The sequence below is a fragment of the Dipteris shenzhenensis genome, chromosome 24 (assembly GCF_047967505.1).
Source record: "Dipteris shenzhenensis isolate YYH24624 ecotype China chromosome 24, Dip_SZ_1.0, whole genome shotgun sequence".
Taxonomy (NCBI): domain Eukaryota; kingdom Viridiplantae; phylum Streptophyta; class Polypodiopsida; order Gleicheniales; family Dipteridaceae; genus Dipteris; species Dipteris shenzhenensis.
This window is the reverse complement of record NC_141619.1, coordinates 11,104,158-11,176,246: the sequence shown is the minus strand read 5'-3', so window position 1 is coordinate 11,176,246 and position 72,089 is coordinate 11,104,158. Positions and strand designations below refer to the sequence as shown.

At 41.5% G+C, this 72,089-nt stretch overlaps 1 protein-coding gene across 2 annotated transcripts; it reads left to right on the top strand.

The window, feature by feature from the left end:
- The first annotated feature begins 16,701 nt into the window (after positions 1 to 16,701).
- Positions 16,702 to 40,656, top strand: LOC147886214 (uncharacterized). 2 transcript variants are annotated; one of them, XM_087395647.1, is made up of 17 exons: positions 16,702 to 17,510; positions 17,610 to 17,703; positions 17,845 to 17,908; positions 18,120 to 18,205; positions 18,473 to 18,588; positions 18,663 to 18,743; positions 18,872 to 18,973; positions 19,143 to 19,248; positions 19,385 to 19,497; positions 19,617 to 19,775; positions 19,880 to 19,933; positions 20,059 to 20,161; positions 20,322 to 20,393; positions 20,510 to 21,231; positions 21,385 to 21,497; positions 21,650 to 21,887; positions 40,067 to 40,656. In XM_087395647.1, the coding sequence occupies exons 4-17, from the start codon at positions 18,178 to 18,180 to the stop codon at positions 40,187 to 40,189; spliced, it is 2,130 nt and encodes a 709-aa protein (XP_087251773.1). In that variant the 5' UTR covers positions 16,702 to 17,510; positions 17,610 to 17,703; positions 17,845 to 17,908; positions 18,120 to 18,177; the 3' UTR covers positions 40,190 to 40,656. The 2 variants fall into 2 exon arrangements, with proteins under 2 accessions (XP_087251773.1, XP_087251772.1); XM_087395646.1 differs by having other exon boundaries at positions 17,793 to 17,908.
- Positions 40,657 to 72,089: the final 31,433 nt, after the last annotated feature.

The following is a 72,089-nucleotide window of genomic DNA, read 5'->3' as shown; positions in this document are numbered from 1 at the left end:
CCACCAATAGGCGTCCCAAGTGGAAGCTCCATGAGGTGGGCATATATTGAAGAGAGGAGTTTCCAATTTTGCCCACCCCTAAATTGGGGTCCTCTACTCCTATGGATCATCTTGGGTAAAATAGATAGGATGTGCATTTGCTTAGACACAAATGGGAAGGGTGAGTGAATCGAATCACAAGTGAAGAAATACATTCCCCCACGATTTTTGTGCTTTGTCAGAGATGGGGTTGCGCATTTGGGGAATGGTCAAATTGTGCATGGCATGCAAGCCCCACAATGGAGATTGCATGTGCGTGGATTACACGATGCAACATTTGAAGGTATTTCACAACCTGATAAAAACATATTATAATTGTGCATTTAATACTTGGATGTCACGAGCACAACGCTCATTAACACAATTTGGGCATGTGTTTACAGATGAGGACCAAGATTTGAAGGAGTTTAGGGTTGGCATGGCCTCTTTACCAAAATACTTGAAGACAGCCATTTATGACCTAGTGGAAGCCCAAAGTCCTGGGACATTTGGCATTCCAGCAACATACATGCCCACAAACCCATACACCCAATGGTATTGGTGGGTGGAGATTGACTATGGGAATTTTCCCACCACAAAACTTGGGGCCATTACTTTGGTTTATACTAGTGGGAAGGATTCAGGTTATAAACATATGTCTAGCATGAAATGGGAATGGTCATTGGATAGACAAGCATATTAGGACGCATATCCCTCCATGCTTCCTATGCTTCTTACAAAATGGGCTACTCCACTTGGGTACGGGGGAGTATAGGTGTGAAAACTACCTTATCTAGTATTTGGTTGTATTTGTTTAAGGGATTAACAACCTAACTACGGAATGTAATTGTGTAATTGCAGGTGATGATTGCAGTTTACTATTGCACTTGGCTTCTCTCACACACCGTTTGAAGCAAACATTCCTTGACGTGAAGGCTAGTGCACATATGCATGTTGAGGCTAATTCTTTTTGCGGCCTTGAAGATGGAATGGACAACTCAATTATCCGTAAGAAGCCTTTTTTTGAGGGCAGAGTGCAAAAACATGGTGTGAAGAGTGCTATAGATGTTGTAGCAGATTTCAAGAAACCAATTCGACCAACCCATTTGTCCATGCAGCAAAAATTAGACAAGAAAGCCTCATTATAAGTGGATGAATTATGTTTCTCAGTTATGCATGGATTGCTAGTTGGATTATTGTTATTATGAACCATTCCATCATCAAATTGTTGTTATTGATGACAAATTGATCCTTTTTTGTATGTTGATGAATGAAAAATTCTTTGTTTTTAAAAATAGCGCTTCAACCATTAACGTTTTCACAATGGGGTATGTGACACTATCAGTGCAATCCGGATGTTGCAACCCTCATTTATAAATATCGGTGTGAATGAAATCTATCTTCAAAATAGTGAAATTTAGTATACTATTTTGAATGACTCAAAATATTTGTTTGTGTGCAAATAGTAGGATCATATGGTAAGTTTATGTGCATGCTCACACATATGTGAAATGCATCTTTTTGTATTGTAATTGCCATGTTGACAGTCTATACGATGCCTAAAAGTATGCATGAATAAGTAGAAATGCCAAATATCTTATTCTTATAATGTTACTTATACTTAAGCCTCTTCTCATCACATGTGATGGCAATACTATCAAAGGGTTGTAAAAGAAGTTAATGCTATGATTGAAAAGGTAATGGTACTTTATATGATTGAAAAGAGAAACATTTATAACAAAGGAAAGGCTTCTATTATGACTCACGAGAAACAAGGCTTGCAAAGCTATTGAGAAGCTATTTCCAAAATAAAGATTACAATAGTTGTCTTTTTTAATAGAAAGCACAAGATGCAAATCTGTCTTTAGTCCTCCTGTGAGGACGAATCAATAATAGGGTTATCATAGTTTGCCTTTGGGACGAGGGATGTGGCCATAGGGGCATGAAGGGTCCCTCTCAGATGTCTTGCACAAACGCTTCTCCTTGCGAGCCGGAGCTTCCCATGTAGCCATGATGCCCTGACCATGGTCCTTGATCCACTGTGCTTCATCCATCCCTTCTTTGCAAGGCAAGGTCTTCCATAGTTTTTTAGCCGTACACTTTGCTCTATATAATGCCTGATCCTTCGAATTTTCATACCTCCCTTTGACCAAAAGTGAGCGCTTTATTGACCATTGTATGTGACGAGAAGCACTGACTACATCTTCACTTTTCCCTTCTTTACATGCTCGTCGTGTCTTTGGTCCACACTTCAAGTGTGGAATGGGAGACATGTTGTGTATAATTCGCTTGTGGTTGTTGAAGGTCCTCAAAGCTATGAACTTCTTGTGATCAAGTGGGCATTTTTGAATCAAGCAAACAAAGGCCATCCACTCTGCGCTTGAAATTCTTACCGGCCATTCTAGAGGTTGTTGGCTAAGGTGAGTTCCTACACATTTCCACAACACAACCAAATGGGTATGAGTCTAAAAAAAAGTTTTAAATTTGTTTTAAAAAAATATGTTTCATAGGAAGATTATATTCACTTATGAATATAATCCCCATGACATAGTCGATGACTTTTTAGCCTGTGTTCATGTCTTCTTCTTTGCCCTCCCTAAGGCCTCCCCATCACAGCTCATTGGCCTCGACTTATTGAATAATTCTGCAATATTGAGACCTATAGACATTGTGCAGAGTTGCATTACAAATGAGATTGATATGTGAGAGACTTGCAAGACTGGCCGTGCGAAACAAGAAATGCAGAGTGGGCATCAGCTTCCCTCCATCCCACTCGCCAAGCTTGCTTCCTCCATCGTCGCCCAACCTGCTGCCTTCTTCTGCACTCTCCAGTTGCATGGGCTCGCAGATCTCTATATTTGCTTCACTAACGTCGTGTTCCAGCCGCAGTGCATTAGAAATCTACCCACTGAAGCTGGCTTGGCCTTTTGTTCTCTTCAAAAAGCTCTCATGAGGTACCGTAGCATTGCCGTTGATGAGGTCCTTGCAAAGTCCCTACGGATAGCTGCTCAATTGCCTCAAGGCCCTCAGTGAAGCCAAATCCATCACCAAACCCAAGCAGCTCCTACCCCATCATGTTGGGCCGACTCCCTGCTACAGCCCCCTCGCACAAAAGCTAGCTGCCATCTCTGCTATTCACAGCGACTCGCCCCAACCACCATCCACACCCTCTTTCTTCCTAGCATAGCACTAGCTTGGTGCTATCCAAAACCCATCAATGTCTGGAGAAATTGTTGCGCCACCCTATGAACTACCTTCTACAATGTGCCGCACGATACGTCAAGGACTCAGGAAACTATTCCGCAAAGACAACCTCTACAATATCCAGTTCCAAGGCCTCTCATGTGGGAAGAAGAATGACAGTAGCTCCCCACATATGCACCTCAACAGGATTTCTTGGAGTCAGAAACATACCTTACTTTGTGACGTCGAGCTAGGAACAGGTCTCTGAGCTTTGAGGATTCTTGCAGTTGGAGCAGGGTATGGAGCAGGGTCTAGAGGGGAAGAGGAAGCTGAAGAAGATGGACCTGGAGAAGTTGGAGCCAGGCATGGCCTATGTTGTCAGGAATTTCGAATCCCTAACAAGGCTCTTCCCTAACGTCTGACATGTTGAAAGTGCTTTCACCTTTACGGTTTCACCTCGTAGGATTTTCACATGGCTGGTGGAGGAGAATCCGGTGCTCAAGAATCCATTCAGGCTGAGGGTCCCAGGACTTTCCACAATCCACGCTCCACACTGTGCATACGACAAACACGAGTCGATGGAAGATATCTTAAGGCCCTTCCCAGCTACGGCAATGCGCAAGAGACAAGGCCTACATAAGTATGCCTAAGAGGACTTAGACAAGGAGAACGCCTACTTGGAGGTCTCTCGTTGTATGCACTCGCGCAGTAACCCGTGGTGAGGTAATGGCATGATTTGCCAGGGAACAAGCACATCTATTAGACCCAATGTAGTTCTGAAACAAGCATATCTATTAGACCCAATGTAGTTTTGAAACAAGCAAAGGGCTACTAGCTAAATTCAGCCACCCGTGATTGGTTGATGGCACAACTCATGATCACTAAATATGGGCCACCAGCTGTGATTCCAAATCAATAGATCACTAACAACTGAAGCAAACAAAAATCTAATGAAAACAAGATCGGCCTCCTATGATCACCCATGAAGCACTAGAGCAAGCAAAGCTTCCTCTATCAATTTGGCCATCTTCTAGAAAAAAAGCGCCGTAAAAGGAGCTAATGGTAGTAGTGAGGAGAAGAGACATAAAATAGGAACTACCACACAATGATGAATCAACTAACAAAAGGGCTACAACTATTGCATACTGCAAACCAAAACAAAAAACTAGGAAAATAGGAAATTGATAGAGCTTTGGCAAAAATCCCATTCATCACACTGATTGCATTTGGATCAGTTGCAACACACAATCCCGCAAACTACTTTGTAATATGATTGGCTCCTTCCTTCTTCGTCTTTCTTCTTGGCATCCTTATTCTTCCTACAGCAAAAATGTCTAGGCTTGCCGCCATAGTTGCACTTAAATCCACAGCTCTTACGTAGGTAAACATGCTCCCGATTCTTAAAGGGAAAGAAAGTTGTCTCTCTTCATGTAGCAAAGTTGAGATCATCTCCCTTAGGATCACATCACTTCTAACATGACATAGTTTCACTATATCATCATATGCAAGTGAAAGAATGGGCAAAAGTGTAGCTTTTGAGTCATCTTCCTCAATTCAAACTCCTAGATCCATGAGCTACTTGATGATGGAGCAAAGTTTGTTGAGGTGCCTACCAAGCTTGACATCTGAAGTCATCTTCAAGACAAAAGACTCTTGCTTGAGCATTACCTTTGAGTTCTTCATCTGAGAGCCAAATAGTGTTTCCATGGCCACCTAATTCTCATTGGCAAGCTTTAATTTGAAAGATCAAGGTGATGATTGTATTTTATCTTGAGTTCCCTCTTAGGAATCCTGAGTGCTCTGTCATTCTCAACTTCCCATTGGTGAATCTTCTCAGAGCCCTCATTATTGCTCAACTTCTTCTTGGTACCTGAAACAATTGAACACAAGCTCTTTTCCATGAAATAGAAACAAAAACTCAACCTTCAAGTCGGGAAATTCAAACCAGTAAACTTCTCAAGCTTTGTAACGTCTTCCTTCATCATATCCATGTGGCTTTGTACCAATCGATAAAACTAAATCGATTTGGACTGAAAAAGAATAGGCATAGCAATACCAAATGGATGCTGTGGAAGATCCAAGAATATCAAAATAGTATTATGATGGAGAGCTACGATGGAGAGCTAAGCTCAAGAAGGTTACCTAATGTAAGAGATGTATGATATTGCAATCCCACAATACAATATCAAGATAGGCACATCTCATCATTGAATCCTCATCCTAACAAGCTTATTGGAGCTCACAATGTGAGACTTGATGACATATGGAGAAGAAGACTACAAAGATCTGTAAGGGATGAAAAATGTTCAACCCTCCAAGTCTCCAACACATAGTTAACACCACACAAGGTAAAACGACATACAGCTAGAAAATAATGAATTTTATCAAGTGAAGAGCGCCGCGCCCTTGATCCAAAAGGTCACCAATAATGATATCTAGGAACTTCAATGATAAGGTGCTATGGGGCATGATATCTCCACCTAGCAGCTCCATGCTAGAGCCAAATCAACATCCTTTGGATTGCAATACCCAACATCTAGTAATCCACCCATAGAAAAAACAAATGGTGATTTTAGGAGAATTGAACATTTTTCTCTACTTTCAAGAGAGAGAATCCATTCAAAGAACACAATCTTGCAAGGTTAGCCAAGCACATAGAAATTTTCTTTTAGTGCATGAAACATGGCCACTTGAGCAAGGACTACCCCATGAAGGCCATCGAAACCATGCAAATGATTGAAATCACAGGTGAGCCAGTGATTTCCTCGTGAAAATTTCCATTTAAGGATTACTTAGTGTTATGGATGTAAACTTGGTAAGTTTTTATTTTCACCTAAATGAATACTAGTATAATTTTAGGACATGAAAGTGGTGTAGAGAGTCCAAATCCTAATAAACACCTAGTGATCACTTACAGGGTGTTCAGATGGTATCCATGCAGGACCAATTTGGGATCCTCAAACCTAGTCCCAATAGAAAGTAACATACCAAAGATATTTTGCATTAAACTTTCTTTCCTTGAAGATATACTACATGAGATTGAAAGAAATTCATTATTGAACGAAATGGCCATACTCTAGCCACACATAAATGCGACAAGGAGTTAGTCCATGATGGGAAGGCTGTTGCAAAAGATGAGTGCTCAAGCTAAAGATGTATCGAGGATGTAGCTCACACAAAGTGGGAGAGGAGAGAGATGGAGGGCCACACAACTAAGTCAACAAATCAACTTATATTGAGTTTTAGCGTTATCAAACAGGGCTAAGATGATCCACACATACAAAGAGGGATGACCACCCACTAATTAGGACCAAGTATCTATCCAAATCCCATCCAATATCCCCATCCACTAATCACGTGAATATCGATTTAAAGCCCCCAAATCAAATTGATGTCCAATTCTTAACACTTCCCCTCAATACAAACAAGAAGAAATATTGTACAAGAATTAGCTGATATAAATGGAAAATCCCTTTATCAATAATAGGCTTTATTACAAGGTTTTGGATATAATGGAAGACATGGTGTTAACAACAATTCAATACATAAAGAGACTAATGTGTTGATAAATGATGACTCTATAAAATTTGCTTGACCTATAACACTCCTTATGGGTTATACCTTGATCATCCTCACAAGTGCAGTGTACACATGAAGATAAGTGGACGTCCATGAACATGCATGAGTTTTCTCCACATATGATACTTCCACTAATCCAAGAGGATAGCAACACCTTCTCCAAATGGTGATGAGGGCATTCCTCTCAAATGATGGTGGAAGAAAAGAAGGATCTTACTAATGTCAATTTATAGTGACATGGCACTATCTACTCTTTTACAAAATGTGGAGAAATAATAGGCATATCTTAGCGAAAATTCCATAAAAATGAGATTACAAGGAAAAAAGAGTAAAAGAAAACATGTCCCTATGAAAGGGATCTCTTGAAAAGAATCCCATTGATGGTTTTCCATTGAGACATCTTTGAAATGATGGGTGAGTCTACAAGACAAGGTGAAAGACTGAGCTTAAAAAATCTCATTGATAGATTTCCATTGAGACTTCTTTGAAATTATCGGTGAGTCTATGAGACAAGGTGAAAGAGTGAGCTCCCACAAATATGTGGTAAGAGTTTAACAAGAGATCAACAAATGTTTTCCACATGTGAACCATCTTGCGTATAAACTTATCTTGATCCATTGACACCCAAAAATAATGATTATCTACCAATTAAAATCATCTTCTACAATCCACGAATAAAGAATTAAAGAGGGTCAATGCTTGAATTCCCACTGTTCAAGGACAGATATAATGCTGATATGTGGCTGACAACACAAATCCTTTTGAAGGAAAAAGAAAGGAGCATAGGGGAATCAACCTTAGAAGGAAAAATGCCACATGTTGAGATAATAAAAGTTTTTTAACCTTATCAAAACTTTGGCAGAGGAGAAATTCAAGCTATCACATTGCATTTGCAAAAGCATAACACATGGAAATGTCACATGAGGACCGGCTAGATCCACACCAAAATCCTCATAGATTTCTAGGCCACCAAGGACCACTTTAAGGAGGAGCATCCTGTGAATACAGTCAGAGAGGGTCAAGGAATGTAAACTATTTCTAGGCTACCGAGAACCCCTTTTAGGAGGAGCATCCCGTGAATGCAGTCAGAGAGGTCGAGGAAGAAATATGTGTCAAGGATTTGCACAAACAATCTTCTAACATAAAAAGAATTTTGTATGGAAATCATAGCAAGACCAACCTATTTCAATGATTGAACAAAGCTCTTAGAACCTTTATTCAAAAGCTATGTGAGGCACTTGTAGTATATGAAGATTTCTCAAGTGGAGATGTGATAGTGAAGGGATAGAGTGATAGTATTGCTCAAGCGAGAAAGGCCCACTACAAAGCTTTTTTATAACATAGATAATAGCCAGAAATCTAAGAGAGATAAAGAAATAGCAATGTGATAAACTGTGACAAAGAGCCTTGGTAGCTTTTGCATCTACAACCTTTTTGTTAGATAAAGGAAGACATGAACCCGCATTCTAATAAGAGTGTTGCATGACTTCCCACAATCAAATACTTTAGGAATCAATCTCTACTAGAAATAGCATATAAAAACCCATTGACAGCTTCAGTAGCGTCCTTTTGACAAACATGTGACAATTCAGCCAGTAGCTACATCTAAGAACCCACTGATAGAATAGCTTCTGGGAGAGAAAGAATGACCAAACTTATCAAATACCACCCAAGTAGCTGATGGAAAAAATAAGATGTCCAAGAAAAAATTAAACCATTGTGCATCAATCAACCCAATAGGGACTTCTAGTTGTTGCTAGAAGTTGCTAGAAATTGCTGGCCCTTAGATGTCGTAGCCCCCTTTGAAGACCTTTATAGCAACAGATCCTTCAAGGATGCAAAATAGGGAGAATTGGCAACGATAAAACAATCTCAACAAAAGATGAGCATAACACAAGGATCTATGACAAAGAAATATTATTCCTTGAGAGCAAAACTCTTAATATTTTAAAGAATCTCATTGGCAAAAAGGATTCCCACAATAGTAGGAAGGCAATGAAGAGAGGGAGTAATCTCCTCCAATATGCTCTAAATGGCAACAAGTGAATAACAGGAGAAGGTCTACGATCGAGCTCTAATAACATGTTACAAAAGATGACTACTCAAGAGGAAGATGAAGCTCACAAAAAGTGGGAGACGAGAGACATGGAGAACCTCACAACTTAAGTCAATAAATCAACTAATCTTGACTATCAACTTATCAAACAAGGCTAACATGATCCACACAAGGCTTATCAAACAAGGCTAACATAATGAGGGGTGACCAACCACTGAATAGGACCAAGTCTGTATGCCAATCCCATCCAACATCTCCATCCACCAATCAGTGTGAATGTGGATTTAAACCCATCTAATCAACATGATGTCTAATTCTCAACAAAGGTGGGTATCATGGGTCCCTACGGTGCCAACTCCATGTAGCAAAAATACCTATCAAAATCTTGAGAATGAGATGAATTAAACAATTTGCCATGAGTAAAAATTAGTCAAATTAGCGTGGCTGTGTTCTACACTAAAAGATCTTCAAATATGTCTTTACACCTTGAAATTTGGGTAACATATGAGAAAATTAAATGATTTTGAAAGAAGGTTGTTTTTCATATTTTAGTACATTTTTTGTTATACCCTCCCTCGTCCAAAAGAAACACCCCCCCCCCCCCCATTTGGATCTCACATGTTATGAAAATATGTATAAATCAAAACCTTGCATATTTTCAAGGTATATACCTACCTGAGAATTTCATATTTTTCCCTTGCATATTTATAATTTTTGTAAGAAATCCATGCACATTCTATATGGACCTTGTCCCCTCATAGCCTATATTTTGGATGAGGGTGGTAACATAATACATATTTGAGTTGGCGCCCTAGGCATGGGCCCTAGCTACTTGTTACCAATGTCGAGAGTAAAACATAAAGTTCAAGAGTGTCATAAAAATATTAATGGAAGAGATAAAAAGGTAACACTTGTGATGTGGTTTGTAATGCCCAACTAGACATACATTTTTTTTTTAAAATCAAATCATACATATGTATCCAGATCTTTACAAACGAAATCATACAAACATATTTAGAGCTTTACAAACCAAATCATATATATATCTCCAGATGTTTAAAAATCAAATCATACATACATATCTAGATTTGTTTCAAAAGAATCAAAGCATACATATGGATCCAAATGATTAAAAATACATGCAAATGCCCAAAATTTTTATCAACAAAATATCATTAGGAGACACATAAGAAGGAAAAAATAGATTACTCTAAATCCATTAGTCTAGATCCATGGTTTGAATCTATCAAACTAGATCATCATCTTGGATCCAACAACCTAGATCTAATAGTTTGTATCCAAGGTCCATAGATCGGATCCAATGTCAAATTGGATCCAATAAACCAAATCACACAGTCCAGGTCCATCAGTTTGGGTTCATCAGGATGGAACCATTAGTCAAGATCTTGTGGATTGGATAGAATGTGTATCCTCTAGGTCACTTATTCCAAATCCTATTATCTAGGGTCATGTGGATGAGATCTCCATCCAGACCCATGGTCTAAGACCAAAGTAAAAGAATTTTGAGCATTTTCTTCATATACCAAGGAAATCAGGAATTTAACTCCTCTAAACTAAATACCCAAACGCATTGTTAGGACCCATAGTCTAGGTCCTTAGAGCATCATTTGGGTCAAAAAAATATTAGCTTTGGTACCTTATGAAAAAAGACAAGCAGAACACGTGCAGAGGAGGAACTCAAGATGTAAAGAACTTCATGTCTGAAGAATCTACTGTGGCTATAGAAGAGAGTATGCAATGTCTACATATGAAGAAAGACTTTGAGGGAAAAACATCAGAAAATCATGTGCATTTGCAAACAAAGTAAGAATTTGAGGAGAAATCATTATTGAAGGTGATGGTCTTCACCCCTTAATGTAAAAGGGCCACGGGGTGGGGGGGGCAGGAGGGGGGCGAGATGCTGGTGACATGTGTAACTTGGGGCCTTTAGTACCATATACAATAATGTGAGTAAGTGGTCCAAGAATATAAGGCCTTGATTCACAACCTCCTTGCATCCTAGCCGTTCTTCTAGGGTGTGAGGAGGCATGCATGGCTAGGGAGCAAAGGCATGGGGCCCTACGTACCCGAAACTTCATGTGCATGCTAACATGGTATTAGAGCAAGGAACCCCTATGGAGTGTGGACTGACTAACAATTACAGACTTGCGGGATGTGATGATATGTGGCAATCTGTGTTTGACTGGTGAACTAGATTGTGCGACGATGGTGGCTCCTGACAATTTTTGCACCTCACCTTATGGGTTGTGAATCCTTCAACCAAAATTTAATAGCCTTGAGTTATTGTGGCCATGAGTGATTCTCAAACTTGGTGATTCTCAAACTTGGTGGTGGCTATATTGATGGGCCTATGCTTGTGTTTGTGACAAGTAACCATGATACCTCGTGTTGGTGGTGGTCCAAGGGATTAGACACATGGTTAATGTAGAGGGGTGACTCGTATTTGGTGAGGGTCACTCTTGAGGTGTAGATTGGTTGTTTGAGCATTGTGTGCTTCGAGGATTTGTTCACAGGGGTTTTGGAACTGGTGGCCTTCACCCCTGAATTGCACATGGAAATGTCTTAATATGCCTTAATGTAAAGGGGGTCCTACACCGTTGGCACAGGTATCATAGGGACTTTAATCCCATATACAATAATGTAAGCAAGGTGTCGTAGAATGTAGTGCCTTGATTGACACCCTCTCACATCCTAGCTTACTCTTTTGAGGTGTGAGGAAGCATGCATGGCTAGAAGGTAGAGAGGTGGGACCCATTGTACCTAGCACTCCTTGTGCATGTCATGTGGTAGTCCAACAAGCATAAGTGCATAAAGAGAGGCTTGTAATAGTAAAACCAATGCGATCTGTGGGTTACATCATATTGCACTTAAAAGATCATGAATGTAAAATAATATAGGAAGGTGTGGGGAGAAATAATAGATCTACACAAATAATATCGATGTTTTACTAACCTGATTGTTCATCATCTTAATGGAAGTGGTCAAATATGTTGTTCCTTTCAACTTTAAGTGGTGGATACTTTGAAGATGGGCAATGTAGGAGAGTGATGAGACACAAACATCCCAACGAGTGTTGATGCCAAGAAGACCTCAATTTTTGCACAGGATGACCCTCAAGTAAATGGATTTAACTGAATTGGTCCACCTGACTCCTCTATTGAGTGGCTCACATTTTTTGTGAGAGTGCGACCTATGAATTGGCTAGCTTATACCATTTTATTAGCTTCAAGGTCGGCTGGTAGCATTTCAAACAATTGGTAATAACTAGTACCTCTCACACAACATGTTTTAGGAGGATTTTTTTTTTTTTTTAAAGAAATACTTTATAAGGAAAAGGGACTTGTGCATCCATACATGCACATGCACATGCACATGTGCATGTGCGTGTGTGTGTGCATGTGCATGTGTGTGTGCGTGTGCATGCGTACACATGCATGCACCTCTGTGTGTGTGTGTGTGCACGCATGCACTCGTGTATATGTGTGTGTGCACGTGCGTGTGTATGTGTGTGCTTACACATGCATGTGTGTGCATGTTGGTCCTGCTATTGTCGAAAAGCCCTGAGACTACTTTTAATGGATCACCTTTTCTCTCCTAAAACGTATGGGGGACTGAATATCCTCAATATTCACATGCATATTCTCATAAGGGAAAATGATGATGTAGCTCATGCACCTTTCATGTAGGGTGATTAGCCATGGATACACATGATGCGACATTCGATTTTACATTTATCTTCTAATTCCTTTGGTCATTGGTGGCAACCTATCCAATGGGACTTTCTTCTGTCTCACATCAATGGTAGAGTAAAGGGATTCCCTTTTGTCACTCACGTGCTTTCTGATTGGAAGCACATACTCTTCCATCTTAAATGGAATGGCAAGGATACTCTTGCAGGAAATTCTTTGTGTGGCGAGAGTCTTCATTGGTTGAAGTGTTCTCACCTCAATTGGCTTACATGTATTTATCATCACAGATGATCCATGGCTTCCAGCCAGTACACTTATCTTCTAATGCCTTTGGTCATTGGTGGTGGCCTATCCAATGGGACTTTCTTCTGTCTCACATCAATGGTAGAGTAAAGGGATTCCCTTTTGTCACTCGCATGCTTTCTGATTGGAAGCACATACTCTTCCATCTTAAATGGAATGGCAAGGATACTCTTGTAGGAAATTCTTTGTGTGTCGAGAGCCTTCATTGGTTGAAGTGTTCTCACCTCAATTGGCTTATAGGTATTTATCGTCATAGATGCTCCATGGCTTTCAACCAGTACCTCATCTTGAGATTCTTGACCACCTCAAGGACTAGGTTCTCCCATAGGATGATCACGTTTGCCGTGCACTACCATTAACTGGTATCATGGTTATCTCTGTCTAAGATTTCGCTACCTCCTCGTTTCATGCCAATCACATCTAGTATATGGCACACACCTCTGGTGGTGGAAGAAAATGTTGTAGCAAATTTGGGCTTCAAAACTCCCTCTTTGGAAAAAGTTTTTCTCGTGGTGAGGTTCTGCCATTTGGACAGATCTTGGCTCATTGTCATGTTGCTCCTGCCACTTGTCAATGATGTCTGTCCTTGCAGAAGTTCATGCCTCATGTGTTCTCATGATTTCTTGCCTTTATTGTAGCAACGTCTTTAGGATCATTTCTCCAATTCTTTCTTTGGCTCTTACTTTGGCAGGTTGATTGGTTTTCATTCTTCAAGACAGGGATACAATCTTCTCTTTTATTGGATTTGTTATTGGGCCCTATGGACCCTATTGAGGGATTGCAGTCATTGATCTTTGTTGATACCTCCTTGGCTAAGTATCAGTACTTCCGGGCATCTCTATGGCAATCATTTTATGATTGTTTACATGCATGAGACCTTGATTATGCCACCTTCTTATCATATAATGATATCTTCCTATGTTAGTAGCTAGCTGTCCCTTTCTTTTTTGTGTGAAATAATGACAAATGGATATCAATTAAAAAATGTGTGCATGCGTGTATGCAAGCACATGCGTGTGTGCGTGCGTGTGTGTGTGTGTGTGTAATGCACATAAATGACTACATGCACGTATGCGTACACGTGCGTGTGTGTGATGCATATGCATGACTACATGCACTTGTACACACATGCATGCATGCATAGATATACCTATAGACCTATACACAATGTATATGTATGTGTGCATGTATACATATGTACATGTATATATACGTGTATGTGTGTAGGTATATGTATATGTATTTGAATTTGTATGCATATACGTAAAGGTATATTCATACATGTATACTTAAACATATCGAGGAGATTGAGGCAGCATGGGTAGTTCCCCAATGTGCCCTAAGATCCCTTTCCATCCCATGGCATCCAAAATGCTTCGTGGTCTTTTATTGCTTATTTGACTACTTGTTCTTGCTAGGCCAACACCTAAATACTTGTCAATAATGAAGACATTTGAGAGAGAGAGAGAGAGAGAGAGAGAGAGAGAGAGAGAGAGAGAGAGAGAGAGAGAGAGCAACTCCAATCTCATGACTACAGAACGAGAAAACAAACCCTTGCAAGGTAAGTCAACACATCATCAAACCAAATTCTTAATTAGTAGATCAAATTTTGGGAATTGAGAACTCATTGTTGCCATAATGAGAACTGACCAATAACCTAACATAGGACGTTAAGACTTGACACTTGTCTTTAAACTTGCACTTGTAATGGTGTGGACTACATCTCCTATTTGCATGAAAAGGGCAAGTACTACTTATACTAGGAAGAGGCTAAAAGGGAAAAAGTTTGCACCCACACGAAAGCTTTACCAAGAGTTTGGAAAGGCATTTAAAGATGTATGCATTGAAGAAAAGATGGTGATTTCTCTTTGTTTGTTGACTGATGCAAAAAGCTTGATATCTTGTGAGCAAGAGAAACGAATGCTTTTCACAAGTTGCCCCATAAATAAGGAGCAAAATGCTTGGTGGAACAAGCTTGACATCTTGATAGGAACTGAGCAACCTTCACAAGTTGCCTAGTGGATAAGGAAGAAGGTAGTTGGTGGAACAAGAAGTAAGCATAGACTTCTCCAAAACTAGAACTCCAAGTTGCCTAGTAGTTAAAGAAGGAGCTATTGGTGGAACAAGAATTCTTTGAAGTTAGAACTCTATGCCATATCATCACATTTGCTACATCGTAGATGATGTTGATGAGATACATCATGTTCTAGCTTTGTTTGGCCCATAAAATCCTTAATAAAAGTAAAACCATTTTCATAACTAGTTCACAAACTATGAAAGTCGAAAATGCATTGGCCTCACCCTAATGATGATTGGCCTGAGTAAGAGCCTGCACATGTCTACATATAACAGAGTTTGCTAATTGGAGGATCTCTTCCCTATGATGTATATCAAAGTGATAGATCCCCTCAGCCTTTTGGCTTATGGATCATTGTGACAAGTTCGATTTGCCTTTCAATTTTTCAAGTTTCCTCAAGAAAAATTGACTCTGTCACATTGATCATTGGAGATTAAATCTTTGCCATTGATTGGCCTTATTAACTTAGGTTTTTTGTCCTCTATTGTATGTAGGATACAATGGAAAGAGATGAGAGCTAAAAAGGGTGAGGAGACAAGGGAGCACAAGGAGATGATCAATTAAGGAAGGTGGAGGTGTACGAAATGGCCCTTGTCGTACATTTTAATAGGACCATAGAGATTCTTTAATAAAGAATCCTTTGACCCAAATTTGTGACCCTCTTTTTAATACCCTCAATCCCCATCCATCTAGTATCTAGATTTCTTTGGAGGTTTAGGGCAGATGGAGGATCCCACCAAACTCCCTTGTGAATCAGAACCCACCAAACTGCCTTGTGAATCATGATGTTAGTAGTAGTACTTAATAGAGATTTAAGCCCATTTCAAGGGGTGGGTTAGGGCACCTTGTAGGATGGGGCCTTGTTTATGAGAGATGTCACCTGCCGGTGATTTCCATTTAAGAGGAAGAGAAAATAGGGTCCATAGGGGGATTGAGTATTCTTCAATGGAGACGCCCTTAAATCGTCAAGGTCGTCGCTAGCAAAAACCACTGCCCAAACCGATAGAAACGAATTTCTTGTCCCAAGAGAATGCCACTCTGTCAATATCACGAGCTCGTCACGCCGAGGTTAATTCTTAAGAAAGGGCTTCGGCTAGCCTTAAAGGCTCCTGGTACCATGGATTGCCTCCCTCAGCTTTGGAAAAGGGCCCTGGTTAGCTTGAGAGGGTCTCGAGTCTTAGAGGCATAGATAATGCTTGGAGATGTCGAAAATCGACTAGCCAATCAGCTCGAGCATTAATGGAGACTTGTGGATCTATGGTTTGTTTCTGCGATGATGGGTGCAATGGCCAATTTGGCACCGGCAGCAAGACGAGCGTGGCGGGAGGGTATTCAAAGCTACATGCTTGTGGAACAGGACGTTTGAAGAATGTTTGTTGATGCTCCGACACTCCATATGTTCGTCGATTGGCGCTCTTCAATCTGCCACCCAGGTGTGCAAACGGGTCTTACCAGAAAGGGTGAATTGAAACTCGCAGCAGGATGCTTTGAACGCCACCACCAGCCATCAAGAATCGTGGTAGTGTGAGTTGCAGAAGGAGCTGGCAACCGGTTACCACACCCAGAAGCCGCATCATATGGGCTGCGGGGAAAGAGGCTCCTCCCTAGAAGGCTGCAGGAAAGATCATTAAGGAAAGATAATTTAAAAGTGAATCGTATTTAAGGAAGATTCCATTGAGGTTCTTGGAGCCACGTCATCGACGGCGATGAGGACAACTGGCGCTTGGAATTTTGTGGCAGCGAATTGTGTGGTCCTCAATCCGCGCTTCGTTTCTCGGAAGATCTTATCATAACAACGCACTGTTGGAAAGATCGACGGAATTCAGTGGTGAAATGAGCTGAAAGTGCAGTCGAAAGTAAGAAGGATCGTTCCGTCAAGCCTGCATCCGTGGATCCGGCTGATTTGTTCGCGGTGCTTTACTCCGACATTGAGTGCGCTTACAAAAACAGAGGAGAGAATTCAATTGCCCGGAAGCTGGAAGTTCGATAACGAGTGGGTCATTTGATCCGGAAGTGCAATCGCAAGTTTGATTGATCGGCATATGCACTGGGAGACAACAGCTCGGAGCGTCCGATTCTGATCGGGCGCTGTCGGAAGTTCGATGCGTAGGGATTGAAGCGGCAAACGAGACGGTGTAGTCACTGCATATAAAGCTGTTTCTGCTTCCGTCGCCGTTTCAATCCCGTAGCCTCCCCTCGGATTGAAATCCTCACCCCGTCGAATTTCCCGACAGCACCTCTCGATCTTCTACACCGCTTCCTTGTCTTTGATTTCTGCTCAGATTGGTCTCTCATTCATTTGATAGGTTCAAGGAGTGGATGCACCCAATTCCCTCTGTTTGATTCGTTTCGCTCAACGCTTCGGTGTCTCTTCGTGAACCCCGAGTATAGCTCCTATGGCTAGTTGCTCTATGACGTGCCCGACCACCCTGAATCAATCCTCTTCTCTGTTTGGATCCTTCTTTCTTCAGCCAACTCGTTTAGCCGCCAGATCTTTCTATGGTACTTCAACTTGCACAGCTATGCGACAGAAATGCGTGGTACCGTACTCGTTGCCTAAGCTTGCAGAGACAGTGTACCATGGGTAGGTGAATGCAAATACCAATATATGAAAACCATGTTTCCTTGCCTTAGAGCAGCAATTGTACTGACAAGATTGGATGCGATTGTCAACTTGGGACAGATTGGGAGAGCCGCAAGAGAATATTGCAAAACTTCACAATATCATACTTCAGGGTGCAATTGAGCTTGGGCTTCCTTTACCATCGGACGAAATTGTATGTCGATTTGCATTGGATAGCTGAAAGCCTCTGTTTAAAATTGATATCCTTTCTTGTGCTGCTAATATAAACGTTTTCGCTTGCAGACAAGTTGGTGGGCTATTGTAGCTCCAATTGTGCTGTCCTATATGTTCGCAGCTCCTGGAACAGCTGCTGGGATCGTAGATTTCTTTTACGCACCTATCCATGCAAAGTCTCTCAGGTGAGCAGCATCTGTAAATCTAATATGCGGTTTTGTAAGGTGACGAAAGGGTTTTTGCTTAGTACTGAAAAGACGATGCGCCCACTAAACTGCTCTTTTTTTTTTCATTTACTGCCTCCCTTCTGAAGTCTTGCATTCGCCCTTTCTCCAGGAAAGGCTTGCTTTGCAGTTGAAGAATGTTTTTATTAATTAGCCTGTGCATCGATGGCAGATCCTTCTCCCCTGACGAAGTTGAAATTGGAAGGCTACTTGGAGAGGGATCGTTTGGTATGGTGTACGAGGGCTTTATTGGCCATGGTATGGCACACAATTGCTTAGTTAAGCTAAACAATTAAACACCTGTGTGTGTATGTGTGCGCGCAGTCCCCCATGTGTGTGTTACACACACAAACATATTATACATGCATACATGTTTTTAATGATGCACACACTCTTTCTTTGTGAAGTTTGTATGATGCAGACACACACATATGTGCGCTTGCATAGATGTGGATATTCATATATCTATTTATTTTCCTGTTTGATTGTGAGTTCTGGTTTAAATTCTTTTTTTCCCCTAATCAGGCAAGAAAGGAGGAAGAAAGATGCCCTTGCATGTTGTGCTAAAAAAGGCCAAGACCCGGGTGAAAGGAGCATCAGAAGTTCATAACTCTGAGATCTACATGAATTATCGCTTGCGGGTAATCTCATGATCAACATATAATGTTGAGGCATATTTTTGTGCTTATGACCTGAAATGCTTTGGTCCTCGCAGAGAACAGCTTCGTTATCATGTGCTGAGTTTTTGGGCACTATGCAAGTCAACTCATCTGAGGCGCATGGCAAGCTTTCTGAGGTGATGCTTATATTGCTGGCCTGAACTTACTAGACTTAACCAAGTTACTTGAGATCATAGTGAGAGAGCAGTTATGTTAATGCCTAAGTTTTTCACTGAGAGAAATTTCACAACTTTGCTTCTCGTAGGGAATGTGGTTGGTCTGGAATTTTCAAGGTGATCGCTCTCTTGACTATTATCTAAAGCAGAAGAATTTTCCAGAGAATATATGTGCAATGATTCTTGGTCAAGTAAGTGTCCTAGTATGATAAAAGTCAATGTAAACTTTAAAGTCGTCTTCTCTTAAAAACAAGGGGCTGAAGTGTTCTAGCTTGTTGCCATTTTGTATATCTTCCTGTGATCTTTTAAATCATCTAGGCATTTTCACTATTCTTACATGGTCCCTATTGTTCTCCACAGAATCCACTGGCTTCAGCAAAGGAAGAAATGCTTCGACAGAATGGAACAGTGATACGCAGTGTCTTTAAGCAGATCTTGAGCAATCTACAAGACCTTCACAGAAGTGGTGAAGATAACTCAGCATTGATCCTGATGATGATAATATTTGCATTGCACACTTTTGACCAGAGCACGTTCTGTTATTATCATCATTATTCTTGGGTCAACCTGAACTGATCATTGCATACAGATCCAACATGTAGGAGTTGTGCATCGGGACGTCAAGCCTTTGAATCTAATACTGGATCAAGATACTGGGAAATTCAAGTTTATTGACTTTGGTGCTTGTGTGGATCTCCGCTCAGGCTACAATTATGTAGGTGCAGCTCTCCACCAACTGGGTGGAAATTGAAAGATTAAACTGTGGAATTCAGTTGTATGAAAGAGGGGTTTTCTTGCTGCTGACATATGTATTCTTATCATTCATGTGGACAGGTCCCAAATGAGACAGTGATTGACCCTACCTATGCTGCACCTGAACATTACATAATGCCCACAAGTACTCCATACTTACCACCGGACCCATTGTGCTCTCTTGTTTCTCCATTGCTTTGGCATTTAAACACCCCAGATCGATTTGATCTTTACTCGGCTGTAAGTCTCAACCTTGAAATTTTTGTGTTGCAAATATCAAGAGGCTTTGACAATACATGAAAGTCCAGTCTAAACCTTTGGATTTGTTGGTGTCCATGTTGCAGGGTTTGATCCTAATGCAACTGACTATGAAGCCTCTACGGCATGATACAGGACTGGTATGATTCCCCCTTTGGTTCTGCCATCATTACTGGACAAGACAGTGTGTTGCTCCTTACGTTTGAGGTCTGGTTACTAGTTTGGACTGATCATGTCTGATTGTCCGTGGAGAGTTGGGTTATAGCAATCTTTCAACTCAGAATTCAAGCGCAAGGGTTATGATTTAAATGCATGGCGTTCAAGTTGCCGATATGGCAAGGAGGAATTCGCACATCTGGATGCAGATGGTACCTGCTATCGTTCCAACTTTTAATGTCTAATTCTTCATTGGGGCAGGGGGGGACATCGTTAAAGAAAGGATTGCTTATGTTGACTTTGCATGCGGAGGCAATTCTGCTATCAATCTGCTATATGCATTGTTAACAGGGGAATTTCTCTTTGAAATAGGTGGAGCAGGTTGGGAGCTTGCAACAGCTCTGCTACAGCCCCGCCATGACAAGGATTTCTTCATTTGGCCAAGTGTGTAACTCTGAACTAAAGTTTGTATTTTATGCTGGGTATATTTAGCTCATGCATTGTCTGGAAGGGTCTTGCTCAAAGTCTTGAGGTAATTGATCCATTGATGACATTCACAGGTCTTGGGAACGGCCGCCCATCTGCTTCAGCAGCACTACGGCATCGGTTTTTCAAGGGTCCTTTTGTAATTCCCAAGTTATTTCCAGATCATTTGCCAGGCCCTGTCATTTCAGGGGAGTTGATGGCTTCCTCTTTGCAAGTCCTACCTTCCCCTGGGGTTTTGACTGAAAAGTTGAGCCGTGTCCACAGTGTAGTGAGTACAGGCTATCAAAATTTGTTTGGGCCAACAAGGCATCAGGTGAAGAAAGGAAAGGAAATGGATGTATTTCCATCAAATGCACCCGTCCCATCACAAGTCTTACCTTCTCCTAACCTGAGCATGGTTTTAAACAATGTGTTAAGAAAAGGTCATGAAAATGCAGTTGATGGGCAGGTGAAGGATGCAGGAAAGGGCAGAAGCAGTACCCCTGTTGTTCAACCCTCAATGGCCTCTTCTTCACAAGCTTTACCATCCACACCTCTGTGGACTGGGAAGCTCCATGTCATCCAGAGTGTTCTAAATGTGGGACAAGAATATCAATCTGGGGAAAGAAGGGATATAAGGACAAGTGGGAGTCCTGCTACTCCAAAAACTGGAGCATCACCTGAGAGGCAGGAAAACACACAGAAAAGTAGTAACGATGCTGATGCTGATGTGATTTTAAACTGGAATGGCTCAGCAATACGTGCAGGATTTCCCACAGCTGCAACTGCTGTTCTCGGCTTGGCTACAGGATGGCTGGTAATGTCATCTCCACTGTTGTCAAATTTCTCTTTAGTCCAACCTTTTGACGTTAGTTTGACCTTCGGTTTTCTATTCCACATCAAAAGCACATGCATGCATGTGCAAAATTTTGGGTAGGTTATAGCTGAATTAAGCCATGTGATTCTACAGATTTTGTCAGGAATCAATAGTTCAGCACGTGCTTCATATGAACTTGGCAAATTGTTAATGTCTTCGAGCAGCATTAGCGGATCAGTCTTCCTCGCCTTCTTTCTTGTTATCAAGTAAGCAAGTTTTTTCTGGTGTTTCACAGTATTCTGGTTTTGCTGGGTATGTATGAAAAACTTTCAAGATTCAGTCATAGTGAGTGTTACACTAACAGAGGTTTATTGCTCGCCTCTTTGCTATTTTTGCACTAAGATTGTTGTTTGGGCAGGCCTTGGCTTGAAGAACAAGGAACAACAACTGTTAAGACTAAAGTTAATAGGGATGCCGCAACAAGTGAAAGTTGTGAGGAGGTCCAGATGGAAAAATATAAGAGTCTGCATTCTGAGCAGGTGAAGGTGGATCTAGTTGAGGCAGTGCACGAACTGGAGACTCAGATGTCTTCAATTGAAGCATTAATGTTACAGGAGCAGCAAGTATCTCAGCAGCAACAAAATCTTGTCCAAAAGGTACTGAGGGTTATGTTGTTTCTGTTTTTGTTTTTACATCCAGAATCTTAACACATGCATATGATGAAGATTGAGTGAGCTAGGATGTGTGCGTACACACGTGCATGCATGTGTGTTGGGTGGGTGGGGGTGATACGTTATAGCGTGTGTGCTTGTAAATAGGCCACGAGATTGACCATAAGTTGGGCATCCTCCTTCCTCCCTCCTTTGTGCTGCCCAACTCTCTCTCTCTCTCTCTCTCTCTCTCACACACACACACACACACACACACTTTTTTAAGTGAAATCTTATATTTCTGTGTGGGAAACCTCAAAAGAGGTAAAAACCCACCAATAAGTACAAGGAAATTTTTTTTTTACAAGTAACACCTCAGAGCAAAAGTCATGAGGCAGCCAAGTAAAAAGTTACATATCAAGCTGGACAAGGATCAAACACAGCATTCTCCAACTTCAAATTGTTGCTCTGTAAAAACTGATGCAGTGATGAAACCACACCATCAATAAAAACAAGCTGTTTTTTGTCCTTGTGATTCTTCTTGATATAGGCTGGTACCCGAAATTTCTGAATCATAGGGTCAAAAACCTGTTGTTACATGGGATGAAAAGATTCCAGTAAAAAAGGTACTTCTGCATCCCGGATAGAAGAAAACTCTGGCACAGGCATCAAAGGCAGAGAGGCTAAATCAACATCTGTATCTTCCGATGAAAAAGCTGCATCTGATAAAGCAGGACTTAGCATTTGAGCTTCATTCTTAAGATCAACCTGAGTAAGAGCAGGGGCAGCATCCTAAGAGAGAGCATACATATCATCCTGTAAAATTCTCTCTGCAAGGGATACATCCATATCCTGAGTAGAAGGAGACTGATGGTGCTCAACAAGGGTGCAATCCTGAGCTTCTTCAGCAAGAGGAAGATTTTCCTGTGATTTATCTACCTTCCTCGAGTATTGCTTCGGAGCAGTAGAAGGCTTCTCCAAAGAAGCATTAGCAGGAGCCGAAGGAGAAGGGAGAGTAACCTTGACAACTGAAGAAGGAGCAGGAGGAATGGGCTTGGATGTAGAAGGATAATCACGTGCAAAATGACCAACCTGTCGGCACCGATAACATGCAGTGGGAAAAGATGCAAAATGCAGCCTGATGCGCATCGGATGGGCAAATCCCAAATCAAGATCCAAAGTAGATGACACATGCTGCGTCATATCCCACAAAACGCAAAGGCGAACATCACGGGAAGCTTGCAAGAACTCCTGTCTCGGAACATGAAGAGGCCTCCCCAAAAAAGCTACAAGAGTTGGAAGATGCTGAAGAAGAGGCACAGGCAGCGCTTTGAGAGTAATCCAAACCGGACAGTGAGTTAGAAGGGTAGCAGAAGGATCGAAAAGTGGATCCCAGGGCATCACATAAGCGAAGAAACCAGCCCCAGGAATACCAGCACGACTGACTAGCCGCTCCACCACATCAGTCGAAGAAACGTGGGCAAAATCCTTTGCCCAGAAAGACAAAGGATGAAATACAATCCGGACCCATTGCAGCTTCAGCTCAACGACGAAGTTGAGCGGCAGAAAGAACCCTGTCCACTAAGTAGGGACAGACTCCAAACTGCTGAGCCTGTCGAAGACCTAAAACCAAAAGGGCAGAATCCAAAGAGCAAACAAACGGGGAACCTAATGAAGGAACATCTGTGACAGAGGCTGAGCATAACTGACGCAGAAGATCCAGCTGCAGGGAAGAAGAAGAGCCATCTGCAAGATCGAGCTTTGCCGATTTGAAAGAGGATGAAGAAGTCAAAGCACCACGCTTCCGGCGAAAGAAGACTCGAGCAGGAGGAACAGAGGAAGCAGATAAAACAAAAGATGTTTCGGGAGCCTGTACGGGCGGGGAAATCTGTACAGATTTTGCAGGTACGGATGAAGCAGATACTGGCGTCTGCACCACGTCTGCCTGGATGGAGGGTTGTACGAAGGGCTGAACCGAAGGCTGTGTAGATAACTGCAAGGGTCAGGGGGGCTGTACGGGCTGTATGGAATTCCGTACAGCTGGCGTTAGCTATACGGATGGCAATGAAGGCTGCAAGGTGGAGGACGGGGGCTGTACAGACAAAACGAGGGAGGGAACAGAGGGGGACGGAGGGTTGACTAGGGCTGCGGGGGATCCAGAGCTCTCCATCGTCCTCACTTAATCTTACACACACACACACACACACTCTTTTTTGGTGAGAAGAAATTACACACACACACTCTCTCTCTCTCTCTCTCTCTCTCTCTCTCTCTCTCTCACACACACACACACACACACACACACACCTTCTCCCTCCTCCTTCCCCTCATCTCTCTCCCTTCCGCTCTTCTATCTCCCCTTCCCCGACCCCCTTTTCTACATCGGTTGTACCTCATATTCAACTGTTAGAACTAATAGAGATGATATTCTATGCTGGAAGTGGAGATACAAATGCCATAGAGAAGCCAACTACTATTGAATCTATAATGCCTAGAACAGTTATGGATAACACTCAAACTATGCTTCAGAGCCATTGAAGATGCCTTCGCATGCAGGACAAAATTCAGGTGATTATAGCTGCAAATACAAAAGGGTTTTGTGGGGATAGCTGCTCAAACACAAACAGCAGCCCACATAATGGAAACAAAAATGGACAGCAAGAGAAGGGCTGTTATATCAGTTTGCAGAAGCAATACATTGGTCCAGATGATGCCCTGGCAGTTCAGCATACTTATGAAAGAAATACCTACATGCAGGGTGATTGAATAAGCCTGCATAGTGAACAGATATATGATGACCTAGCAATGATGAGCAAATCTGTGATAGAAATCAAGATGCAGATGTTGACCAACAAGGTAAAGATGTAGATGCACTTACACTTGATACTTTTAGGAGTGGAAACTTTGAGGACAAAGTTTTCGAAGATATGAGTATCAAGCATTGTATGTGTAGAAAAGGGGGTAGCGACAGTTTTGGAGAAAGGGGGATACACTAGCAGAAAGGGAGAGAGATAGGGGAAGAGGGGAGAAGGGGTAGGAGAGAGAGAATGAGGTAGGAAAAAGAGGGAGAGATTGAGAGGGAGTAAGGAAGAGAGAGAGAGAGAGTGAGCGAGTGTAGGCAGGAAGGAGGAAGGGAGAGTAGATAGGATTAGATGTCACATCAAAAAGTACATAGTAGGTGGTGGATGGAGACTTTTATAGTCCCTCCACATTTCCCACTGAAAGGACCTCTAACTTGGTCCTTTTCCCCCTTCATTACAGCCATCCCTTCCCATAGAATATTGCCCTCAAAATATCACAGCATGGCTGTCCAAAGTGCAGCAAACAGCACATAGTAATCAATCCGGTAGGAGATAGGGGTGGTCCTGGATAATGCTTTCTAGCTGCCATGAAATTTCATCCTCAGGGAGTCCCCACCACTTGATAAGATACTCTACTGGAAAACATCATGGATCTTGGAGGTACTGGGTAGCTCCAACTGATATGCTACCTCTCCAACCTTACGGATGATCCTATAAGGACCGTGATACCTATGAGCAAGCTTTGTGTTGGTATTACCTTTCAGCGAGGCATAACGGTTCTTATGGAGACACAAATGCACATAATCTCCCTCTTTGAAAGACAAATATCTCTTGCATTCATCCGCATTTTTCTTTTGCTTGGCTTGGGCATTGTGCATATTCCTTTTTGCCAACTGCAGAAGGGCATCCATCCTCTCCAAGTCATTCCGTGCTTGCTGTTTTTTCACAGCCGTGTCACCAATTGAAGAAAGCATCCCGACCCTACATCCGTACATTGCCTCAAATGGGATCATGTCAACGGAGAGATGCTCGGTACTGTTGTAGCAAAATTCAGCAAGTGACAACCATTTATCCCAAGACTTCTGAGTATCATGACAAAAATGCCTCAAATATTCCTCCACCCATTTGTTCACCCTTTCCGACTGTCCCAGTCTTAGGATGGTAAGCAGTGCTAGGTGTGAGTAAAATACTTACTGCTGTAAATATTTTTTGCCAAAAGTGACCCATAAACTTTGCATCTCTATCACTGACAATTTCCCGAGGGAAACCATGATGCTTAAAGACATGTTCAATGAATTGCCAAGCAACCTGCGATGTTGAATACCGGGTCTTAGTGGGTATGAAATGGGCATGTTTTGTCATTCTATCCACCACAACAAAGATGTTGTCCCATCCCCTCTCTGTAGAAGGCGCTATGTGCGTCCATTTGCCCTCTAGAATGTGTAATGGCTGCAAGAGACCTACAGGTAATTTGCTGTCCACTTTATTCTGCTGGCAAGGAAAGCATTCAGCCACGTATTTAACCACATCTCTCCACATGCCTTCCCAAGTAAAGCTCTGCTTGATTCTCTCATATGTTTTAGTGATACCTGCATGTCCCGCCATGGGAGAGGAGTGCATTTCTTGCAAAACCAATTGGCAGTATTTTGAGTCTAGCACTAAATAAATCCTGTCTTGGCACCAGAACAGCCCATTATGCAATTTGAAATCCGGATGACCCTGACTAGAAGGTTTCTGCGAATCTGAAAATATGGGAGCTGCTTTAGAATTCTACATATACTCTTCCTGAATGCCATGAATCCACTCCTGATATATGGTAGAGATAGCAGACAAATTGCAAGCCCATGTCCTGGACAAGGCATCTACAACCACATTTTCCTTCCCTTTTCTGTAGTCAATGTCAACAGGATTGGACTGCAGCCAACCACCTCTTCTGCTTATATGACAAATTTGGATGGGTGAGGAAGAATCTGAGTGTCCTATGATTTGTTTTCACCTTAGTTTTACTTCTGTATAGATATTGGTGCCATTTCTTGAAAGCATGCAAGATAGCCAGCATCTCTTGATCATAAACATGGAAATTGAGTTCTTTGGTATCAAACTTCCTACTTTTAAATGCTATTACCCCATGTTCCTGCCTCAGAACAGCCCCCAATCCTTTGCCACTGGCATCTACCTCCACAATGGAAGGATGCAAAAAATTAGGGCATACCAAGACAGGTGCATGAGTGAGAGCAAATTTCAGGTCTTGAAAGCTGCGTTGTGCTTCCCTTGACCACCCAAAAACATCCTTCTTCAAGAGGTCAGTAAGAGGAGCTGCCCTCTTGGCAAATTTGCGAATAAAGTACCTGTAGAAGGAAGCAAGGCCTTAAAATCCTCTCAACTGGGTGGGATTTTGTGGCTGTCGCCAATCTTTGATGCATTTCACCTTTGCAGGATCCACCCGAATGCCACATCTACTCACAATATACCCCAGGTACTCAGCCTCCTTTTCCATAAAAGTGCATTTGTTCGCTTTTGCATAAAGCTGATGCATCCTCAAATTTTTCAGCACTTGCTTCACATGCTTAATGTGCTCTTGTCTATCCTTGCTATAAATGAGGATATCATCAAAGAAAGCCAGCAATCATCTGAAAAGAAGTGGCTGCAATATCTTGTTCATCATTGCCTAGAAGGTGGCCGGCGCATTAGTCAATCCAAAAGGCATCACCTTGAATTCATACAAGCCTTGTTCTGTGCGGAAGGCGTCATCTCCTTCTTTCACCCTGATTTGATGGTAACCAAGCCTCAAATCTATCTTCGTGAAAAACTGAGCACCCTTAAGTTCATCCAACAGGTCATCTATCCTAGGGATTGGAAACTTGTTCTTTGGTAGTGGCCTTATTTAGATCTCTATAATCAATGCACATGCGGTATGATCCATCCTTGTTCACCAGAAGCACCAGAGAGGCAAAAGGAGAAGTGCTATGAGAGATGAAGTTCTTCTCAAGCAATTCCCACACGTGTACTGCCACTTCCTCCCGCTCAACCTTAGAAAGACGGTATGGGGCTTTGTTTATGGGCTCACTGCCAGGCTCTAGAACAATGGCATGATCCACATCCCTCTTGGGAGGTAATTGGGATGGCATATCAGCAAATACATCAGCAAACTCCGATAGCAACTGCTGCATATCACAATCCTCAACATGGGGAATGCTACCTCTCTAAGATACTGACACATTCAATGCGTAGAGGGCATGCTCCTTCTTGAGCTCTCTGGCTCACTGCCTTGCTGAAATGACCTGCAATTTAGGAGTGGCAATGCCATGCAATGCCACAGTTCTACCCTTGTGGACAAAGCTGAGTGATAGGGCATTTAAATCCATGCTGATTTTACCCAAAGATTTCAGCCAATCGCAGCCCAGGACAGCATCTATTGGGCCCATATCCAATGCCAAGAGATCCCCAGCAAATTCATAATCCTCAGAGAGCTTGATCCTTGCATCTTGGCAACAAAATTTATTGACCATATGCTGTCAATTTGCCACCTCTATTCTCAGCCCATGATCAATCTCAGTAGCAATCAGTCCCACCTTCTGTAAGGTCTTAGAATTGATGAAACTATGAGTGCTACCACTATCCACAAGCATGGGAACAATCCTGTCATTGATTTGTCCTTTCAATCTAATAGTTTCAGCACTTTTGGCACCCATCAAGGAATGAGAAGAGATAGCATAAATTGCTTGCTACGCATCCCAATAGATCTCCTCTTTCTTCACCCACAGGAGCATTGCCATTTGCATCCTCTCGCGCAAGAAAAGGCATAGTAACCTGATGCTCCACATGAAAGACTTTAGGCCAACGGCCTCGCATGTTACATGTGGGCTGACTGTCATCGGATTGTATACCATGCATATTATGTTCATTAGCACCACCGGGATCAAAGGGAAAATCAGCCCCCTTCGTGGCTTCAACATGTAGAGCTTCTTCCACGATGTGTGCACCCTCTGAATCATCATGAGCGGCATCCAAAGTCTCAGAAGCATCCATCAAATCCTCATCATCCGATATCTCAATAATCATGCTGAGTTTTGCAGTACCACTGTTACGCAATTTGCAAACTTCCCGATGCTCAAGAGTCCATGTCTCACCACACTTAAAGCATAACTTTGCCCTCTTTTTGCTGTCCATAATAGCCGTGGTATGTTGTTTAAATTTTGATTTTTCATGTCCAACACTTGGCTTAGCTCTTGGCTTAGCATCAAAGGACCTGTATGGCTTAGCATATGGCATCTTGCTCCCAATAACTATGGGAAACCTTGGAAATGGTGCTGCTGCTGATTTTCTTTCATTCCAATCAGTCACCTTAGGCTTTTTCTCAGTCTTATTTGCATTCCCATATGCACTGCCCGCTATCATCTTATACTTGCTGGCATATTTAGGCTCAAATACCTCTGCCAATTGGGTTGCATGCTCAATTGTTTGAGGGTTATGTGCCTTTACATCTGCAACGAGAGAAGGACTTAACCCATGGATGAAACGTAGCAGCTTTCCCTTTTCAAATACGTCCTACACAAACAGGGGGAGGCTCCAGAAGCGTTGCAAGTACTCTTGGACTGTACCGGTCTGTGACAAGGCATAGAATTCAGCCAAGTATTGATCCAAGGCGAGTGGGGATATGAATGTAGTGACCATCAACTCTTTGAAACCCCTCCAAGTGGTTGGTCTCGTATCGCCACCATGTGTGGGCATAGTCCTGCATATGCGTACCTGCAAAAATGATGCGCTCCTCCTTAGACTTGGGGTAGAAGCAGAAATAGTCTTCCAACTTCATGAGCCACTCCTCCAACTCATTGGTAGTGCGAGTATCTCCTTCAAACTTATGCACTGTGAGTTTGTCCTTGATATCCTTGGCTGCATAATTCTTGTGTGTGTAACCTCTAGAAGTGCAAGCATCATCACGCTTAAGGTTCACATAATCGGAGAAGGACATCTCAAGTTTGATGGCCTCAGGTAGGACCTTATATGAACGCAAAGAATCTGCCAACATGTCATCAAAAGTGGCTTGCTGCCCCCACCACCAACCCCCTGTTGTGTTGTAGCTGCTGCCATCTGATGCATTGGCTGTGTCTGGCTATATGTGCTTGTTGGCGGAGTGATAGATGCATGAACCCCGGGCTGGGTTTCTCTGCCAAATGCATCTCTCCGAAATGATGGCATACCAAAGGGCTAAGAAGAGGATTGACCTCCCTCCCAGGGGTGTGGGCTGCCATATAAACCCAAACCAACTCCAGGCATACTCACTGGTGCGGTGAAAGGAGCACTAGCCGAATGCACACCAACAAGTTGGCCCAAAAGAGATGGCTCAGCCTGCGTAGATGCAGAAAGCTGAGAGCCAAAAGATGGCATGGCATCCTGCAAGAAGGTGCTCTGTGGAGCAAAAAATGCATCATCTAAGTCCAGATAATCCCCATGCTGGGGTACATGAAATGGTCGAGAAGACTGTTGGCAGATTTGTCTAGCTATTCTCAGTGATTAATGAGGAGGATTGGCTTCACTTATGGATCAATGTAGTTTTTGAAAACACGTTTAAATCCAATCAACCATTCAAGAGTGTTTGGCTCTATTTGCCATGCTCAAATTCCAATGCTCAATCGATGGGTTCAATGCCCACATACTTGGAAGACCGTAGTCATTCCAACGTATCAAGCCCGTAAGAGGCAAGGGTCTCATTTTTGAAACTGGGACTTGATTCACATGTTATACCATTAAAAGCCTTGTTTAGAATGATGTTCTTCTAGATTAGAGTCGGTATTTGGTTATTGAATAAACTGCAATTCCATATGCTTCTAATCAACAAGGATGATGGATCATCTTTTCTTCCATCATGCACCTATTTGATTTTGCTATGAATGCTTTCTCTTTGCAACTCTAGTTTGCTGAGCAATATATCTACAAGTAAACTTTCTTGGCTGCTGTAGTCACCAGGAAAGAATCCAAGGATCCTACTCACCAGCCCCGCAGCTTCATGCCCAACTCCATGGAGAGAAGGCTAAGGAGTAGACAGTCGGGCTAGGAGTCTAGACGACGTTGCATGTCAATGAACAATTCAAGTCTATCTTGCAGAAACCTTAAAGATGAGCACTGTTATCATAAGAAGCAAGTCACCATGTTGCATATGGAACTTAGCCGGGTTCCCTAGGGAAGATATGCTCTCTATTAAGAGAAACAAGGTGGGTGTCTGTGCACAACATTTAGCCTCGAGGGATTCGGTGAAGGAGTTGCTACTATGGGGCTAGCTCACAGTTGCATTATAGGAAAGCAAACCTAGAGAGCGTGATTAGTGCAACATGCCAAGGGTAACAACTTGCTTGAGTCGAAGCTGGACCACCCAGGTATGCAGATCGTGGTTGCTATGGAAACCACATCTAAGGAGGAAATCGACCTCTGTCATGATAAGTTGTCCTAGCAAACTACGGCGCTGTTCGAGATTAGAAACCTAGCCTTCACATCAAAGGCCTTGGTGTCTCTTCTTCGGAATGTTGCCAGTATATTCAATTTTAAAAGCTTAGATCCTATCAAAATTCCTTGTGTTGGGAATCTCTATCACCATAGAACCTATCCCCCTTCTTTTCCACAGCTCATGGTCTTTAAGAGGATTGGGGGACGCACAAAAACCAACAACCATTCAATGCCTTGGGGGAGAGAGAGAAATAGAAGTAGAATTTATTAACGTCCACGGGGGGCCAAAAATGACCCATGGGACCATCTCAATACAATGTAAAGAAAGTCTCCTCAAAAAGAGGGGTCAAGAATCTATGAGTTCCTAATGACATGTAAAAAGATGGGTGACAAAAGATCCCAACGTTGCCGGAGAGGCAGTAGAGAGATCTAATGTCAACTGAGCGGAGTCCTCCAGTATCTGCTGGTAGTCCTCCCTAATATGTGCATATTGAGGGCACCTCCAGTATCTATTGGCAGTCCATGCTCTATAAGGTAGTCTATCTGGTGGCATTTGCTGCACCTCTAGCAAATATTGCATAACTCTGATCAATGCATGAAATTCGATCGGCCTCCTACATGTTTCCAATAGAAGCACTGAGCACGAGGTAGTGGGTTTGACACCAAGGTGCCTGCGTAGAAATGCTTTCTGCATTTTCTCAATCTCATTACATGTAGATGTTGGCCAACTAGGCTACAAGGTAGTCATGGTCCTAAAGAATCTTGGTGATGTAGATGCCCAAGGCTGCAAGGTAGGCGCGTGAGAACAAGCTCCTCAATCTATTGTGTCCTTCTATAGTGGTTTTGAAATCTTTCCTTACGTGCTCATACTGTGGACATGTTAGTGTGAGAAGTACAGTGGACCTAGACACAAATGGAGAGAGAGAGAGAGAGAGAGAGAGAGAGAGAGAGAGCAAACCTCACACACACACAACTAAGAGCAGGTGATCTCAGGACAAAACCCCCAAGAACAGTGGGTAAAACCTCTGCTATAGATAGGCACCAATGCTCCAAACCGAGGTACAAACAAGTGTGGGATGATGCCTATATACAAGCAGCAACCCCCCCACAAGCATGCTGGTCTGTGGGCCGACCCCTGCTGTAAGGTGAGCTGGTCCCCTACCTACCCAAGGGGCTGCCCCACGCAACCTTATAAGGAGGCTCCCCTCCTGCCCCATGTGGGGGCTGCCAGCCGACAGGCCTACCTCACCCTGCACCCCTATAAGGGTGTGTCAAGTAGTCTATAGGGGCTTCTCCCTGCTCTTCAGAGCACGACCACCGGTTCTAGGTGGCCAACTAGCAGGCTGGCCCACCTCTGCGTACAAATAGGCTCCGTGGGGGGGCTGGACACCGGCTAATATGGTTCCCTAAGGGTGGCCACATAGGCCCGCCACAATGACCTATCTAGGCACCTCCAAAGAAGCTGCCACGCGGTACAAGAGTTGCTTCTGGCGAGTCCATAGCGTGTCTGCATGGCACTACAGGCAGTGTGTCATCTTGGGCTGCCAAGGTGACAAGCCATCAGATCTGCCCTACTGTACCTACCATCACAGGGGGTGGGCACACCCACAACACAGGCCCTCACTCTTAACCAGATCCATATGACAATAGGAGATGTTGACCTCCAACACTCCCTCTTGCCCACCCACAACACAAGCCCTCACTCTTTATCCATATGACAATAGGAGATGCTGACCTCCAACACTCCCTCTGAGCTTCTGGATGGAACATGATCTCCAGGGAGCTGGGTGTGCCACTGGAACAACTAGAGGAATCCATCGTGTGATACTCCATCGCTGAAGACTTTTAGATATTGTCAAAGAAGCACCCTCTTGGCATGAACCATCTTAGCACAGTCACTGGAAAAATGGTATTGCTGCTCCCAGGCCACCGATGCTAGGTATTCTCCTCTGATTTGGTACTGGTACAATAATCCAACTAATACTGCCGCCGTCGGTGCAAGGTTTTCCTCCCTGCATGGGAACCTGTATCTCAGAGCTATACAGCCCCCTCTCAAGTCCAAATTGGTACACTGTTCCCACCTCAATGCTCGAGTAACAAAGGGCATCCAACAACTCACAAGGATCAATCTACTGTGTTTGGACTCCTGCATTGGCAATCTTTTGACCCATCTTGATCTCCAGCAGCTCATCAAACATTAGATGCAACAGGACACAAGGAATCCCCCTCTGGATTTGCTAGGTCATGACGTCCATACAAAATACATACTCGTAACATACTGCTCCCTAAGTTAGTGGGAACAATTCCTCGTGGCTCAAGGCCCTGCCTGAAAGCCTGCCTCAATCAAAGAATGCTTTGCCATTGCACTTGTCTGGCAAGTACCGTTGTCACAAACAAGCAAGCAATCCTGCATCTGGTCCAGAAAGCCTGCTGGCAGCGCATCCTGCCGTGTGCTACTAGAAGGCTAGAACAAATGACGTGGCGGCTCCTTCTACTCACTAGTCTCTTCTTCGATTCTTGGAGGAGACTGCCGCCAATAGTGCCCTTTTATGACACACTGGTTACATGTACGTGATGCCTTGAGTGCTTCCCGTTCCTTAGCTGTCAACTTCTACCTTTCTTTCTGCTCAGTTGCCAAAGCCTCAGGCTGACTGTCATAGGTACGATATACAAATTTCTCCTCTTGGTCAAGCACCATCGGGACCAGTTCCTTTCAACTAACTTATCCTTCCACTGGTTATCAAGGATGAATAGAATGCAGCGTACTGAGAAGATAACTGGGACAACAGTGTTATGGCCATGTCCTCGGAAGATATCCACTTCCCCGCTTGGAGAACCTCTTGCTGAAGTTCCTGTAACTTCTTGAATCGATGAAGACTTCTTGGGATCCAACAATCGCGTCTAGACTTCTAGGGAGGCACTCTTCATGTGGGAGGTTCGATTGTACAAGGACTTCAAATGCTCCTAGATACTCTTGGCCACCGTCATATGCTTCACGTGATTAATCATCTGAGGGATACAGTTTGTAAAGATAAATGACCTTACCCTCCCATTGACACAGTCCCACAGCTGCAACAGGGTCTCGCCTCCTTCTGCTTGCAGGATCCCTAGGTTGGATACAAGGGGATCAGGCTTGTCAACTCCCACCAATATGAAGACTTCCAGATCATACGATTGTAGCACAAACTCCATCATAATCTACCAGACACGATAATTTAGACCATCCAATTGATGGTCGATTAGGAAGGTGGGAAAAACTGGAATTTTTGCCTTGCTCTCTGCCATCTCAGCCAGGTCGGCGTGTCAAAGGGTGGAGAGAATCAAATTGAAAGAGAGAGCGGATAGGAAAGAAAGTAGAGAAGGGACCCCCCCCACCCACCAAAAAAAAAAAAAGCATGCTGGTCTGTTGGTGGACCCCTGCTGTAGGTGGGCCGATCCCTACAGAAGGTGGGCCGACCCCCTATGCCCAAGGGGTTGCCACACACAGCTCCATAAGGGAGGCTCCCCTCCTGCCCTATGTGGGGTGTGCCAGCCAACTGGCCTGCCTCCGCCCTGCACCCCAATAAGGGTCTGCCAAGCAGTCTATAGGGGCTTCCCCTGCCCTACACAGGCCGACCACCAGGCCCAGGTGGTTGTACAGCAGGTCGGCTCACCTCTGCCTACAAATGGGCTGCCTGGGGGGGCTGGACACCTGCAAATATTCTGCCCTAGGGGTGGTCACATAGGGTGGCCACAATAGCCTGCCTAGGCGCCTCTAAAGAAGCTGCCTTGCAGCACAAGAGCTGCTTTTGGCCAACCCATTGCTTGTCTACATGGCACCATAGACAGCGTGTCATCGTGGGCTGCCAAGGTGGGTATTTATCAGTGGCAGAATACACTGATAAGTTTCGAGAGAGTGTAATGAAGATTGACGAACCCCTTCCTCAATCAATCCAAGTGAAAGATTTCATATTTGGATTGAATGATCGAATAAAAATGGAAGTTCGGGCTAAGTACGCGAACACGCTAGATGATGCAATAGCTAGAGCCCTAAACTACGAGGATGCCAAGGGTAGCAAGCCAAGTGGGTTTGCACAGGTTGGAACCCAGTATGGGTATCCGAAGAAATCTGGGTTTAAGAAGAAGTGGGCTAGTAGAGGGAGTGGTTCGCAGCCGAGTGGTCAAGCCAAGCAGGCGAGACCGGCTGAAACTCCTAAACCAAGTACCACCATTGGAGTGAAGAGGAAAGTAACCCCAATGGCAGCCCGGGCTTGGTCTAAATCTCCCTTGAACCCAGAACAGAGGGAAAAAGCGAGGAGAGAAGGCTTGTGCTTTGGTTGCCTTCAACCTCATCAGTGGAGAGATTGTCCACGTAATAAAGATCGTCGGATGGCTGAGATGGTGATCTCAGAGTGCGACGTGGAGATGCAGGGAAGTCCCAGAGCGGAAGAGATGCAGATTCAGCTAGTGGGATCTTCTCAGAGGTTAGTACCTTGTTTGTTCTGTGTGTCTGTTGCTAAGTTATGACGAGTGCACCTGATAACATCCTATCTAAGCCCGCAGCAACGGGGTATACAGCCTTCAATGATACGGAGTTAATTAAAATGAAAGGGCAAGTGGCCAGTCATGATGTCATTGTGTTGTTTGACTCAGCGTCAACTCACAATGTGATTAACTCCAAGCTCGTGAAGAGGCTGAAATTAAAGACAAGTCCATCTGACTATGCGTATACAGTTAGGATGGCAGATGGAAGTTCAACTGAAGTATGGGACCAAATGGTTACCCAGTTGGAGCTTCGGATTCAGGACTATGCTGAGAAGCTTGATTTTGAAATGACCAAGCTTGCTCATGCGGATATAGCCCTGGGAATGGCGTGGCATTCTAGGAAGAATCCAGCCATTGATTGGAAAAAGCATGTATATCAATTCAAGATGAATGATGTGCTTTATGTCTTGCGAGGTGAAAAAGATATACCTCAGGGACCGTTGGTTTCCGTGATGGAAATCAGAAAGGCTCAAGTAGAGTTTTTGTACCTTTGCACAGCATCGGTAGAGTCGGTGGATGATTCTTCGACTAGCACTGATGTTACGCAAAGTGGTGAGATGGCCAAGCTGGCTAATCTTATAACAGAGGAGTTCTCTGAATGTTTTAGGGATGAACTACCTTATAGGTTACCTCCAGAGCGGAAAGTTCAGCATAAGATTGAACTGATCCCGGGGGCAGAACCTATAAATAGACCTCCCTATAGAATGAGTTTTACTGAAGAGGCGGAGGTGCGTAGACAACTGGAAGAATACCTCAAGTTGGGGCAGATTCAACCAAGTTTCTCACCTTTTTCTTCGCCAGTGATATTAAAGAGGAAAAAGGATGATACGTTTCGCCTCTGTATAGATTACAGAGCATTGAATAATATCACTGTTAAGCACAGGTATCCGATGGCTCGGATTGATGATTTGCTAGATGCATTACATGGAGCCGTGATTTTCAGTAAGATAGATCTTAAGTGTGGCTACCATCAGATCCGGATTAGAGCCGAGGATGTGCATAAAACCGCTTTCAGGAGCAGGTTTGGTCATTATGAGTTTTTGGTAATGCCCTTCGGACTTACCAATGCCCCAGCGACCTTCGTCATGCTTATGAACGATTTACTACGTCCGTATATCGGAAAGTTCGTAGTACATTTTATTGACGACATCTTGATATTCAGTAAAAGTGTTACTGAGCATCGTGAACACTTAAGGATAGTGTTCAATACTTTGAGGAAAGCCAGTCTTTATGTGAATAAGAAGAAAACTATACTGTGTATGGTTAGGCTTGAATATTTAGGGTTCATAATTACTCCACAGGGGGTAGAAATGGATCCGAAGAAAGTGGCTGCGATACTATTTTGGCCAATCCCTCAGAGTCTGACCGCGTTGCGATCATTCTTGGGATTTGTCCAGTTTTATAGAAGGCATATCAAAGGATATTCCGGAATAGTATCGCCATTGACTGATCTGACCTCAGATAAAGTACCTTTTATTTGGGGACAGAATCAACAAGAAAGTTTTAACACCATAAAACAAGCTGTGGTCTCAGGACCGGTGTTAAAAATAGTTGATCCCCAGAAACCATTGTTCCTAGAAACCGATGCAAGTGGCATTGCGGTAGGAGCAGTTCTCCTTCAAGAGGGAAGGCCAGTAGCCTTTGAAAGCAAGAAGCTTTCTGCCTCTCAAAGGAATTGGCCAACTCATGAATTAGAGTTGTATGCTGTTATCCATGCTTTGAAAACATGGAGGCATTATTTGTATGGTTCAGAGTTTTATGTGGATGTAGATCATGATACTCTGAAACATTTTTGTAAACAGCCTGACTTGAGGGGCCGCCAAGCTAGGTGGGCAAAGCTCATGCAGGAGTTTAATCTAACGATTCGGTACCGAAGAGGAAAAGACAATTAGGTAGCTGATGCGTTGTCTCGCATTATGCATAACCTGAGTTTCACGGTATTAGAGAGTGCTCAAATGACCGAGATCAGAGAAACTCAGAAGGTGGACGAGTTTGTCCAGAGCTTATGGCCTAAAGCTCATGTGTTAAAACCCGGGGAAAGTGAAAAGGATGACCTGGCATCCAGAAAAGGTCTAACTTATGCAAGATATACCATAAGGGATGGTATGCTAGTTAGAAATGGCAAGGTTGTAGTACCTGGTCAGAATGATCTCAGGCAGAGAGTCATTCGACAATGCCATGATAGCCCGTGTGCGGGACATCCAGGTGTCGAGAAGACATATGATCTCGTGAAGCGAGATTTCTTTTGGCCAAAGATGAAAAAACATATTCATGAGTATGTGACACGATGTTTCTCGTGTCAGGTAAGTAAGGCCGAGCGGGTGAAGCCACCCGGACTTTTACAGCCCTTGGAAATACCACTAAGTAAGTGGGAGAGTATTTCCATGGATTTTATTGTAGGGCTACCTGCAACACAAGGAGGGTATAATTCTATTCTTGTGGTGGTTGATCGTCTAACCAAGATGGCTCACTTCATTCCGACTAGAGAGTCTGTTAGTGCCCCGCAAGTGGCGGATTTGTTCATTAGACATATATTTCGTCTGCATGGATTGCCTAGATTCATAGTGTCAGACCGAGATGTCAGATTTACCGGTCATTTCTGGACTGCGGTATTCGAGACACTGAGGACTGAGTTAGGAATGAGTAGTGGGGATCATCCTGAGACGGATGGTCAGACGGAGAGAGTCAACCAAACTTTAGAAGATATGCTGAGGGCATATGTGTCATTGAGGCAACATACATGGGACAAGTGGTTGCCATTGTTGGAGTTTGCCTACAATGATAGGAAACATTCATCTACTGGGTTCAGTCCGTTTGAGCTGAACTATGGTTATAGGCCAGCCAATCCAACTATAGTTGGAGTACCTCAGAAAGTGCCTAGTGCCGCGAACTTTGTAGTTCAGATGCGGGAGATGCTAGCACTTGCGAGAGCTAATATCCGCCAGGCTATGGATAGAGCCAAGGTGTATGCGGATGAAAACGGTCTATAAGAGTATTTGAAGAAGGAGAAAAAGTTTTTCTCAGAATTCCTTCGCACTCGAAGTCGTTGACTTCAGGAGAGTGTGCTAAGTTATCACCTCGATACTGTGGGCCGTGGTTAATTCTAAAGAGAATAGGCAGTGTAGCCTATAAATTAGAATTGCCACAGGGGTGTAAGGTGCACCCGGTTTTTCATGTTTCGCGCTTAAAGAGATTTTTACATACAGGTGACTCACTAATCGAAGGTGTGGTTTTGTTTCAGGAGATAGAGGATATTGCAAGGCGCAAACCAACAAGAATCCTGGACCGAGGAACAATGCAAATACGAAATCGAAAGATACCCACGGTGTTGGTTGCATGGCATGGTCAGCCTCTATCCGAAGCTACCTGGGAATCCGTATATCAGTTGCGGAGAGTGTTCCCAGACTTTATCATCGAGGACGCTGATGTCTGAAGAGGAAAGGAATGTCACGTTCTAGCCGAGGTAGCATGACCTCGGAAGAATCAGTCGACATTTCCCTTAAAGGATCTATCTCTGTAATATATGTGTTTGCGCTTCATGTAAATGATCGGGAGGGATTTAATGTCAAGGTCCTAGGTGAGGGCTGATAGCACCAGACTAGATAGATCTAAGACCAAGGGCCTAGTGCTAAGATTGTGCCTAGGGGCAAGGAATTTAATGCATCCCAAGAGAGGGGTGAAATGTTGCATTAGGAAGGCCCTATATGGATGACATGTGGCATCTAGATCTATCTAGGGAATTGGGGTTTGCTGAGGCTAGAGAGAGAAGAGAAGATAATGATTCATGTGGATTTTGCAACGTAGATCTTTGTCTGCTCGTTAGCCTTAGCGAAATATGGCTGGGAGGAAATAAATGGTGCTACTCCCGTGATCGAATTAGAGAACAAACAAGAGAGAGTGTGTGAAACCTAGTACAAGGCGACTCCTTGTGGTGGTAGTGGTGGGTATGCTTATATATTTCTGAGCATTGTCTTCTTCCTGAGAATGTCTCACTTGTTTTTGGACTGAAATCTCTCTCTCTCTCTCTCTCTCTCTCTCTCTCTCTCTCTCTCATGCGTGCACACATACACGCACTCTTTTTTTTGGGGGGGGTGAAAACCATTTGTCCCTATATTAGAAAGAACAGTCCAGCATCAGAAGAAATCATTATATAATGAGAAAGTAGGATAATCTATAACCCGTGCATGTAGACAATCATCTTAAAAATGCCCAGAAGAACTGATAAGCTTGCATGGATTGATTTTGTAGATTATTGGAATATTTTGTATTTTTCACTGAGCTTTGCGATTGCATATCAAAATCTGGTATTAGTAGAGACCACTTCTGGAAGAGAACACTTCTTGATGAAATATAAGGGATTTGTTGTTTTATTCATTCTTGCAATTACTCGAGTATTCATGAGTTTAACTGTGTGGACAGATGGAGAAATTATTGCTGCAACCATCAATGGGCAACCTGTCTAATTTGTCTCAACAAGAAGCTTTAAACAATTGCCTACAGGCAGAGCCATCCTCTGCCTCCGGTCCTTCGTTTGGCAATTAATTGTATGGATCATGATCAGTTCTCAGTTTGGAGTCCCTTTCTTTTTTGGTTCAAACAGATACAGCATCTTAGAGGTGGTTGATTGGCAATGGGAATTAAGTCCAGACTCGAAAATGGCTTCTCTGAAGCAGATTAATGTTCCCACAAGTATATTATGTATGCCAGTTGTACCATTGAATCCTTGCTAAGGACACACATCAATTTGTTGATTAGTCCATGCACATATTCTCCCCATATTTTTGAAGATCTTTCTGTCTACTTATTTAGGGTTCCTTTTTGGGAAGTATTGAAAGATCTTCATTGAGAGATTTTTACAAATTCTTGAGGGGACCTCCGCTCTGAGATCCCATAGAAAGAATGTCCTTTTGTTCTATATCATATAACATATTTAGACAGCAAGTCTAAGGTCTGTTAGGTGTTTGTTGCATTATGTATAATGAACTTCTTACCGTGTATGTGAAAGCATAAACCACTATTTCAAATTGCTACAGTGTAATGTTTTGAATTTACGGAGGTGCAGCAGAAATTAGGACTAAAATTGTCGGTTTTAGTTTTACAATCTGCAATCTATCAAATGTGATTATCCAACATCGAAATCGTACATGGCAAGTCTTGTCTATTGAGCATTGTAAATGAGTAAGGTTCATGCATAGAATGGCACCAAACCTTTTCAATAATTGATGTGCACCGGCTGTCTTTCAACATTTCTAACCCAGATGAAGAAAAGCTAACTTAATGGGAAAAACGAGACACATAGCAGTAAATACTTAAATGCCTTTTATCACCTCTCCAAAATATTTCTCTGGGTTTGTTATAACATGATACTAACATGCATAGGCAGTTTAGGTGTAGTCCCATGAATAACCAACTTGTGTTTGATCTAACTTGATAACTGGCATGCATAAGTAGTGTAGGTGTAGTCCCATGAATGAAGTTGTATCCCCTTCAACATAGAAGGAGCTGAATACATATGGACTGAAAGCATGGCTGCATGAGAGTGTTTTTTATTTTCCAATAATCATGCATGGCACTCCATGTAAGATAGAAGCAGCACCTCAGCAGTATCCAAACATGGTCAGCTGAACATATCTTGCTGCAAGATATGCTTAGACACCTATCTTGTCTATTGTATAGTTACCTATCTTGTGTACTCCATTACCTATCTTGCGTATTGTATAGTTACCTATCTTCATATCTGTGGGAAACTCGAAACTGCAATGACTCAACTACAACCGGACAACACTTTGAGCAGACGACCCACAATCAACTACATGGCAATAGTAACTAAAAGCAAAGCGCAAACGAGTGGCAAAGGAGCAAGGTAGTTACCAGCATCTACAGCAACGCTGAGTGACTTCAAGCACGCTACAATAGACAAGCAATATTGAACCTTGAACGTATGGATTGCTATGACTAGCATTAGTCTACAAAATTAAAGCAAGGTTGATGCAAAGGCAGCCGCTTGAGCATACACAGCCTCAAACAACTAACAACGATGCAAGGACTAAAGATTACCAAACAGCCATGGTAGCACATCGATGAACAATAGGCAAAAGCAACGCAGAACACAAGGGGCAAGCAAGAGTATCAGCAACTCCCGGGAAAAAAGGGCAAGCAATATAGCGCCAACCAGCGGAAGACAACACAAGGATAGCAGTAGTAACAGAACCATGCAAACAAGAGAGCATGAATGCTCGAGCGCATTGCCTCCTAGGTCATTGGGACATATCCAAAATGTGTCTGTATTTGTTGCATTTAGTACAATATACCTTAGTTGTGCCTATGTAGGTATTGTGAATAAGCAATTGTGGTTTGTATTAATTTCATCACCTCTAATCACTCATTACCATGCACTCTACTGAGCATGCAAGCTCATTGACTGGTAATTAACTGCACTCTACTGATCATGCAAGCCTGTGGTGGTGATAACTGGCAGGTAAGTAATTGCGGGCCACTACAGTGGTTGCTAGTTAACTACCACATCGGTGGAATCTTAGCCACCATAGACGTGGCTGATGAGAGCCACCACCATCGGGTAGTAATTACCATAAAATTCAATCATGAAGCCTAATCACTTATTACTATCATGCACTCTATTGAGCATGCAAGCCCGATGACTAGTAATTAACTGCACTCTACTGATCATGCCTGCAAGCCCGATAGTGGTAACTGGCTAGTGAATAATTATGGGCCACTGCGGTGGCTGGTAATTAACTTCCAGCCCGGTGGAATCTTAGCCACCACCACATACATGGCTGGTAATCTTAGACACCGCCAACAACAAAAGATGTCTGCATAGTTTGAAATCTCCTCACATAATCTTTCCTCCCCCTCTACACAGTCCGAGATCTCCTCACACAATCTTTTCTCCCCTCCCGTAGCACATGGCGAGAGCCTCTCTTCCCCTGATCTTGAAATCGTGACATCTGGGAGCTCCTCACTTGCTCTTTAAAAGACCAATTTGGATGCTCTCAGCAACTTTACTAAAATGGTACAGGAGGTGAATGTGAAGGAGGGACAAATAGTCTGTCAAGGTCAGTTTTATGGGACAAACTTTTCTTTGTGGAAAGAATAGATAAGGGATGTGCTTATTCAAAAGAAGCAGATTAAACCCTTGGCAGGGATTGAAGCTAATCTTGCAGATATGTCTGAGGATGATTGGAATGACTTGGATGCATTAGCAAAGTCTACTATTAGACTTCATCTTGCAGAGTCAGTTTATTTCACAGTAGTAAATGAGCAGACTATGGAAGATTTGTGGAAGAAATTATGTGCCACTTATGAGAAGAAAACTGCCTCTAATAAAGTTTACCTCATGAAGAGGTTGTTTGAGGTGCAGATGAAGGAAGGGGTCTCCATTGCTTCTCACTTGAATGAATTCAATATTATTTTCAGCCAGCTTCAGGCTCAGAAGATGAATTGTGATGTGGAGACTAAGGCCATATTTCTCTTATGTTCATTGCCATCCTCATAAGATACCTTCCGTACAGCTGTAAGTAACTTTACACCTGGTGGAGTACTACAGTTTGATGATGTTGTGGGCAGCTTGTTGGCCAAGGAGATTAGAGGAAAGTCTATGAATGGCAACAAGCAGGATGCAGCCTTAAATGTGCAAAGGGGCACATCACAGTTCAGGGGGAAGTCCCAAGAAAGACAGAAGTCTCATAGCAAATCCAGGGCATAGAACATTGAGTGTTACCATTGTGGCAAGAAGGGCCACATGAAAAAGGATTGCTACAAGCTGAAAAGAGAGCAAAAGGATAAGAAAAAGAATGCAAATTAGGGTGCAAATAACAAGGAAGAGAGTCCAAGGGAGGACAAAGGAAAAGTGAAGATCGAGGAGATTAATGCAATCACTGATGATAGTGACAATGACATTCTATTCATGTCTAATCTACCTGCAAACTTGCTTACCACTTCAGATGATGTATATTCCTAGGATTGGATTTTGGATTTTGGATTTTGGTGCTCCATTCCATGTTACTCCCCATAGGAAAATAACTATGCATGTGACATAGTGGGAGCAGGTGACATAAAATTTTCTTTTGCAAATGGGTGTGCATTTGTTTTGAAAAATATGAGACATGTGCCTATGCTGACAAGGAGTCTTATTTCAGTGGGTCAGCTAGGTGATGCTAGTTTTCAAACCACTTTTGGCTTTTAGAGTTGGAAAATTCAAAAGGGCTCTATGGTTTTTTGGCCAGGGGTGTCAAGTGTGGGACTTTGTATCCCTTACATGTATTAGGGGTGTCTGATCATGTTTTTGCAATAACCGAGCAGCCAAATACTTCTTTGTGGCATGCAAGTTGGGGAATGAAACTCTTATGCTGTTTGGGTTATGTACTACATTTGAGTTTTTCTCATTTTGAATTTTGTGAGCACTGTCTCTATGGGAAGCAGACTAAATCAGACCATAAAAGAAGGGGAAAGAAAGAGCTTGAAAAGCTTGATCTGGTGCATTCAGACGTATGTGGTCCCATGCCTACACGGTCGTTAGGTGGGGCTGAATACTATGTGACATTCATTGATGATGCAACTAAGAAAGTGTGGGATTATGCTATAGCTCGGAAAAGTGATGTGTTCCAAGTATTTAAAAAATGGTTGGCTTTGGCTGAAAATCAATCAGGTAGAACGCTTAAATGCCTACGGACTGATAATGGTGGAGAGTATATCTCTCATGACTTTCAGCATTTCTGTGATACACGTGGAATCAAGAGGGAGCTCACGTCCCCTCGTACTCCAGAGAAAAATCCAATTGCAAAATAGATGAACCTCACCATTCAGGAAAGGTTGCAATGTATGCTTTCCAATGCAAGTCTTTCTGGTGGTTTTTGGGCTGCGACTATGAAGACTGCAGTGCATGTGATCAATAGATCACCTAGCAAGAGTTTGAATGGTGGTATTCTTGAAGAGGCATGGAGTGGCAAGAAGCCCTCTTACTCTCATTTGTGTATATTTGGGTGTGAGGCATATGCACATGTGCCAAAAGAGCTTCGGAAGACGCTAGATCCTAAGTCTAGAAAATGCATCTTTTTAAGTTATGGTGAAAGTGGAGAGATGGGCTATCGTCTCTGGGATCCAAAAGCAAAGAAAATAATACGAAGCCATGATGTGGTCTTCAATGAGAAGAAGATGCACAAGACACCCATGAGGGATGTGGAAATGAGGAGAATCACTTTCCAGGATGTGAATCCACCCACATATGTTGATAGACAGCAAGCTATCCATGCACCGAATGTGCAAGAAATGGTGGCACCAGGTACTCCCACAGGTACACAATCAAGGGCAGATGATGGATCATCTATTGGTGGCAATGATGAGCCAAATGTGGCTGATATGTAGGTGGGATAGCAAGTTGAAATGCCCTTGAGAAGAACATCTAGAGTGTCTAGACCGCTTGAGAGATTTGTTCCAAGGGCAGACTATGTGATGCTCATTGATTGCGGGGAAACTTCTTGCTATAGAGAGGCTATGATGCATGAGGATCAACGCAAGTGGTGGTATGCTATGAAATAAGAGATGAGTTCACTCATAAAGAATAAGAATTGGGACTTGGTTTCTTTGCCACATGGAAAGAAAGCATTACCATGTAAATGGGTCTACAAGATGAAGGTCACAGGTAATGATGGGCCTAAGTACAAGGCCCGTTTGGTTGCTAAAGGGTTCAAGCAAGAGAAGGGCGTAGACTTTAATGAGATATTCTCGCCAGTTGTGAAGTTGACCCCACTTAGATGTGTACTTGGACTTGTGGCAATAGAGCATGCAGATGGATATCAAGGCAGCTTTCTTGCATGGGGATTTGCATGAGGAAATTTACATGGTACAGTCGGAAGGCTTTGAAGAAAAGGGCAAAGAGCATTTGTTTTGCAAGTTTAAAAAGGTCTCTATGGCCTTAAGCAAGCGCCTAGAGAATGGTATCACAAGTTTGATGCTTTCATTCAGTCCCAGGGTTTCTGAAGAAGTGAGATTGATCACTGCATCTACATTACAAGGGCTAAGGATAATAGCCTTATGCTCCTGGCATTTTGTGTGGATGATATGTTATTGGTGGCTAGCAAGAACATTTATGAACTTGATGCTTTGAAGGCCAAGTTGCATGAGGCCTTTGACATGAAGGATTTGGGACCGGAGTAGGAAACTCCTTTGGATTTCACAAAAGGAGTATGTTACAAAAGTGTTGCAGCATTTTAATATGGAGGGGGGGAAAGCAGTAAGTACTCCATTGCCTCTATATGTGAAACTGAGTTAGGTAGATAGTCCCAAATTAGATGAGGAGAGGGCCATGATGGCCAAGGCTCCTTATGCCTTAGCAGTTGGGATTCTTATGTATGCTATGATAGCTACTAGACCGAACATTGCATTTATAGTGGGAGTTGTTAGCCGGTATATGGCTAATCCAAGAAAGAGGCATTGGGAGGCAGTTAAGTGCATCATGAGGCACATGAAGGGTACCAAGGAGGTGTGTATCTGCTTTGGCAGAGGAGAGATGTGTGTATTTGGGTATACAGATTCAGACTATGCAGGGCATGTGGATAGCAGGAGATCCACTTCTAGTTATGTGTTCACATTTGCAGGTGGTGCAGTGTCGTGGATGTCTCACGCACAGAAGTGCGTTGCTTTGTCTACCACAGAGGCCGAGTATGTTGCAGCCACATAGGGTTGCAAGGAGGCTATATGGCTTGATCGGCTAGTGAGAGATTTGGGGATTCATACAGGTGTACCGATATTGCATAGTGATTCCATGAGTGCTATTCAGCTAGCACGAAATCCGGTCTTTCATGCAAAGACAAAAAACATTGAGGTAAGGTACCATTTAATTAGGGAGGTACTTGAGAACAAGCGCATAGAGCTTGTCAAGGTTCATACAAATGATAACCCTGCAGATATGCTAACAAAGAGCCTACCTAGTCAGCAGTTTGAGTATTGTCGTATGTTGATGGGCATTGGGTAGTATGCTCATTGGTTGTTCTCCCTTCAAGGCACATTGGCCTTTAAGTGGGAGGTTGTGGGGGTAAAAGTCCATTATACCTTAACCCCGATAATGTACAATACTCAAACACATATATATTTGGATGACATAGAAGATTAGGGTGTTCTACTCCCACCAAAAACTTGTGTGACTCTCTCTTCTGGCTCTCCGTTTCTCTCACCCTCTTCCGTTCCGCTTCTGTTGTTGAGATCTCTCAGCACATGACACCTCATCATTTTTTACCAGTCCTTGAACAAAGTTTTCAAATGTGAGGAATTTCGAAGTGGCGTTAAAAGTAAAATGATTAACAATCATGTTGAGCACATCAATTCTATATTCCAACTTTTCTCACAAGCCAAAATCATTCAATACTTATCATCTGATCCACCTCATGTTCCATTGTAGCCACCCAGAACATAAAATAAACAAAGATTAAAAGAATTTTATGCATTGATATGCAGTCTAGCTATAGACTAGCATAGTCAGAGAGGATGTTTAACTCTACCAATCCAAGGGAGCTACTACCTATATCACATGATTAGTTCCCACTGATGTCCACCCATTCAAAAGTATAATTGGTGTACACATTTATGCATCTACCATACCACCCAATACCTTAGTAGTTGGTGCTTCATCACGTATTGTAGAGATTTGTGACACTTGTTAGAGTGATCTTCCTCTTGTATTCAATACAATTGCAAACATCTTCCACATGCACATGCCACCCATGCACAATCACATGTATTGACTATTTTTTACATTGGTTCCTAGAAACATATATAAACCTTGTATAGCCTCTTGGCTAGTATTCATTATTCTTTTACAGGCTTGATATTTGGTACACATATATTCTTCAACCATGACTTGGTTCACAACTTGACAATTTAGTGCAATAATAGCTAGAGCATAAGCCCCAGAGTAGCAGCTCACACATATTGTTCTCATGGGTAGACACTCTTAATAGTACATGGGTAGGCATCTAGCATAGAGCACCGAATGCATGGAATCATACATCTTCACATCATAGCAATGATACACCAATCATGAATCTAGATGACATCGGTGAGTGGAAAGAGAATCAACTTTGACCTTTCATTGCCAAAGGTTATGTACCGGTTTATGATGCCATCTTGAATCCCATTGGTCTTGAGAGATCATGCATAGACGTACCACATGCTAGTATGCATCATGTCAAGCCACGCAACAATGCCATGTGGTACCAAGAATGCACCGAGTACAAGGGGTTACAAGCCCCACCCCCTAGCCATGCAAAGAGCCTCTCTCTCCTCCCAAGCATTTATATCCAAGTCCCCCAAGAGGGAACCTTCATATACGAGATTTCTCCCATTAAATCCATGTGTCAGCATCGTGTGGCTCCTTGTGAACAAACCAACCAAACCATGCTCCACACACCAAGAAAGGGGTGAAGGCCACTACTACCACGCCTCCCTATGCACAAACCTTGGTGCAAACAAATGTGACCAATTGATCAAACATGACCATGACCAAACCACAAGTCCATGCCAACCAAATGCCACACGTTGCCAAATGCCACACGGGCAGCACATCTACCAAATTCCATGGGAGGCATACATGCGTTAGGGAGTTAATAGTAGATAGGTTCCACCACCGCCATCAGATCATGACATTTCCACCGGCTTAAGCAGGTCCAGATAATGCCATGTGTTAATCACACACGATAGCCACCATCGTCTCTAAGATCCGATACCACTGTTGGGCCATGCAACCATGCCACATGGCACCAGGAGCACACCGGCACACCGGGTATGGGGTGTCCCAAACCCCACCCCCTAGCCATGCAAAGAGCCGCCCTCTCCTCCCAAAAAACCCGTGGAAGGATAAAAGAGAAGGGGAAGTACAAGCCTTTATATCCAAGGCCCCCAAGAGGGGACATATATATATAGGATTTCTTCTATTAAATCCACATGTCAGCAGCCCGAGGCTCTCGGTGAACAAACCAACCAAACCATGCTCTACATGCCAAGAGTGAGATGAAGGCAACCACCTCCAACACATTAGACTACATTGTTTTATCATACACAGTAGATGGTAGGTATGCCCTTAGCACGAGACAATTCCATCTACATTAGCATAGACTAATTCTAGTGATGTATAACCATCACATTTATGCATGGATTTGACTCCATCTATTGTCATACCAAGTGATGTAGATAATTAGTAGGAGTTCATAAGTGATCATGCATATTAGCAGCATTTATTCTTTCAATATGAGGCTCTCACATCTCCAATTTAAAAAGGAACATCATATTTCAATCCCAGGGGATTCACTCTTAGTACAAGGGAGACGTCACCTACATGCATGAACTTCAAGAAAAACCCCTATATACAGTCCATGTAGCATCATAAAACACCCCTATTTAAGCTTATAAGGATACCACTGAAAGCACAATGTGTGCCCCCTTTCCTTAAATCTACATTTTTTCTCAATTATTTAGATTAGACCATAAGAAAATTAGATGATATAGATTAGACCATCTTCAAATATTCACCAATAGGTAATATTCATTGGTTTCCCTACCATGGCCTAAAACTATCCATAGGTCTCAAGCTTAGCTCATGCATACTTGATACATGACTAATTGTGACTAGTCAAATTGTGTGTGTGTGTAGTTTTTATGTTTAAGGTATTTCCCGACACCCCTCCCTCTCTCCCCCAAAGAGGTCAAGTCCCCCCTAACTTAAATTTAAGATTGGAAAAAAGTAAAAAGTCCCCCCACCCCTAATGTATCAGCTAATGCCTCATCTCAAAAAAACCCCCTATTGTACACTCATGTGATATCATAAGTTTCCCCTTGTGAATCCCCTGGGATTTCAATTTCATTTTTCCTAGGTGGAGACGTGATTTTGAGTTGTACAACATGACAAAATCACATTTTTTGAGTAGTTTAAACTTGGTAAGGCATAGACACCCTACCCCACCTTACAAGGTGAGACAAGTATGATACCTCTCAAAGGAGAATCATTAAACCAATTCATTGCCTACCTTAACAAGTTGGAGAAGATGGATGTGTGCAGGATACGACACAAGGAAATGGAAGCTACACAAATCACTAGATGGCATAGAGAGGTGATAAAATAGATGGAATTATGGTCATAGTGCATCCAACTCCTTAGGTGATTCCATTCTAGCATCTATCGCTGGTGCTTTCACAAGTGACACGAAGCATGTTTATGATTTTAGACTTAGGTTCCACTACCAATATAGATCAATAGATCAATCTTCTAGTGTCCATTATGTTGCATTGCACCACACTTGGATTTTGTCATCACCACTTCCAATACAGATTGATAGGTCAATCTTTAAAACATTCCAACATCGTCTTCATTATGCTGCATTGCACCACACTTGGATTCCATCATCACCACTTTCTCAGTTCACCAAGTCATTCCTCAGCATGAGAAAAAATATCATCAATGCCATCTTGCCCTAGCGTAGGGGACATTATTAGGTTTGGTAAATAGAGCAGCCTAGGGAGACTCAATGTTCTAGCTTGCACTTATGGTGGCTATAGTATACACTAAATATTTGAAGCAAATTAAATATAGTATATGTTGAATATTTGATGCAAATTGAATATAGTATACGCTGAATATTTGATGCAAATTCGTGGTTGGACCCATGACTTACATGTGTCCCAATACCATCATTCAATAGCTCATATGCATCAAGGACATCATACCATTTTTCAATTGCATTTTAGGCTTCTAGGCCATTATACTATCAACGCCACTATGAGCTTATGAAAAATTCTAGATCCTATGCTAATAGATGTTCAGCCATGCATGTATTAGACAATCTTAAGCTCATAATAATTGAGCATATACGATTGAAAGGTCCTTGTTCAGTTTTGTAGGCCTCCTCTTTAGTAGAGAAAAGTATTATGCTTGTATCTTTGGCCCCAACATTTATGTAGCCCTTGGATCACTCTATCCACACCGACTATGCAATCTTCTATGACACTACATTGCTTTGTCACTCTCTTGATTCAAGTTCTCCCAAATGCCATTGACTTGGCTCCTCAAGAGTCCTCTCGGGTTGAACTAGAAGATGTACCTGATGTGGAGGAATATAAGGTCATGTCAAATGGGAGTTCTTGGGAAAGGAATGGTTTGGTTCTCAAAGGAGAAGGCCATCCCTTCATCCACCTATTCAAATCCAAGCTACCCTATTGGGAGGTATGGGGTCTTTACTGAGTAATTTGACATAGTGTAGAACTAGATTTGCATTCTTATTTCATTCCCCTCCTTTCAAAATTCACACATCCCCCTCTTTCTTTAGTTGCTTCCCTGATCCCCCCCTTCCTTCATCCTTCTTCCATAGTTCTCTCGACCTTTCCCCTTTAGCCCCTTTCAATCCCCTTCTTCTAATATCCATGAAGCCCCCAACTTTAGCCTACTTTATAGTGCAACCTTTAAACTCTTTCCTCCCATGAGTTTAAGTTCACGAGGTAAGTAATGAGGCTACAAAGTTTACATCTACATGATAATAGATGTTTCATGTTTCATATATTAATTTATTTATTTAGGAATATAAATTCATGATTCTCTCTTCTACTTTTCTTTTTTATGGTACCCATTCTAATCCTTGTATTTTATCTACTTGGATGCCAGTTTTGACACAAAAATTCAACTTGTCCAAACCCACTCTACCCTATACTTGTCAACCATATCTAGGGTAGGTATAAAAGCATCCTCAGTCCTTGTTCAACATCATGAGCCAATGCAACACTTTAACCACCAGCCTTAGTAAGCAACCATGAGATCTGATATAACCTCTATAACCTCTCCATGTCTAGTGCTCATGTAGAAACAACTCTATAACCTCTCCATGTCTAGTGCTCATATAGAAACAACTCTCATCTAGAAACAATAGTGAGAAGCCACAAGAGATCTTAAAGTGTCTTTAGCCTCTCCATATCTAATGCTCATCTAAAAATAGCTCCCAACCATTAGCCCCATCACCAAGATCATCCATGTTCACTCAACCTAGCTCCTTTAGTCAATAGGTCCAACCTCTCTAGTAAGGATTAAAATGACACATTCAAACCTCTTCATTGAGGAAAGACAGCTATTTTATTAGCAATCCATTTGTGAGTGCCAAGGCCACCAAAAATAAGATAGAAGTTAGAACATATTCTCAATCTTTTGTTGCATATTAAGATTGTATGGTACAATGAATTCAAAGCTAAGCCAACCATCTCTCTCTCTCTCTCTCTCTCTCTCTCTCTCTCTCTCTCTCTCTCTCTCTCTCTCTCTCTCTCTCTCTCTCTCTCTCTCTCTCTCTTCTCTCTCCCCCCTTCTCTCTCTCTCTCTCTCTCTCTCTCTCTCTCTCTCTCTCTCTCTCTCTCTCTCTCTCTCTCTCTCTCTCTCTCTCTCTCTCTCTCTCTCTCTCTCTCCCCCCCTCTCCCTCTCCCTCTCCCTCTCCCTCTCCCTCCCTCTCCTTCTCCCTCTCCCTCTCCCTCTCCCTTCCTCCCTCTCCCCTCTCTCTCTCTCTCCCCCTATGTGTGTGTGTGTGTGTGTGTGTGTGTGTGTGTGTGTGTGTGTGTGTGTGTGTGTGTGTGTGTGTGTGTGTGTGTGTGTGTGTGTGTGTGTGTGTGTGTGTATCCCTCCCCTCCCCTCTCCCTCTCTCCTCCCCCCCCCTCTCTATCTCTCTCTGTCTAAGTTAAAACTCATGCAAGGCACAATTGGTGAGAAGTAATGTAAAGCTCTTGCATGTTACTAGTTTTACAGTGTCACAAATTTTATTTCATGAAACTATGAAAGCACCAAGGATACTACTCTCTTTTCTCTTTTTTGCATGTGTGGTGTCTACCCCATGTCTTTTGAGCAAGATATTAGCAACCTCCTATTAAACCCAACAAAGTGCATTTCATTTTAGCAAAGTAGATTTTATTCATTTTGTTGGCTTATTCCATTACATTATCATAAAGAGTAGGGTAAAAACCAAGATGGAGGCCTCCAAATAGCACTAAGGGTGCAAATAAGAAGCCACAAAACCAGATTTATCGAATGGGTTGACATGGTTTACTCGAGGCATTGACCGATTATGGCTCTTAGAATAGTAGGTTTTGCAATTACAAAAGGAAAATCTAGAACTCAAGCAAGCTCTGTATTTTAGAACATCCCATCAAGGAAAATTTAGAACTCAAGGACAAGCTCTGTATTTTAGAACATCCCATCAAGGATATCCAAATCAAGGCTACGTATCCAAATCCAAAACTTTGTAATCCAACAGTCTGATAGTTTGTAGCATTGATCTAATTTCAAGGCTATCATACACGGATTTTAAAAGCTATAATCAAGACACCTCATGGAGGATTGAACCACGACATAGTTCAATTTAAAGGAGAAATTGTGATTAAAGATTAGAGTTGTGGACAATGTTCGAGTCTACACAACTCCATAGGTGATCGTAAAAATACAATGAAGGCATTGATGATCATAGACTGCTAATGCAACCCCCTTGAGTGCAGAGGCTTAGATGAATCTAGCGATGCAATGATTGAGCAAAAGATATTGACGTTGAGATTGAAGGTGGATGGAATTCAGTGAAGATATGACTTTCAATCCATAAAGATGAATGCCCCACTTCCTTGAATTAATTGAAGTAAATCAAACAAATTCGAGGGAAAAATTGCGAGTGATTCGAGTACATGTCTTGATGATGGAGTGCTCAAGTAAGGGTAAAAAGACCCAACATTCCAACAATGGATTTGCAAAGTGGTTTGAATAAAACCACTGACACTGAGTAGTGAGGAATCTATTGAGGGTCATAATCAAAGAAAAAGTTCTAAGGTATGATGATCCGAATGAAAGAGAAGAGGTGAACCTTTTTTATTGCATAGAGGAAAAGTTGAGCACAAAGGCTCAATGAGGCTCACTAAAAATTGAGGTAAGGTTGAAAGTCAAGCTATGTGGGCATCATCGGGATGAGGTATCAATGCCTTTTTTCAACTCACCTATTTAACAACATGAAAGGCAACTTGAAAGTGATCTAAATTAAAATCATATGTGAAAACTTGTGTATTTGAAGAGTTGTATTCATTGAGAAAACATGCTAGAAAATTATGGAAATATAGAGAGAAAGAGAGCAGAGATCTGGCATTTAGAGAGATCTAAGAATCTAGAGAGAGATCCAAAACAAAATAGAGATCCAAAGGAGAGATAACAGTAATATGGGATTCTAGAGAGAGATTCAAAAGACAAAAAATAGTAATTCGAGAATCTAGAGAGAGATCCAAAAGCTAGAGAACAGTAATCTCACATTCTAGAGAGAGATACAAAAGAGAGCAATAATCATGGATTCTAGAGAAAGATCCAGAAGAGAGAGGACATAGATCTAGAGAGAGATCCGATACTAGGATCCGGAATAGGAGGTCTTACAAGATCCAGATCCAAAAGCAAAATTTACCCATAATTTATTTCCTTCTCTTTGCATTATTTTTGAAATTTTGATTACTATGGCAAAGTTAAACCATAAAAGATAGATTTGCAAATGCTCATTGTGTGATGAATTTTCTCATTTTCTAAAAGATTGTGCCTTGTATTCTTGCAAGAATTGTTGGCAGCAAGGTCATCATAGGAAATATTGTCCATTGCTCTTGGATGAGAAAATTTGTCAAATTTATCTAGCCATTTGTGAAGAAAAATCAATTAGGAAGGTTCAAAAAATATTGGACAACCTTTTCAATTATTCAAATTTGCTAGATGATGCAAAAGATTGGCATATCAGATTCCATAGAGGTGATTGGAGATCTCATTAGCATGTTTGTGACATTTTATAACATCAAGGAAGAGTTCAAATTTTACCTTAACGTTATAAAATGTCACAAGCATGCAAGGAACTAGAATTTTATATGTTATGTGTCAAGGAGGGAAGGCAAATTCAAATGTGATTTTTGAGGAACTAGAATTTAGAGCTCAATTCAACAAAGAAGGTTTGGGATATATTTCTAAATCAAATAAAAGTGATAAATCCAATAGTTTTCTTGATTTTATGCACCATTTGTTGTGGATTATGCAAAATTAGTATTTTGCATGTGTAATGATGGTGCAAATATTGAGGAATATTTCAAAAGTTCATGTGTGAGAGTTTTCCTATTATGGATGAACAAGTGGATCAACAAAGAAAGAAAGAAATTATACAAAGTTTGGATGATAAAGTTGATGATAATATTTTAGATCATGATATTTAAGATGCTGATGTTCAACTTGATCAATATACATTGTGTTTGCATAATAAGCATATGTATGAAGAGAATGTTATTGAGTAGTTTTTGTTGTCACTTGAGGATGGGGATACTGTTCCAAACAATCAATTTGTTGTTTTAGATGTTCCAAAAAGTCAAGGAATTGTACCAAAAATTCATGTATATATTCCTAATATTTAGATTACTATTACAAAAATTGAGAATACATATTGCAAGCTACAATTGATTTCAATTCAATTATTGGGTGAGCAAAACGATGCGTATGGTGTTCCAAAGGAACCAATCTTTAGATGGTTTCACAAACAAAATTTCCAGATTTTATTGATAATAAATCAAAAGTATTTTTTGATGTTGTGGACTGAGTTTGATGATCAATTCTTGGATGCAAATGATGATGACATACATTCAAATTTTAGTTTATGTTCAAACCTAAGTTTTGATGTAGCTCCAAAATTTTGGGAAGATCAAGTGCAAAAGAACAATCCAAAAAAACATATACAAATACAAAAAATGATGATGATGATGTTTAGGTTGAGAAAATGATAAGGATGAAAGATGAGGAGGAATGGATCAGCCTAAAATGGAGTCAAAAGTGCCCAAAAAGGAGTCGAAAGAGCCCAAAGGACTTCTCTAATCACCTCACTTCATATCAAAAATTTACCAACACTTAACATGCGGTCAAGGTCAAAATATATAGCAAATAAAAGCTTGCTTGAATGAATTATAACAAAATAGTAAATTGGAAATTGAATTACAGCAAAAGAGTAAACTAGAAATAGGAACTAGAACAGAAATTGTAATAGGAACAGAAGCTAGCATTGGAACAAAAACAGAAATTGGCAGTTCAAAAACCGTAACAATAATTTTAAATTTTCATCTTTGCAAAGTGATATATTGATTATGTTGATGTAGTTTTATGTGATCATACTTTATAGGTTGTTGATCCTTATGATGCTATTACTCATGATGCAGTAATTATTTCTCATGATATCATGCTTGAGGATGTGTGTTCCCTACATGATGGGATCCATGGATTTTTCCATGTGATGGAGGGTCTATCTCATTATTTTATGACACATGGCTTTGATATTTCTTCACTAGCATATGCTGTAGATGTTGGAGCTTCATCAACATATTTCTATGGGTGACAGTGATGATTCTCTTGTGTATACTCCATGCCAATGGGCTGTGGACATACTTATTCATCCATGGTTTTCTATTTTTTTATCCTTTATGATCATGTATGGATGACATTATACTTTATGTGTTCCCAACCCTGGCATGTTGCCATCAAATAGTAGCATTGTATATTCACACTCATGTAATAGTGACATGCATCATAGCTTAGTTTTTCCTTGCTATAAAATAATTTCTTTCTTTTGGGGATTAGTAGACAACTATGTCTGGGAGTAGTTTCAAACTTGCTATTGTGCCAAACTCTTTACTCTATGTTCTAGCATGGTGGTCTTGGATTGATGTGATGCTTACATCATGAAGAGGGTCTACTAACTTCCATTTGATTGAACCTAGAAACATTTCGGTGGGTTTAGGTCAAAGAATTTGTTCCACATTCCTATCCACCAGGTGTGCTAGTGAAAACTAAGTGTAAATAATGTGCATTCACTCTAAGGTTGAGAGTGGTCAATCTTAAAGTCTATTCACACATGAGATTTGAAGGGGTGTGGACCTTCTCAATTCCCATCTCCCTCACCTACCTTTTAATCTTGTAGTCTTTGAGATTTGGAGGGCACACATGTTGAGATGGGAGAATGAAGTGAATGGAATGCATTACATTGTCATCCTGTGTATTTCTTACAAAATGAATCTCTCTCTCTCTCTCTCTCTCTCTCTCTCTCTCTCTCTCTCTCCCCCCCCCCTCTCTTCCTCTCTCATCTTCATCACTTTAACGCTCTTTCTCTAGCCTTAACACCTGGAGAAGAAGTTTTTACATTTTACGAATTTAACTCATTTTTAAAATGATATACTTTGATCACTCTAGGAGTGGCTCGAAGCAAATTAGCACTAAGTGATATAAGTAATATAAGATGCCAATGAGATTTCTTCCATCCATAATCAAAACCTCAAGCCTTACCTAACAACTTTTATTAAATGCTCCACATGATTAAAGGTATGATTTAAAGATGTGCATATACCAAGTGCCTAATGATTGATAGTGGATTGGAATGGCATCCTTGCACCTCGTCAAGGCCTATGGACTTCATCTTGCACTACCGAGGCCATTTCTAGAATTCAAAGAGGGCTCAGTTAATTAGCTTTCACATATAAGCATTCTTAAAATGGTTTTACTATTATTTCCCAAGCTTTCATATATTTGCATTCTTAGCCTATTCGATCCTAAATTTCAATTTACCAAAGGAGAGATAGCAAAGCTGCCTTGACATGAGGGGAGCACAAAACATCTCTCTCTCTCTCTCTCTCTCTCTCTCTCTCTCTCTCTCTCTCTCTCTCTCTATCCATGTGTGTGTGTGTATATATATATAAATATAAAATATTGTAATGTCTCTCTCCTCTCTCCTCTCTCCTCCCTCCTCCTCTCTCTGTCAATCTCTTATGCCTCTCTCTCTCTTTTTTGTCTCTATCTCCCCCCCTCTCTCTCTATCTCTCTCTCTCCCTCCTCTCTCTCTCTCTATATATATGTGTGTGTGTGTGTGTTCTCTCTCTCTCTCTCTCTCTCTCTCTCTCTCTCTCTCTCTCTCTCCCCTATCTCTCTCTTTGTTCTCTCTCTCTCTCTCTCTTTGTTGTCTTCTCTCTCTTCCCTCTCTCTCTTTCTCTCTCCTCTATCTCTCTCTTTGTTCTCTCTCTCTCTCTCTCTCTCTCTCTCTCTCTCTCTCTCTCTCTCTTCTCACCTTCTTCTCTCTCTCTCGTGTCTCTCTCTCTCTGCATTTACTCTGGAGTTTGATGTCAATAGAAACATTTATGCCATGTGTCAATGTGTAGCACAGTCTTCTAGTTTGTGTAGGCAGTCTTGTAGTTCACGGAGTCCAAGACACGTGGTAGGCGAGTCTGTGTGCCAGTTTTGCATGTGTTTGCAGTGCAATTGACATTGATAGAGCCAAGATGGTATGGTTTGTTGTGATCACCACGTGTCAGCTTCGTGTGTGGCTTAGTAAGTGCCATGTGGCACTCAGAGGCCAATAGTGCACTCCGATCCCCATGCCATGTGGCACTTCGTGGCCCACACTAGCAGTGCCACGTCATGCGTCATCAACTGTCTACCCACTTCTCTGGCTGATCCGCCTTTTGTAATGCCACGTGTCCGCCCTTCTGCCATGCCACGTGTCTGCACAGATTTAGTAGCCTCCCACCTTCCTCGAAGCTCCCCCAAAGCTCCCGAGCCTCCGATTTCATCCACGTGGCATAGCTCACCTTCTTCCATTTGAAACCTCTCCTTAAAGAATAGTAAGATAAGATAAGATGAGGAAAAAGACCTGAAGGCTGAGAGTGTAGAATAGAGATGCCAAGAGGTGAGAGAGAAGCGACATAATCTGAGATAATAGATTTATTGTGTTTATCAAATGTGGGAAGTTATATGAGTTAAAGTTCCATTTCTCACAAGGGAGATCAATGGAGGTGGTTGCATGACTGTGGCCATACTACATGTTCTATCAATCGATCGACAAAGTAGGGTAGGGCAATAGCGCGATGGAGAAGAAAGCAGTGTAGGTGTAATCGAAGAGACGTCCATCGGTTGAATGGGAATGTGGTGTGAGAAGAGACGGCTGGCGAGGCAATGTAGAACTTTGCTCTCTATTCTAATGAATGGTTGAATGGGAATGTGGTGTGAGAAGATGCACTGGCGAGGCAATGCAAAACTTTTCTTTCTCTTCTATTGTTCATTAAGATGATTTGCTGAGTAGCTATTTTGTGTGTACATGTAAGTACTTTCATGCATTGCCTAGTAACAAGTCTAACTATACAAAGTTTTCTTTGTTTTTTTGTTCACAAATTGATTGTAGTTAATTGGTACATAAGTCTCTCGAGTGATAGTTGGGTCAATTTGGAAGGTTGCAACTTGTAAACAAGTGCATGCCATATAATTTCCATCCACCACGAATTTGTGGAGATTCATGTCTTAGTGGCGCTTTAGGTTTTGCTTGGGTTCATGGAGATTGTGGAGCTAGTTGGTCTTTTATTTTTTCATTAGGATGATTCACTTGGTGGATATCTGGTACATTCATAGTTGCTATTATACACTTGAATATGCTCAAATAATATTTTGATTACTTGATTACATACTTGGCATTATATTCTTGGTAATGCTCAAATAGTGTTTTGATTACAAAACATGGAAGATTATTTCAAAGAACAAGGTACTGAAAGACAAATAGAGTGAGTTACAATGAGTTTTAATCCAAGGACTTCTAACAAGTGCTACCTTTTGTTGCTCACATGGAAGAGGATGCCATGATGCAAATGAAACAAAATCCCAAATGCTAGTACCTGCAAGAGAGAAATCACACCAAATACTAGGTGCACCCAATATGTCTGCCTTAATGAAGGATAGTGTCACCAAAACTCAAGGCTCAAAGCATCAAAATGCATCTGACTCATGTGCATATATTGTGCATCCATATGAGCAAATCTGGCCCAAAAGAAAATGTCAACCCACAATGACAAAACAATGGCAAATATAATGCCAATGAGAGTCAAATACCTCAAGCATAAACACCATCCATGGGCATAAGCATCAATAATGTCTCATCCAAGAGATCATAGCACAACTTGTGCATCCACACTGCAATATGTCAAAGCTTTCCCTCAGCATAAAATAGCATCTGTGTGCTAAATGTCCATCAATAAAGCATCCCACAAGGTAATCTAGGCCTATCAGCGCATCCAACAAGGATCACAATGCATCCAAATTGCCTGTAAAAGCATCCACTGCAATCCAATGCAAACCACAAATGAGCGCACATGGATCAGACTATGGCTCAGACTGTAACCAGAGTGATCTGCATAACTTGGGATGTCTCAAAGCATGGGCATCACTGCATAACCGAACTCAGCAAGACAATATCTAAATATCTCTCTTGCCACAACTCCAAAATCTCATCCAAGGATGGAGTAAGAGCCACTCAGCCCTTGCATTTCTTTGTAAAAATGAACCTTAGGAAACTTAACCTTACCCAAAATGCCACATGGCAATCAATGAGAATGTCTTGGAAACTTTGAGAAATTTCCTTCAAAGAGACGATTGAAAAACACAGAGAATCACAACTCCCTCGATTCTTCACGAAATAGTAAAAGCAACTTTGTAGAGATATGTTTCAGACACAGTCCCAGACAAACAGCTCTGCAAATGGAGGCTCGGATGTTGAGTTTCCACTCACATAGGAAATGATGGAATGAAGATGTTGGAGTAGACAGAGTTTCATTATAGCTTTAGAACTTCACGGAATTGAAAGTAGCTTCATAGGTAGAAGTTTTGGACTGCTCTAAATCCACTGGGAGTGTCTGAACTACAAATGGTGACCTGGATATGGAGATCCAACACACGAAATCCACGCAGAAAATTGAATTTCATCACTTTTTGAAAAAGTTGTAACTTTTCACTTAAAACTCGGATGATAGAGATGTAAAAACGAAAAATGAAGTACTCAAAATCTTCTACAACTTTGCTTTAGATCTCAGGGAGAGATTCAGCTTCTAGAGAAAGGTATCTTCATCACAAGACTCTTAGGTCTAAAATAAACTATCTTTTTGCCTCCAAAACCACCTACTGGCGTGCAAAAAACCACTCAGAGAACTTTCCAAAGGTTTCTACAAGGTCTCTGCACATATGGATGCAGGTAAAGACACCCAATGGAGCTTCTCCTTCTTCCCATAGAGCTGTAGCAATAGACTTCGAGCTCTAGGCTCACACCCAGGCTCAGCTAGAACACCCGCGCTCTGATACCAATTAAGAGATCTCAACAACAAAAGTGGAATGGAAGAGGGTGAGAGAAAGGGAGAGCCAAAAGAGAGAGTCACACAAGTTTTGGTGGGTGCATAACACCCTAAACTTCTATGTTATCTATATATATATGTGTGTTTGAGTATTGTACATAACCAGGGTTAAGGTGCAATGGCCTCTAACCCCTACAATGTGCATGATGTGGCAATGCAAGCTCACACGAAGCTTACAAAAATGTAACTTGTGGCTACTGATGTGGTCAGAGGATAGGATGATGCTATGGCACACTGTGTGATAAGGGGCAAGTGTGGCAAAAATTTGACCTAGAGTTTGCTAACCCTATTTTATCTAACGTGGTCTAACACATGGCAAATGAACTGCATGGCCTAGATTTGTGCAAGCTTTAGAAGAAGGAAGTTTTCTGCAAGGAGCCAAGGGTGATGGCAGCTAAAGAAATAGGAAAAGTGGGGGAGGTGGAATTCCCAGCATGAAAATGGCGAGCAGTCAAAGTCGTGAGCCATTTTTTACATGGGAAATTCCTCACCTGTACCCCACAAAAGAAGCTAAGGTAGGTTAGGACAAGAGAAAGAACTGGCTATTAAAAAATAACTAGCCAGTTTCCCAAAAAACCTAGCATACAGCCTAGGGAATCTCTGGAATAGGGGTTTAAAACCAGGGTGGGGGTTTATACGCAAGTTCATTATATATAGTTAAAAAGTTTTCTATGAACTCTTATGTGTGAAATACTTTTTTATCTAACGGTCCAAACTGATCTTTCATCGACCCAAGAATGTACTTTGTTAGCACTCCCTCCATGGGAGGGAGTGCTTTAGTGGAGGATTGATTGTCCTTTTGGGAATTTTCCACGTCATTCTTTAAAAATTTTATCATGGAAAAGCTACTTGCTTTTTTCAAAAAAATATATTCTCCAAATTAGATCAAATTTTCCAAACAAGGATGCTTTCTCGAGCGGCTATCCAAATCGAGCTCAACCATCCAATATTGACACTAGTCTTTAAAAGTGAAAGCCCATTTCTATAGTCCTTGTAAATGCTTATTTGAGTCCATCTTATAAGCACCATTGCCTTTTGTAGTTCTTGTTGTGCATCAATAGCAGTTATCCAATGTGTCTTGTTGCTCGATGTCAGTGTGGCCCGGAAAGCTTTGAATGACTTGAGATCTGATTGTGTTGGAGCATTGCTCCTTGGATATAGATGCCCATGTCTCATAGATGAATGTGTTGTCTATAGGCCACCTAAATCCTCATCATGTATTGCGAGAGAGACCAAATTTGGTATCCTAAGGCCTCTATGGAAGCCAGGAGTCTGTCCAAAGGGAGACTCTGAGTGGCATCGCATTGAATGCATTTGTGGCACATGCACAAATTGTAATCTAAAGAAGAGGCAATATAATGTTTGTCCAAAGGAAATGAGGGAAGACAAACTTGCGGCTCTAAAATGGAGGAGATTTGAACATGTCAATGTTGAAGGAGGGGAGAAAAAGAGATGGCTACTATCGTATAAGAGCACTCAACCAAAGGAACTAGTAGAGAACTTGATTCAATCCATCCCAAAATATGTGCTTCACAAATTCACGGCTAGCTAGCAAGATAAGCAGTTCAGGAAGTGCCTTGCCAATTTTCCCCATGATACTATTGTCTCTATCATAGATTTTGCAAAAAATCACTCATTTTAAGAACTAGATGAGATACAAAGTGCTCACTAGTACAACAAGAACATATCAATTCTAGTACATATCGCGCATAGTTATTTGCTTGTCTCTTGCATGACTAATGCCAATCTGCTTTGTGCTGACTCAGATTCTAGGTCAATGTAACACACATATATTTCAGATGATAGGGAACATGACACCTTATTTGTGCAGAATGTTTTTCTATTAGATTGGGAATGGCTAAACAATGTTGATCCCCATGTATAAGAAAATATAAAACAACATTGGCTGTGGATGGTGCTTCCTCTCAGTTTATCTCAGCCCATGGATTCTACTTTGTCTCAAGGTTTAGACCCCTGACTGGTCTAAACATGACATGGAATTTCTTTGGGTGTAGTGAGGTCAAATATATAGACCTAGAAGTCACAAATGAAAATGTCTAATAATTGAGATGTGTGCCGACAAGGAGTTAGATATCTTTATAAAGGTGAAGGACAAGAAGGAATGCTTGGAATCTTCTAGGTGCTTGGCTATTGATACTAACATGAGGGTGGATTCCATGGAGTGCCCTAGGGTTTCAAGTTCAGATGGGGGCATTACAGGACTACACAAGTCCTTCGTATGTGCCTCCATGAGGTGCATGGTTTACTTTCAAAGCAAACACATAGGCCAGATGATGTATTGTTATGTAATTGATGTCATTAATTTGAGCCTTTATAGCATGCTATGGATAGAATATGCTCTTCATGTGTCTCACGAAATGTGAGATTGGAAGGAATGTGCATTCCTAGAAGGTAGAACAGGAAGTGTGGGTGCTCTTAAAATTCTAAAAGGAGATTGTTGGAACTTGGAAGGTGATTATGGATGGGGTGCACTGAAGCCAGAAGAGTACTTGCTTGAGAACTCAATGAGACTTCATGGCCCCGGTTATCTCGAGATAGTCTTGGGATTTCATTTCTTGAGATGGTTCTTTTGTTGTGGACCTTGCTATAGGGAGGACAAGTTTAAATAGACCCTAAGACCATGGTGCTTGGAAGGATCTAAATTGCTCACTCATTATGAGGGGGATGGCTCGAAGATGGTGGCATCTGGAGTGCATGATTTCAACGGTGGAACACAACTAAAGGTGGTGGTGCCTTCATCATGGGAGCTATTGGAGTAACTTCATTGACTATTTGGCATTGGGCAGAGATGTGTCAGTGAGACAGCACATTGGAAAGGTTACCTCTCCATTTATAAGACCCTAAATGAGGAGAGCATGGGGGCAAGAGACATAGGGCAAGATCTGCACAAAGAAAAGAGAGAGAGGGGGCTGCCACATGGGTAGCACCTCACAAAGAAACGGTGGGGTTACCCTAGGATAAAAGCTGCTATAGATAGAGCAACTGTACGGAACAGATAGTGAGGTCTTCAAAGCCTGGATCTCTTGCCTGGCATGATGCAAATTTGGAGCAAAAAACAAGTGGGGTAATCTCGAGTCAAAAGTGCCTTGCTTGGACAGATTTGTAGGCAGGTTCATGGCCTACAATAGGCTTGGAAACAAGGCATGGACATGGCAGGGGCAGCAAGAGCTAAGGCAGCCGCACTAGAAGGTGTTGGTAGGGCTAGTTGGAGCCATCCAACCAAGCCAACAACAAGTAAGCAGATCAAGGGGCTAGGCCCCTATATCGAATGGAGGGCCAAGGCCTAACTATATAGGCCCCATAGCTCAAACACTCTCTCAGTTGATTTTTTTGGGGGGGCTCCTAGCCTTATAAAAGGGGGGGTCCAAGGCCTCATTTAGGCATCCACTTAAGATACCTTCTAGGAGTAGAGGAGAAGCACACTTAGGCCTACATCCAAGAGGACCAAGAAGGGTTGCACACCTAGTGTGACAATCAGGGTAGTAATGTGCAAAGGATTAGAGATGAAGATGAAGGTCTACATATGCTCATTAGGGAGCACGCAAGTTCTGGGATCTAGGAGTGTCTCGAAGTAGTTGGACAACACCTTTTGGTGAGGACAAAGGACCATGGTTTGGTGGGAGTTTGGACCTTTGTTTTATTGTGTCCATTGGTCAGAAATATTTCATTAGGAAAAAACGGAGCTCATTTTGGGGCCTTTAAGGTAAGCCGAAAAATTGAGATCCTCCAATGAGAGAGAGGCTAACATTACATTGGAAATGCTTTCCTTTTTTCAAAAAAGTAGAATTTATCTCTCTAGAGATGCTCAAAACACTGGCATTTTCAAGCTCCCACTCTTGTTTTCTAGTGTATCATAAATGCTATACCAAATCCCAAAATAGACAAACTGACATTTTGAAGTTCTTGCTCGAGCATTTTTTAGTGTGTCATAAATATCTTCCTGGAGAGGTCAAAATGACCAAAACAGACGCCTGATAGGAATGTTCTTAAGAAAACAATTTAAGCACTTGGCCGCAGGACAAGTGCCCAAATCGCTTTCTTAAGCACACTCCTGTTAAGCGCCTATTATGGTCATTTTGACCCCTCCGAAAGGCCAAATTTAGTGATTCAAAAGTCATTCTTGATGGGATATCTCAAGGTGTATGCCCCAGGCACACCTTGGCTTCTATGTGTGTGTGCTAGAGGCACAGCTAGGTGCCCATAAGCACTGTTAGGTGGTGGTAGATGCCACATAGGATGATTGAGAGATTCTAGGAGCTGATTGAGGAGATGATTGTGGAGCTTGGTGGCTCATGTAAGGTGCCTACATATGGACCTCACCCTTCTTCATTCTAAAGAAATTCTCTCATTTCGTGTTCAGCTTCATGCTTTCCTTTCACTTCTCCAACATGGTATCAAAGCACTATGATCCTCCTTGAGCCCATTTATGCCATGTCATCTTCTTCTTCTTCTTCTTCTTCTTCTTCTTCACCTTCCTCTCCATTTTGCCCCTTTCTGCCCAACCACTTGGAGGGCTGAGTTCTCTACCTATAAGCAACCATTCCCAGAGTCCCTATGGCTGGAGAGACCCTTCATATGGGCAACCTTCCACGTTAGAGCAATTAGGAAATGGTGCCCACAAACCCGCACAATAGCCGCCTTCTTCCTGATGCTATTTCATGCAATACAACTTGTTGGAGCAGCCATTCCAAAACTCCTCTGAGCCACGCTTGCACAATAGTATGAGCTAGCCCCTGTCTAGATTTGAAGTGAAATGGTCCACCAAGGAGGGAGAAATAGACAAAAAACCAATCAATATTCAAGCTCCTGGCTATGGCGATGCGGCGCGGCATTTCGCCTCTCTTCTCTGGTACACTAGCTTTATTTCTACCTAGAAAGCCCTCTTTTCTTTGCTTTGAAGAGTGAGATACAAGCCCTCCAAGATCAAGCCTCTGTTTTGGACAGTTTTGACAATGTTGTGAGTTTGGTGCTACATTAGATGCTACTTTGGCATTTTTGATGTTTTCAAATGTTGAATAGCATCAGTACAATTGTGGCTACACCTTTCCTTTAGGTTGCTATACCTGGATTTGCTTGGAATACTTTCATTTAGCCACCTCTATGAAGCATGCAAGTTGAAGTATCATTTCCATTATGATTTTTAGTATGGAATTTGGTTACAAGTCTTTGCCACACTAAATGCTTGTACTTTGAAGCTTTTCAACTCTTTCTATCCTTGTAAGAGAGTAGACACTGCCCCTTTTGGGTTAGTAGACCCTCTCATGGCTACCTTCTTGAATATTGATAAGTTCAATGGTAAAGGCTTTCACACATGGCAGATGAAAGTTAAGTTTGCATTAATGAGGAAAAACCTCTGGGGGCTTGTCAAACCTGCTTCAACTTCTTCTTCAACAACCTCTAATGCTAGAGAATCCTCAGCTCCTACACATGGCACGAGATCCTGCTAGATAGGAGAAAGCCTATGGCATTATTGCTCTTGGCTTAGGAGATGACTATATTCATCACATTTCTGATTTGGACTCTCCTTCTAAAGCTTGGCAGAAGCTTGATATTATTTTTGGTGCTAGCTCTCACATCTCAAATTTATCACTTAAGATTGCTTTCTTTGAATTGAAGATGGCTAGTGGCGCTCCCTTGGCTACTCATGTCAATCACATGTGGAGTCTCATGACTCAACTTGCTTCTACCAACTCTCCAATCACTACAGATGATGCAATGGCAGTATTGCTCAAAAGTATGCCTGAAGATTATGATCATGTTGTTACCACATTGAAAAATCTTCCTAATCCTACTCTTGAAGGTCTTATTACTGCTCTTCAAGAAGAAGAAAGGCACAAGGAACTCCGAAGAGGCAATGACACAGCCTATGCCATAAAAACTCAAATGGGCAAGTTTCAACCTTGCAAACATTGTGGGAAGACTAATCACCTCTCAAAAGATTGCTTCAAGATCAATCCTTGCAAATATTATGGCAAAAACAATCACCATGAAAAGTTTTGTAAGGCCAAAAAGGAAGCAACTACAAAACCAGAAACTGCCAATTTACTTTCAGTTGATGTGCCTCCACAAGATGAGGCCTCCTTTAATGACTATGCTTTTTGAACCATCTCCATATATGCTCCAGATCTCTCTTTTATGTTGAGTCAAGGTACTCTTCCTGGATAGTCCTCCAAAATGAATGGAATAAACTATTGTGTTCTTTGTAAACACCTCTGGTCACCATATGATGTAGGCCATGTGTATGTGTTTCGCTCCATGGTACCTCCTACAGACATTGTGTGCATATACATGCAGGGGAGATAACCATTGTAAGGTCTTATGTATCCCTTTGTTTACTTCACACCCTTGGGAACCCTTGCTAGCATGAGATCCTAGCCATAGATTTATCCTTGACCACCATGAGATGGCATGAGAAACTATGAGACTAGATGTATTCTTGACATAGCCTAAGGCATTCCCTTGAGGGGGGGTTTGATGGGATATCTCAAGGTGTATGCCCCAGGCACACCTTGGGTTCTATGTGTGTGTGCTAGAGGCACAATTAGGTGCCCATAAGCACTGTTAGGTGGTGGTAGATGCCACATAGGATGATTGAGAGATTCTAGGAGTTGGTTGAGGCGATGATTAAGGAGATGATTGTGGAGCTTGGTGGCTCATGTAGAGGTGCCTACATATGGACCTCACCCTTCTTCATTCTAAAGAAATTCTCTCATTTCGTGTTCAGCTTCATGCTTTTCTTTCACTTCTCCAACAATTTTGGGGGTTTTTGCCTGCTTTAGACACAATAGTGATGCCAAAATCACCAAATTCCATACCAAAATAGTAGAAATCCATTTGGGTCCTTAGACATAGCATTTATGACACATCAAAAATGCTAGAGTGGGAATTTCAAAATGTGAGTTTATCTGTTTTGTGATTTAAATGCTCGACCGTATAAATTTGTGCTTATCAATCTAGAAATTCTTAATTTTGATCCAAGAAAATTAGAAATCATGAATTTATTATAGGGCCCTATATCTCTTCTAAGCATTGTCTATTTGCTGCTCTACACATCTATGTGAAGCACATCAAGTAAGGAAGTTTTTGATGCCACCCACACCACACATTGTGTGAGCTCTTGGGCTATTCTAGCAGTCTTCCACTGTATGTACCCTCTGCTGTTTGATTTCTAACAAAAATGTATTGAGACAAGAAATTATGTTAAGATGGATGTAAATTAGGGACAAGTTCCTAGTGGATTACACAAAGATACATATGCTCAAGCAATAGCTCAAGCTATTCATAGGCATATGGATCTCGCATTACAATCCATAAAATTTGTACCAATCATTCAAAAGGAGGTGTAAGGCTTGACTTTATCTTGATATCTTTCAATAGTCTTTATTTACGGGATTAGTATTTTAAAAAGTGGTTTACATATAGCAATACTTTTGTATATATTTTCTTGTATTTGTAGGCTTGATATGAATATACTAGAATTCAGAGTGAGCAAACAGGATGTATGTGAATTTTTCAAATCTTCTATTTTAAAAAAGTATTTAGTTTAACATTGCTTTTGTTGAGCTTTTGTTGACTTTTATTGTTTGCTATGATTTGATGTTAGGCTTATAGTGTTTACTTATGAGATGGAGATGATGCACATGGCTACCAAATGATGTATGGAAAAGAGAAAAGACAATGGTAAATTTCATAGGAATTCAATGTGTACATGCGTGCGTGCATGCGTGTGTGTGTGTGTGTGTGTGTGTGTGTGTGTGCCAACAAGGAGAAACATATAAGAAAAAAATCTTTGAGACACTTAAGTTGAAAAATGCAACAACTAGAGTTTGTAAAAATTTCCAACAAAATTAATATTTTTTAATAATATTGAGTTTAACAAACACAATATTGAAAAATGATGTCGAATCCTCAAGCAGTCCAGGTTTCAAGGTCAAGGTCCACTTACCTGCCACCATCCAAACAAACTAGGTGTTAGAACAACATAGTTACATTTGGGTAGACAGGTAATGCCTGTTTTCCTCAGCTTGTTATCGCTTTACCTAGGAATATAGACAACTATACGGATTCTTAGATAATTTAAAAAACTTTTAAGTCATAAGTGGAGTAAGGAGTGAATGAGAGCATGGGTTAAGAAGGGATTAGTGGAGGTATGGGAGGATTAGTGTGCTTGGTGTGTGGGGTGGTTTAAAAAAGAGTGTAAAGTAGAGATTTCACGGGGTGTACATAAAAGAATAATTCATCATTGGGGAAGTATACATGTGTGTGTGTGTGTGTGTGTGTGTGTGTGTGTGTGTGTGTGTGTGTGTGTGTGTGTGTTCAAATTTAATACTCCAATCAATATAGAACCATATAGTTAATCCCATCATTAGGATTAAGTAATGAAAAACCCATAAAATGGATAAAATAGAAGTTAGGCCATCACCTAAAGAGAATCAAATAAAATCTTGTTAAATAGTAAATTATTTCATTCAACACCTTAGATGTGGGGTAACTACCAATGTCTCAATACCAAATATGGAATACAAAGTTTAAATGTTGAATCTTTCCAGTAGTCCAAGATCCGAGGTCGGGGTCAACTTACCTACCACCATCCAAGTGAAACTACGTGTTAGAACAGCATAGCTTCAAATGGGTAGACAGGTAATGCATGCTTACCCCGGCTTGTTATCGCTTTTACCAAAGAACCAAACAACCTTCTAGATCCAAAAGCATAAAGTACTGTGTAAGTTTGAACTGTAATTATTATCCTTGTGTGAAGGTATATTATACAAATGGAAGTGTACCACCAAATTGGGATCCTTTATGTACTCATAGATTGGAGTATTCATAAAAGCATTGTTAGTACAAAGAAAAACATTGGTAGTTCATAAAACCATTAGTACCTAATTAAAGCATAACGGGGTAATGAGGCTTTACTCAAATGCATGTAGTTATTAACCCCAAAGAAGAGTAAGCTGAGTAGTAACATACATTGTGTTATTTTAAGAATTACTAGGAAATGCACAATATTTCCCATCAGGGTTGGATGCCAAATGAATGGGAATTATGGCTTAAAACATTCCAATGGAAATAAATTTGGCATGCATCCTAAATATCAAATAAATGCACCATAATTAAATCAAATGAAATATACATGCCCATCATGGTATGTACTACAGTACCACAACTAGAGTCCAAAAATTCTTTAAAAAAATACAAATAGTTCTATATAGAGAAGAGAAACTCGTTACTCTAACATACTAGGAGAACTACCCATATGAACTTGAAGGTAATACTGGAACTAGCAAAGCATGTATACAAAAGGTCCTATGTATAACAATGTCTTTCACGAATTATATACTTAGAAAATAGATATCTAGTAGAATATATATATATATATATACATATACATATATATCTAAACAAGTATATAAGTGTAAATATACCTACAAATATATATATATATATATATATATATATATATATATATGTCTAACATATATATATAAGTGTATGTATGTATATATGTATGTATATATATTGTATATATATATATATATATATATATATATATATATATATATATGTATGTATGTATGTATGTATGTATGTATGTATGTATGTGTATATATATATATATATATATATGTATGTATATATATGTATGTATATATATGTATGTATGTATATATATGTATGTATATATATATGTATGTATATATATGTATGTATGTATATATATATATATATGTATATATATATATATATGTAACAGCAAAGGAATCTACTAACTCACATACAAGTTAAAAGAATCAAGCACAAAGAAGTGCTTAAGTAAGTGGAGCTTCTTAGAAACAATACTAATTGTACGATCACAACCCTCTAACACTTTCCTGCTGGGAAGATGGTCATGATAATGGCCATTTCTTTCAATTTACTTAAACATTCAAGCATATATTGTGATGCTACTTTCCAATGCAATGAAGTTGGAGGATCTAGCGAGAGGACTATGCCAAGCTAAATGCCACCAATGCGGATAATTAAACAACACTACAACTGCGCATACACACGGTTGAGCATCTGAGTGTAACCCACTGGCTAAGGAAGTTAAAAGATCACCACCACCCCATTGCCTATTAGCGACGGCCGATAGAGATATGTATAGAAGGGACGTAGGGCCAAACGTTTATGCTACCATTCGAGGTACATTGGCTACAAGACAAAGCGAGTTAAAGCACCAAGGCAAGGTGCCATACAAAGACCTATGGTGGCCAAAGGGACATGAGGAGAATCCATGCGGAGATGCGAAAAGGAGGTACGTGACCGAGTAGAGGCTAGTGAGAATAGCATTTGCGAGCAATCTTTCTTCCATGTGCAAGCAAGGTACCAAATGAATACCAAATAGAGGAGCGTGAAACACTGCTAAAGCTATGCATGCACACGACTGTGCCTCCCAATGGATCAAAATGCTAGGTGGGCAAGAGTGCCCATTAGAAGGGTCCGTGAGAGGCAAAAAGAGACTTGCGAAGCAAGAGTAGCCTGGTTGGTTGATAAGGGATGTGCATAGTTTTCGAGCAAAAATCCACGAGGAGAAAAGTCCAAGCGATAATTTGACACCAACCATGCTTGTATATTTCTCAAAGGAATATACAATTCTTTCTTAATTTCTCATTTATGGAACCATATACTTACTTATTTTTCATTATAACTCTCATTTTAGAGAACATCATCTATATATGAACAAATAGTGAACACTTTAGAAAATCCTATAAATATCTCCCTACCAAACTCTCTTTTGAGGATTATGGTAATTTAATTAATTTGAAAGATTTTCCCTAATCTTTAGCAATCCCATATTGAAGCTCTCATATAACAATGTATACCATATTCCTTGGATGAGTAGGAAAAAGATATTGGAAGCCTCATACTTGAAGCTATTATAATCGATCATAAATTAATCTCTAATACATTATCAAATATGGGAAGGTAAGGGAGGGATTTTCAAAATATTTCCAATTCTCCAAATCTAAGTACTTTTAAGGAAACGTGGTCTCTCCTGAACTCCTTCCTACCATAATATGAATTAGGGAGAAGTTGTAACTCTCATATACATCGTGAAATTTTCGATTTTTCTCTTTTATAAATATAAAAAGTATAATTTTAAGCCTACCATTGCATAGATCATGAAATTTTGAACATTTTTCCTTTTTAC

What these genes read in the sequence shown, in the direction of transcription:
- LOC147886214 (XM_087395646.1), top strand. Translation starts at nt 17,323, where the DNA reads ATGGCTAGTTGCTCTATGACGTGCCCGACCACCCTGAATCAATCCTCT. An exon ending in ACAAGACCTTCACAGAAGTG is followed by an intron (nt 19,249 to 19,384) that starts GTGAAGATAACT and finishes TCCAACATGTAG; the next exon opens with GAGTTGTGCATCGGGACGTC. An exon ending in CGCACATCTGGATGCAGATG is followed by an intron (nt 20,162 to 20,321) that starts GTACCTGCTATC and finishes TCTTTGAAATAG; the next exon opens with GTGGAGCAGGTTGGGAGCTT.